Below are 72,089 nucleotides of genomic sequence, written 5' to 3' on the forward strand. Positions count from 1 at the left end.
AAACCTGTTGCTCTTGTAATCTTTTGTTATAGCTAGTAGTGGCTGTCCATCGCACATTATGTGGCCATGATATGTATGAGTTCAAGCTATCTTTTGCTACTTTCAAAAATTAAGTTCTTCACTTACAATCAGTAGGTTAAGATTGTGAGATTCTTTGTTTTGCTATTTTCTTTTATAGGTTGTTTATTATGTATATTGATTTCCAAAAGATGCTAGAAGTCGAGAATTGAGAAGTCCATAATTGTTTATTGTAGTGTAAAAGTCTCATTGTCAATGTCCTTTTCAAGTTTGTTTAATCTTAGCATATGGCTTGAGTAGATTGGTCTTTTCAAAATAAACAAGAGTTGAACCTTCTGTAAATCTTAAATTTGGATTATAGGGATCAAGCAGGTAACGCCTTGGGTGGAGGGGATTTAGTCAAAGGCAATTGAATTTGCAGAGGAAAAACAACACAACTATTCAATCAACATTCTTTAGACTCCAAGCTTCTTTCTCAAGGGAGTCTCTTGATATTTCAATAAAGAAATATATATGGACTTTTTTCCTTCAAAAAATTGAGTTTTAGTTTAATGGTTTTTATTTTTTATTATTATTTTTTTTTGGTGGAGTTTTGGTCTAATGGTAATTGTATAATGATCTATATATTGTGTGTGCTTTCTTTTCTATGAATTTCAATAACCTATGAATTGAGGATTTTAGCATTTGGTTCATTAAGTTTTTTTTAGGGTATATTGGTAAAATTGACCTTCAATTAAACGGGCTTGGTGTGTCAAACCCAAATTGACATCTTGAATAAACAGGTCAATTCGCACCAGCTTAATCTGAAACCAAGCCGTTTACACATGTTCAATGTTAAAAAAAGATATTGATCAAAAGCAGTGAACCTGGTCAAAGTCTACATATGAAGCAAGAATAGGTACATTATGAAGTAAGAACGGGAAATATGGCTTCCTATCTGACATCACCAATTATGCTGGAGGCAGAAAACTCAGCCAAAAAAAAAAAAAAAAAAATGCTAAAGGCAGAAAAAATTGGCTCAAAGGTGAGCATGTTCAGCAGAATTCAGAACCAACTACTTTATTAGAATTGGACCATACCAATAGCCATTCATATCCAAGATTGTTAAAATTTTGAATTGAACTATCCTACTTTCTCAGAACAATTAGGATTGAATTAGAATGGTTTATACTTAGAATCGCTTGTAGGATGGTTTGGGATCGATAAAATCACAAGATCCTAAGATCCCAAACCGATCCTTTCTTCTAGAAGATTGAGTCTAGAGTCTAAACTGAAAATTCTTTGACTGATATTTTGTAAAGCATCTATGAGCCTCCTTGCTAATCAAAATGTTCAATTTTTCTCAGAGCAAGCTAATAGATTTTGGGACAAAGTTTAACTACAAAATTGGTTGTAACCTTATACTACAATCTTACTCAATATCTTTTTATTTGAGGTGCATTTTGACAAATCCACCATTGGATTACATATTCTTCTTATATCCATCATGTTTGCAAAATTTCTAGAAAATTAAAGATCAATAGTTATGTCATCAATAAATTGTTTAAATTGCAAGTTATCGTAATTTAAAATTATGCATGATATATAAGCTTATAGATCATATAGTAAATAATATCCGATTAACACAAAATTTGACATATATATTAAGAGCGTAAATAACATGCAATTCAACGATTAGATTTTCAAAAGAACAAAATTTAGCTATAAAATTGGTTGTTGCCTAAGATTACAACCTTACTCAATATCTTTTTATTAGAGGTGAATTTTGACAAATCCACATTTGGATTACATTTTCTTCTTATATCTTCCATGCTCACAAAATTTCTAAAAAATTAAAATCAATAGATTTGTCATCAATAAATTGTTTAGATTACAAGTTTTTGTAATTTAAAATTATGCATAAAATATAAACTTATAGATATATAGTAAATAATATCTGATTGATACATAATTTGACGTGTGTGTTAAAAGCATAAAATATATGCCATTTAACAGTTAGATTTTCAAAATAAGTAGTAATGTTAATTTTATTAAAGGAATTTATAGCCTTAAATTACAACAAATTTTGTAACTAAACTGTCCTTTTCAAAATATACAATGGTGTTTATTTTATTGAGTAATGTTATAATCTTAGGTTACAATCAACTTTGTAGTTAAACTTTATCTTCTTTTCTTGGCATATAGATTTCGACATCATTATAAGAGAAAGAAGCTCACTTCTTCGTTTCACCCTGGATTGCTTTTAGTCAACACAGCTTCAATAGGCATTGGGAAATTTGGCAATACTAACACCCCACTGTCTTTCACATTTTATGTCACTGCATTACAGCACTGAAGCTTTGCTTTGCTCAAAGGAGAACGGTAACTAAAGTGAAAGAATAGGAGGGCATACAGTTGGTTTTTTTTATCTATATTCTTTGCTGTCCAAGCCATTTTTGTTTGGCTCAAGAATTTTATTGGGTAGCTGCTAGCAGGCACTAAAATAGCGATTAAAACTATATTTACCAATGGGGTGATGCTGCAAAATGAGCGGCTATTTTTGCTATGGAGATTGGTGTTGATCCTGTTGAGTTTGAAGGCGATTCAAATGTTAAAAGTCATGAAATTAAGAAAATTGCCACCATGTTCTACTCTATATGGCAACATAATCATTAGTGAAACTCAAGTCTTTGTACAAGGCTTTCCCACTCTTGTTTGTATCATGTACAATGCTAAGGACACACATGCTTTAGCAGGAAGAGCTAAGGAAGGTAATGATCTGCTTGTCTAGATGAAAAAGTTCTCTCCAGATCTTTCTTTCTATATCTAATCTCGTTATCTTAATAAAATTTGAACAAAGTTTGGTTTCAAACATATTTGGTGTCTTGGGCACCAACCATCAATAAAATGATGACATTAATCCATATCATCATGTGCATTGCACATGAATCATTTAACTCAACCAACTGAATGAGTCTTGTATATTGCACATGACAAACGCGTCATATTCCTAGTTGGAGCCAAACCTTTTCCATAAACTTCAACTTGCCTTTCTTCTCCAAAAATAATAAAATCCCCAACGCACAAATGGACTTTTTCTTTTTTATATATAGCAATTTTTAAATGAAGAATTTGTTATAGCTGAACTTATATAGGTATAATTACACTATTAAACTAAAATTTTTTTTCATGGATAATTTCTTAATTCTAATGATTTATTCAACATACAAAGTCTCTACTATTGTCCTTTTTTTATTATTCTTCAACAAAAAGTAAGAACTTATGATTTTCGATTTGATCCAACAATACAATTCTTGAACCCTTGGATCTTACATAAGATCCCGTTTTAACAACCTAGGCCATACCAATGGATATGACCAATGGAGTTGAAAATACCAGGAATGCAACTAACCCAACTAAACCAGTGAAACCCAAGGGTTTTTCCGAAAACCTATAAACTAGATGGCCGAACTGAATTGAACCAAAATCACCTTATATTTTGAACGTCTAACAGCAACACCAATGAACCATATGAGACACTATGTTCTCTCTTGTTGAAAAACCCGTGGATGATCAATCAACTAATTAAACAAGTCATTCAAGAACCTGGCCCTTGTCTGGGACAAGGGCCAGTATGATTTTTTATTCTTAAAACAGCTAGAGAGAAGGGCAATCAAAGATCATCAGCTCATGTTTGAATAAAGGATCTTCATGTTTCCGCAAACTTACTAACAACATTAATCATACAAACTGTACATGTAACATTCATAAAAGCAAAGAATACAACTTTTGCATGTTGTTTCTTCCATCAGAATGTTTAGCTTAAATAATTTTTGAAAAAATAAACAGCAAATAACCAGTGCTTAACATTGCCTCCAACATAAATGAGACAAACCTAATGGTCACCATAACTGAGACAAACCTAAATGCTACAATTAGGAGCATATTACAGCCACAATATCTTGTTCTCATATTCAATACCACCTCGACATTACATCATACATAACTCAGATTCTTTTTTTGGAAAATGGGAGGGGGAAAGGCAGGGGAGGAGTGGGGAGGGGAGGGCAAGGGGGATTTGGGGATATAGAGAGGCAGTGCTTACCTATGGTTTACGAGGCAGCAGGGGCAAACTACTGCGGCTGCTGTTGCTACTGCTTCTTCCTTTAATGGGCCTACACATAAGCAAGCTTGCATCAGAACAAACCCAAATATAAATGAAAGCATGAAACATTTAAAGCTGCAAACACAACTACTAAAACTATATATATATATCAACAAGGAAACTAATATGATATGCGTTAAAGGAATCAAGTTTAGACTTCAGGCAAAGTCAATAGAGGAGAGAACCTAGTTAGGAAATTGTTAGTCTATTAACTAACTAGAGGTTTGGCATGCACCATGTGTGAGTACCATGACCCACAAAATTTCTTTATTAAATTTATTTGAGTTGCTAATTCCCTTCTCCACAAGTTTTGGTCCTAACAAGATCCCACTGCCAAGAAAATCTTGGAAAGTGGGAGATATAAATAACTTGAAATAATAAAAATTCAAATCCAAATTATTGTCTATATAACTATATCCTCAAAAGTTGAGATGAAACAGACTTCTACTATCTTCCATTAATTTGAGGATAATGGAAAAGGGAAAACATCTTCACACCAAGAAGAGAAACTACAAATGTACAGAGATTTATGATTTTTATTTGGGATAAATAATACACATAGCTTTGCCAATAAGGTGAGACCGAGGGAATCAATACCCTATGATATATCCACAAAATTCCAAACAGTCTAGTGAAGCACTCTGGAATCATGCAAGTTATGCAGTCCACAAGAAATGGTAGATCAGACATTATGATTTTGCAGTGAAGGTTAAATAATGAAAATGCCAGTTAAGTCGACTCAAACCAAGATGATGACAACATAACACTGCAGTAGCAGTAAACCATGAATTAACCAACCTGAAGTTTCCCAAGTTGTAGCCTGTTCATGTTATTATCATAATCATCAGTGCTTATTTATTGAACTACAAAGTACAAACCAAAATCTAAAGCCAGCCTGATTGCCTAAAATATCCTCTAATCCATTTTTGAAACTCAAATGCCAACTCAACTTCCATCTCCTCATGGAAAGCAACAGCTTGCTCCCTCATGTGTATTTTATAGAATTTAAAACTACCTCTTCGGTAGTAGGAAATTTTCATTGAGCTCCTTTTCTCCAGTGATATCCATTTCTTTGAATTCTATAAATTTCCCAACTAACTCCCACTTAAATATTTTTCCCAAGTGCAACCACCTTTTACCTTCTTCATATCACATTGAGAGTCCCATTTGGAAATCAAAATTCTCAAGGGAACAAGCATTTAATAGTTTGGAGTTTAACTTCCACCATCAAGACAATAAATGTGTAGGTACTTTCCAATCGTTCTTGACTATAAATATTGATATGAACTTAAAACTAGATGTTACTGAAAATGATAATTTCATCTGGGGGTGGGGGACAACAAAGACATTTTCATCTTGGACTCATCACATGAAAATTGAAGGAAAGTCATCTTGCAAGCACGTATACCTTGCACATAAGAATGAAATTCATTATGTTGAAATCCCATGTTTGGATAAAGAGAGATGGGGGGAGAGGATAGGAGAGGAGAGCAGCCAAATATATAAAATTATGTTATGACCATGAACCCCATATCCTCCTCTCTCCCCATAAAAGTGAGTAGTAAATTTATTTTTCTTCATTGCAAAGTTACACAAATACCTAGTGAGTTTTGAATCTATGATCTCACCCTCCATCCTAGCCTCCTAGGGGCAGAGGAAGAGCCATCCGAGCTAAAACCCCATTAGAAGAGAAATAAAATGTATTTAGATAAATAAAAGTGAAACCATTCACGGATAGAAATTACCTCATTGGCTACGACTCCTTGATCTCCGAGGTAACTGTTATAATTAGAAAGAATAAGCAATGTAAGTTATCTTGTAGGAGGAATTCTCTTTTAAAACAAAAAATAACAGACACTAACCTTGCGTGGACTAGGTGATCCAAAGTAGGATGATGACCGCTCACATCTTCCGATTGGTGCTCGCCCTCTATTGTAAACACCACCCCCGCAAGGAAAGGCATGCTGAAGTAAAAAAGTAATACAAACTATCAGCACAAATCAAATTAGCAAAGGGAAATAGCATTTTGCAAAACTGAACAACATACTGAGCCTATTAAAAATTTGAAAAAAAAAAGAGGGGGCAGAATGAAATTGAAGCCAACATAATATTGCAACTCAAGTTCAGAACCGACATAGTCTTTATGTAAGTTGCAAAAATCAGGGTGACATCATAAGAACAATGGGCATGATAGAACTTATAAACAAAACTAAATTGAAAACAGGTGGAGTCGTAGAGTCTTGCCCTTGGATATACCAGTATTGTTAGACAAGATAGTGATGATCCAAACATTTCATGGCTATGTTAAAATTTATACATATCCAATACCTTCTATCTGTCACCCAAGCCACATAAAGGGCTAAAAGAAATTACTTCAACCCACAATGAACAGCAATGTTTACAAGGCACCTCACAACCCATATTGAACAGCATTTCATACAGCACTACTACAATTTCTACCAAAATGTCCTCCGCTACAACCCACAAGTCCACCACCCATCCAGGAGTCCACTACTTCTCATGTACGCATACAAAGAAATTTGCTGGCATACACTCAAATGAAGCAATTCTACAAGTAATATCAGAGCTCCGCAACTTTGAGACCCATATTAAAAAAAAAAATTCATAAACCTTATTCCCATCCTACTGAAATAAATCGGACATATATGTAAAGCAAATAAAAGAGAGCTGACACAATTCAGACAACTAGAAAACCAGCTTAGGATTAGAAACAATTTAGAAAAGTTACCTCCGTCGTAAGCGAGCAGTTGTACGACTCATAGGAGACCTTCTAAGAGGACTACGAGCTCGTCTTGGAGGTGAACTGAACGAAAACAAAGGTCATATTCAAAGCTTGTGAACCCATTTGCTAATCTCCTTTCCTTTAATAGTGTTACCCGTTCCAGTGAAGTTGAGCTTTGTCCCGGACATGTAGTAAAAAACACTCATAAACCTTATTCATAAACCCGGTCCATCACCTTTACTTAGACTTCAAGAATTACCCTTATCATTCATGTTACAAGAAGATAAAAATATAAACAGATGTATCCAAGAATGTGTGTGTATCACAAAATTAGTATATGAATAACTCCCTAGAGTGCTGTAGGGCCCCAGAAAAGCCAAAGTAATAAGACCTATACAATGCTTCACATAGCTTCTAATATAAATTAAAACCCTGCCCCTAAAAATCAAATTAGAAGAGCTTTAGAAAAGCAAGAAGATAAATAAATATTAATTGTCAAAAAGATCTCTCACAAGAAGGGAAAGATGCACATTTTGTCAAGTAAAGGTTGAGTGTATGCGTCAAACATGGGAACATGAACAAGCATCCACAAGGCAATTGTCACTAGGGAAGTATCCTAAACATAAAAAACTGATTATTTATTTGAAGGCTAGTATTAACTATCTTAATAAGATTTGTTTAGATTTCATCTCATCAATAATAATAATAATAAGATTTTTTTTTTTTTTTATACAAAAATGCAAAAGACTATATACAAAGAAATAGAGACTCAATAAACATAGGAATGGAATCTAATAATATATTTATTTATTTATTTTGGCCCCCAGAAAAGCCAAAGGAAAATATACCATTTTATTTATTTATTTATTTATTTTTGTGATAATTTGATGGATATAATGACGAAGAGAATATTTAAATTTTTTCCCTTGTAAACACCAAATTGGGCCTTAAATACTAGGCCATGTTCAAGGCCTAGTCTTAAATACTCTTCCTTAAGATTGATTATTGTTAGTTGTGTGACTTCAGGATTTTGGGGGCTTTTGGGTTTTGGCACCTCAAATATGTCTTTCTCAATCTGTTTTGCAATTTTCATCATCAATTAGCTAATTCACCAAAACTTTCATGTTAGCAAACCATTTGTTAGACGTATGTATCTCAAGACTACCTTTTTTTTCTTTTGGGTTAAGAATCATTTTGAGACTACATTTAATGGAATTTCTTCACTCCAGCATAAAATGATCTTACTATTTTGCTAATATACTGTACTAGCTAAACAATGTGTTTATTTAAAAGCCTTTGACCACAAGTGTTTTTGGACCTCAACAGAGGAGGATAGCCCATCCGGTGTCTTTATTTGTTGTTGTAATTTTATTTTATTTTCTTTCAATATATGATGTAATCTGGGAATACTTATAGGCCCCTGATTAGAGAATTGATTATTGCTGAATAATATTTCTTTGTGAAGGTTGTACTTACCTCAAAGTCCAACCAAGACAACCAATTATTGGCTTGCATGCATTTTTAGTGTTTGCATGTACCACTACTTAGTTTCAGCACGTACACTATATCTAGTGTGAAAAACTGTCTACTAATTTCTTTGAATTTTATTTTCTTACCTATCCACTAATACCAAAAGGAAATTATTATTATCATTTTTTCTAAAAGAAGCAAAATTAAAGAAATAAGGAAAATTGAAAGATTTTGTAACTAATAGTCTAATACACTTAGAATACTTTTTTTTTTAGTGGACTTAGCTATAACTTTTGAACAAGCTTACCAGTATCACTCTTTAGTCCAAATAAGAGTCATAAAGATCCTAAGGTACAGTTAATTAAGTCGTTCATCTTGTATTGCATATATATCTCCTTCATCCTCTCCTCCTCTCTTTTATTTATGTTTCGAAATGGCATGGCATGGCTTAAAAGTTGAAAATTTTATTGAATTTTCCCTTAGTTATTTTCCAAAATTTCAGAGCATGTGTTCCGTTGGAATGACACATTTCACAATGGTATTCTTCCCATTTCATCGAAACATGTTAATTAGTAACATCATACATGCTCAAGATAAAGCAAAGGTCAAATTTAGGAACAAATACATCATAATAATAAGATAGTATTAACATGATTAATCTATAATAAATTTGAAAATACCCAAAAAAAAAAAAAAAAAACTGTAAGAAAGACTCATTCAGAAAATGACAAAAAATGAATTAGTACTAATTAAGAAATAATAAAAATGAAATACAGTGAAATTAGTGTTAATTACTAACATCATATACATGCTCAAGATAAACAAAGATCAAATAGGAACAAATACATCAAAATAAGATATTAACACCATGATTAATCTAATAATTTTGAAAAAATAATTAAAAAATGTTGTAAATCATTCAGAAAATGACCCAAAAAATTGAAATAGCACTAATTAAGAAATAATGAAAATGAAATACTGTGAAATTAGTGTTTTTTTTTTTTTTACTTTCTGTTAAAAAAAAATTAATCTAGATTGGAGATGCTCTATCTCTTGCCCAACGAGATCTTAGATATTGGTCTTCTAGACATTCTCCTTCTTTGAAATGCAGCAAATGACATAATTATCCTGCAATAACAACAACAATAAAAACATTTAGGGAGAAGTCTAAACCATATTGAAATATTTGCATTGTGCCTTTTTTTTAATTATTAAATAAGTAAATTAGGAAACTTGTGCATGATGAAAAAAATCCATTTTTGTTTATTCTATAATAAATATAATCAGATAACTTTGGACAATATGCAACATTAAGCAATTAAGCATCATTCAGATAAAAATGTTCACACTCATCTATTCTCAGGTGCATCCTTTGCTAGATATTCTAACATATACATGCAGCAAAATAAATCATAAACGTTCTCACACACACATGCGTATTTATAAATCTCACCCAATAACTTAATTTGAACAATATGTATATGCAACAATATTAAACTAGCATCGTTAAAAAACCAAAACTGGGTCACCATTAATTATAGCAACCAAATAAAATGGGAACTAATCGGCTATAGAGTAACAAAAAATATCACACACTGTTTTCAACAGTCCCAGATCACAAATTGGATCACTATAACTAAAATCCACAAGCTCTAGAATTCTGAATTTACAAACAGCAAGTAAAACCATGGAGTTCCATATATACATGCAGTCCAAACAAACATTAAACCCCAAATTCAAAATGGCCACTTGACAAAACTGGTCAAATCCTCAACAACACGTACAGTAACATAAATTCAGTGACTGAAATCTAAGAAATAAATCAATAAAATAAGGTATACCCATTTGAGTAAATGAGCCGAAAATCAAATTGCTAGCCTAAATTTATTAACTTGGACACAGATACAAAATAATGTAGCAATCAAGTTTGAGCACCAAACAATATTTCAAATAAAATCAAGAAACAGAGCAATATAAATTTTAAAATATAGAAACAGAGCAATATGCTACACACTGTTTTGCAAACTCTCCGTCAAGTCGGTATTCTTTCATGGTCCACCTTCCCATGCCATTGAAGCCATTCTTAGCGACAAAACTAAAACTTCGCTTAGACCCATAGTGTATTGTTTCGCTATCATCATAAAGCTCTTCGTCCTTTTGACTTCTCCGAGTTGCAGAATGGGTAGATCTCTCAACATGCTTATTTTTCTTCTTCAGTTTGGTGTAAAAATAGAGATGGTCCATATGGGTTTCTTGAATAATCTTCATCCACGTGCTAGGATCCCCAAAAACATCACAATCGACGATAATATTCATTGAATCCTCGAAGATTGGGTTCCCTTGGACCTTGTTGAGAAGATAGTAAAGAACAATTTCTGCGTCATTAGGCCTAAACTTGACACCAGGTGGCAACTCCATATATAGCTTCTGCACCAGCACTGATCTGATGATGAATCTTGTTGTTGTGTCGATAATGAGTGCGCAAAAGATCACTGGACTTGAAACTAACCGGGATCACTGGTGAGGGCTACGACACCGATGATGCTCGGATTTTCAATCTCAAGAGCTCCACTTCAGTGAGAAATCTTAACCCATCTGGTTAGTTTCTCCTTTTGCTTCTTAGATAATTTTTTAACCCATATTTGACTTTTGGGATATTTGTACTGATTTGGGTTGTGTTTTGATTAGATGTTGAGGTTACTACCCAGATCCTGTTGTTACAAATAGAGGTAATTTCATTTGGGGTGTTGTGATGATTATTGGTTTAATTTGTGTCACAGTAATTGTTTTTCTTGAAATGAGTGTATTTAGTAGTTGTTGACTAGTGAGTTTTGTCAGAGCAAATAAACTGAACCCAAGATATGCTTGAAGGAAGAGTGTCAAGCTAGGGACTCCATGGCACTGGTTCACAACCGATGCAGGTAATTCATAGCCTGTAGACTGTAAGAATATTGTAATAAACTCTTGCTGCTAACAAGTTTTTACTGATGCTGGTAACAAGTTTTCACTGATTTTATATTCTACTGATGTCTTTAGTTCATAGAAGATTCTTTATCAACAAGTTATTTTTATGTATTTTAATTTTTGTTGGGAAGGGATATTTGATGTTCATTGAAGACTCCATTTTTATTTTTGCTTGCTGTCAATAGAGCTAGCATATATACAGAATCTGATATTATTTGAGGTGTTTAATTAGTCTGTCCATCTCTTGGGAATTCAGGTCAAAAAATTTGTTGTGAAACAAACTCACCTTTGTACTTGCTGTCCTATACATCTGTTTTTGCTGAATAATTCCGAAGTTCTTCCACCAAAAAGAAAGGTACATCAGGCTGAGGGCCTGAGCCCATCTCTGTCTTAATGAATGTTCTAGTTAATTTGGGGTGAAAAAATCTGGTTTCAGAATCTGGCTTCAATAATTTATGAATGATGTGGGTAGGTTTTGGTTGTGTGTGAATTAAAGTTGGGTAGGAAAAATTAAGGTTGTTATTGATGAGGGTATATACATAGGAATTGATGTTGAACTTCATCTATTATAGGTTCAGCAATCAGCGTGGTGTGAAGTTTTTTTTGGGTGATTGGGGGTTTACAATTTGGTTGGGTCATACAATTGGCAGTGGATCTTGGTCAATCTTGAATGGTAGGGTGAGTCATTAATTTGAGGGTGGGTAGTGGCTTATTAATGATAAGGCCAGGGTTTACAATTCTGTTTGGGATGCTGGTTGGTTAATTCATGAAATTGGCGTATTGGGTCTTGCTTAGTCTTAGGGTAGATGTCTTAATAATGGTGGAGCTTTGCTCAAAGTGTGTAAACATAACACCGGCTGCGAACTATACCACAAGAGATTGAGGGCTTGTTGAAGTAGCTGGGGCCAATAGAAAGAAGAGTAAGAACTTTATATACAAATGATATTTGAAGGGAGACCTGCTAGTTAAAGTCCCATTCACATGATTTTTTTTATTTATTTATTAAAGGATGATATTATATTACGTTCTCCTATTTTGTTTCACTATAATGTTCAAGAGCGACTCAATAACTTTGTAGCCTCTGTAATCAATGTTAAGCTGAAGTTGGATTTGTGGAAAGTCCTGTATTGAGGACAGAAATCATCTCTTTTATTTTGTACTCTTTTACTTAATTAAAGGAAATGGACAATCTCTAACCCCAAATTCAACTGGCTGGATTTAGTTGATTGGAGTGTAATTCACCTAAAAGGGAAGAGCTTAAGAGCTGTACTTTGTAAATTAGCTTAAGAAACTATATACTGAAGACCAGTTTATTATTAGTCATAATGAAAGATGTTAAGGATTTTCAATATTTAAATTTTGAATCGTGTGCTGTGTTGTACTGTAAATGGAGGATGAATGTTTCCCTAGTTTGTAAGGGTGTTTGATCTTGTTTGATAGTGTGTTGCAAGGTGGGGATTTAGAGTTGTGTTTTGTAAATTAGATGGATAGTCTGACTTTAGGTTAAGGATGGGTTTTGTTTAGCTACATTTAGCATTTGGTGTTTTAGGCTTTGATGCACTACAGCTCTACATTTTTTGCAGGTGTTGTACTTTGTTTAGTGCAATTAGCTGTTAAGTGTTGTATCGGTGTTTGTATCCTATTCTTTGTTATTGAGATGACTGATTCTTTCCAAAAAAAAAAAAAAAAGCATCACAAGTGGGAAGAGTAAATTGAAGGTTAATTCTTAGAGTAAAAAAAAGCATTTATAAGTTACTGTTCTCCATCACAAGCTGTATTGTTGGATGGGAAAAGCTTGGTAGGAGTATCATTTTATTTTCTATATTTTCATTCAAAAAAAGAGTATCATTTTATTTTAATTTGAACTATCTTCTTTCCCATGAATTAAATATTAGAACTCGATCTAATGTCTTGTACATTCTCATCTTCTTTGTACGTTGTTATTGTTTTGATTTATAATCCCTTAGGATTTGAGGTAGTAGTACAAATTCTTGTGAGTGCTTCTATTCTTAGTCTTCCTTGTAATTGAACTTTTTACTTAATATATTTTTTTGTCAATGCTTCATACCTGGCACTTATTATCATGTTCCAAAATAATTTAATTATCATATTGTTTAGATTTTGCTTTATCCTTTGTTTATCTAATTGTAATTATATATATACATGCAAGTTGCTTTTCCTAAACTTAGTGATTATTTATTCATTCTGATTTTTGGACCTTACTAATACTGGTTCCTGCCATTTAGAACACCGTGAATGGTGAATATATAGCATTGCTTTTAATAAGTTTGACCAAAATTCATTTCAGATCTCTAAATTTACTTTTGAAAGTCCTCGAAGTTTCAAATTTATTCAATTTAAGGTATTGCTTTAGTGTCCGTCATGTAATTGCCGTTAAGTGAAAATCTATAGAAAAGCAAGACTTAATGGCAATTTTCTAAAGGAAGATCTTTAATTGAATAAACTTTAAACTTTAGACTTAATGCCGTTAAGTGTGCATTTTGTTTTTTAGTTATTATTAGCCAAGTTGCAAACACAGATTATGTGTCGAGACTCAAGTAAAATCAGGTTCAAGGTCCTTTAAGCTTTTGATTCCCTTTTGAATGTTGTTGGATGCTAATAGACTAGTTATTTTTGAGTTTCATTTTCATTATCTAGTAAAAATAGTTGGAATTATATGTGGATTTCAGTTATTAGTTTGTTCCCCTGACATGTATGAGCTTATTGTTACGGATGATCTCTCTGCTATGGTTGGAATTGAAGGATGATACATCTTAATGAAAGAGATCATGGACTGGGAGATTATTTACCTTCCAAATTGATCCATCTATGAATTTTGCACTTAACACATATGATTTAGTGGGATCTCTACCTGGTGGCAACAATAATTTATAGCTTGGGGATGCTATTTTTACTATGAAATGGGTTACTTGAAGATTTGCAAGTAACATTTTGGTTTTGGTTTAGATTTATTCAGTTGAATAGATTTTGGCATGGTTTGGATTGACTGAGTTCTTCTTCTTTTCATTTTTATTTTTGGTTACTGAGAAAATAATTTCTGAGATAACTTCTCTCTATTCTTTTTCATTTAATCTTTTTTAACTCAGAAAATAATTTCTATTTTATAATTTTTTTATCAAAAAGTATTTTTTAAATTAATTTATATATATTATTTACTATAAAAATCTATAGAAAAGCAAAACCACATCATTTTGAGACACTTTATGGAAGTTTTCTAATGAACACTAATCAAATTGAATAAAAGTAAAGTTAGAGAACTAAAATTAAATTACTTTCTTTAGTTGCATTGTTTCATTTGCATCTTTGGAAGCTGATTCGTAGGATTTCAGGATTGGGTACCAACCTAATTTCAATAGGAATTAATACAAAGAAAAAGCATAATTGATGGAAGAAATTAATCATTTCATTTGTTGCTGAAATCGGTCTTTTCATGGTAAAAAAATGTTTCCAAAGTTATTCCAGAAAAAAGCGTTCAGTTGTACTAGTCAGTGGACGTGTAAAACATAGGTAGCTAGTATTGGACAGAGATCTGCGTTACACATAATATAAGTCTTTTCTATACTTCATATCTTAAGCGACACATAACTTTATAGACAGATGAAGATCAAACTTATAATTAGTCATACTCAAGAATACTTGTAGATTTTAGTTGAATTAGTATTACTAGATGATCTGAGCCTAAAGTGTACTGTCAAAAAGGAAACCAATGGTTTCTAGACCAAATTGAACCTCAATCCACTGCTAGAAATGAGGTCACAATTTCAAATGTGTGTGAATGTAGGAGTATTTATCATTGAAAAAAAAATATAATTTTTAATAAAGCATTATAACTAATGGAAAATAATCATAATTTTCAAAAAGAAAACTCAGATAATTTTCGCATAATATGTGTTAGGATTTTGGTGTTTAAGTCCATTAGAAGTCAGCACCAATTCTAAAAATTCAAACTTCAGTGGGCATGAACTTATGCATATGCGATCCTCACTTTCATAGAGCAGGAGGTTGAAATGGAGATGACTTTGCCGGTACTTGTAGCTTCAAGGTCCTCCATGTGCTCTGTTACATTTTTAATTAGTTGCTGATAACATAGGTATAGCTAGTCTCAAATTTCAAAATATTGTGAAAAAGTCGGGAATTATGTGTAAATTTCAGTTATTAGCTAGTCTAGTATGAATTATCCCCACTTCACTACAGTTGGAATTGATGAATGATATTTTTAATCTAAGGAGTTCATGGAAAGTGTGCATAATTGTGTCTTCGTTGCACGATTTTAATTGAAAAAATAGGTTTGTAATAGTGGGTCCGTTTGGATTGAGCTTATTGTTGCTGAAACTGAAAACTGAAAACACTGTAGCAAAATAATTTTTAAATGTATAAATAGTGTCGTGGGACCCATGAATAGTGTATAAACAGTACGTAAACAGTGCGTGAATAGTATTTTTTGTCTCCTGCACAGTGCTTTTACTGTTCACGTGCAGAGAAAAAAAAAAAAAAAAAAAAGGTAGGAAAACGTAGAGCTGAAACGCAAGTTTCAGCTCTACCCAAACGGGCACAGTGTGTGTAATAAACACTACCCTCGTTATGTAATAGTGTGTATAATAAACTATAAGGCTGTTTTTTTCACTTTAAAGGCTCTTTTTCAAGGTGATATTTTGGTTTTGTTGGCCAAACCCTCAATATTTGATTTCTGCAAAAATTTTCTCACTTCCTTTTCCTATTTCCTATTATAAATAACTTTTGGTAAAGTCTAAGGACCAAAATATTATTTTACCTTTTTTTTTTTTTAAATGTGAATTTTGACAGATTCAACATTAGATTGTATATTCTTATTATTTCTTCTATACATTATAACATTTTAAGAATTAAAACCAAAGATTAATAGTTATGTCATCAATCAAATATTTAAATTACAAGTTTGTATAGTCTTAAATTATGTATAAAAAAATAAGTTTATGGATTCAAATGGTAAATAATATCTAATTTGAATGAAATTTGACATGCATGTTAAGAACAAAATGAACATATAATCCAATGGTTAAATTTAATTTCAAAATATATAATCATATTAATTTTTTAGAAGAAGCTTGTAACTGAAGTTTGTCATTTTCATATGCCTTCACCCTTCAAGTACACACCATATAACAGTCATTCACATTTCAACTCATCTTTTCTTTCTTTCTCATCTCCTCAATCAGATAATTAAAAATCACAACCATCTACTTACAGATTGCAGCCTTCACTGCTAATAAAGGAGACAAGTATCATTAACTAATCTAACAATTAAAAAAAGACTCGCACATACAAATGGTAAAGACTTTATAGACAAGGGGAAAAAAAAAGTTTGTGAAAACTTTATAGTCTGAAGTTTGAACGCAATTACACACGTTTAAGCTCACTTGACATTTTAGACAATTGCCCTAAATTTTATTCTTCCTTCTTTTTCTTAGTATTCGTGTATCTAAGTAAGAAATCTTACCTTTTGTATAAAAAATAAAATATTAAAAAACAAATATTATTTAAATGATATTCCTGTATAAAAAAGTTTATTTGTTTTGTCTTGACTTTACTCCTCCATGCTAAAGTGAGCTTATTTTCTCAGCGTCATTGTTAGTGATCTGTTTGATAATGTATTTTTTATTTTTTTGAATAATATGTACAATGCTTTTGGACACTCGTTATTAGATTAATCAAATAATTAAAAGGACATGCACTTCGAATACAAAAATGGAAAAATGGCGTACATTCAAAAGGTAAAAGAGTAAAGGCTACTTTATTTCTATATTAAAAAAAAAGTATTAAAAAAAAAAAAAAAAACACTTTGGACCAATCTAGATCGTCTATATTGCACTGAAAGAAAAAGTGACCTAACAAAATGTCAGTGGCAGTTCCCCCCACAATAGTTAGATGAAAAAGATCTTTACCATGATTATCATATAGATATTTGTCTCCTCCATCTATCGAATTGTTGGAATTTTTCAAAGGGTTCGATCATTTTCATTTGAAAGAAAATTTTAACCAGCACCTAGAATTCAAAATACCACGTCATTCCATGTCCTTGGAGAGAAAAAACTATACAAGTCAATAAAACTGTATTAAACTGTACAAGTCAATAAAAGAAAATTTTAACCAGCACCTAGAATTCAAAATACCACGTCATTCCATGTCCTTGCGGAGAAAAAAACTGTACAAGTCAATAAAACTGTACAAGTCAATAAAAGAAAATTTTAACCAGCACCTAGAATTCAAAATACCACGCCATTCCATGTCCTTGCGGAGAAAAAACTGTACAAGTCAATAAAACTGTACAAGTCAATAAAAGAAAATTTTAACCAGCACCTAGAATTCAAAATACCACGCCATTCCATGTCCTTGCGGAAAAAAAACTATGCAAGTCAATAAAACTGTACAAGTCAGTAAAATCAAACTTTTAAGTGTGAACACAAACTTCCTACCTTCCACCAATTTAGCCTCTTACCACTTTAATTTTTATTAATTTCCTAACAAGAATTGATGGTGACCTCCACATCTTTATCAGACTTTGGCCAACGAATGATTCTTAAAAATACCATTTATTTATTAACAAATGAAAATATTATATATTACTATCTTAAATTTCACACAAAAAAAAAAATTTATATATAACCTCTCAAAACTATATTTTTGACTCGTGACTTGTCCATTTTAATTCTTAATTTTAGTACACGATAATAATGTTTACTCAGCTAGATATAAAACCAGTTTAATTTCAAATGGAATATTTAGTGCTCCAATGATTTTTAAAAGAATTATTTTCTTAAAAGAAGAGCAATCTAATGCAATTTTGTGGTCCCGATATTTCAAATTAATTGTCAATTTCTGGACACAATTATCAATTATTAAAATATTATAATTAATCTGATGATATATATGGAGGTTCCTAGAAAGTTTATAGTATGAGAATATGTACATGTACAATTTCAAGTCACCTCACACATGACGTGAAATTAACTTTTTTTTTTAAATAATAAAAAAATAAAAGAAAGGTGCATGACTTCTGTTGCCTTGGCAGCATCTATATATAATATTCATTCCATCTCATACCTTCCTTATAACATCATCAAAAATACTACACCATTTTCAGAGTTTTGTTTTCATTGAATTGGGTATCAAATGGGGCGTAAGGAAGACTTCCGAGATATAGGCACTAATAAGAAAATCAATATCTTAGATTTTGACACCTTTTTAAAAATAAATAAAAAAATTCAGCAGTTACAATCAATAAGGGGATTTAAACTTTGGTTGTCTCCAACTTTCTATTAGAATCACTAGAAGATGTCAGTTGAGCAACAAAGTTCTTAGCTAGGTTTGACATTTGCACATTCGTGAACTTCTGATTTTCTTGATGATAAATTAACCTTGTACTCTACAATTTTAAAGTTCATGCCCATCCAATACATAATAAACACTAGCCTGTAGCATTATGCATATTCATGGAATACATTTACAAATAAGCATAACAAAATGCATATTAAAATTTTACCAAATTTATATACAACATATATAATGTTTGTATATTTGAAAATATAACATATAAGTTTATTTAAAACAAATAAAAAATCATTTTAATTGTTATCAATGAAAATGTATTTTAATATTTTATATAAAAAAATAATCATTTCATCTAATTGCATATTTCAAAATGTACTTATGCATATGCATGAGTTTACAAGTTAGTACCCCTTATTGGAACCACAAAAACCAGGCCAAATTGAACTAATTCTAAATCTCAAAATGTGAATTATCATTAATTGAGTAATGTGCTAAGTTTGTCAACCAGTAAAAGCAAGTAACATCTTACCACCTAAAGATTGTGAAAATATTATGAAAATGTTGTATACATAACTTTTCTCTTAAAGATTGTTAAATTTTGAATGACTAATCAAATTTTCGTCTAAAATAAGTTGCACTTTCACAAGTTAGAAAATTGATATATGTAACCAAATGAACCCAAGGCCCATAAACAAGACTTACATAGTCAATCCCTAACTTATGGTAGAAATTTAAAGAGAAATGCTATGTAAACATAACAAAATATTTTCATAATAAATTCTAAGTTTTAGGTTGTTACTGCCTTATTGGTTTTTATTAAAGAGCAAAAAATTAATTTCAATAGTGAGTTTAAATTAGAATCAATAACAACTTACCACATAAGATTTGTTGTGAAAATATTGTGAACATAACACTTCTTAAATTAAAAGCAACATAAACCGATTAGGCTCAAATCATAGTTGTCAAAATATGAATCGTATTGTAAATCGATTTTTTATTTTTTTTTGTATTGTGTATCGTAAAATACACAAATATATAATAAAATTTATAAAAAATTATTGATATACATATATGTAAGGACTAAATTTGGATTGGATTCAGTGTAGGATTGAGTTTAAGCCCAACAAGCCCAAACAATGAATTTATAGAGCGTGAGTGAAAGAACTAGTTCTAATCCAAAAAATGGACAACAAAAGTTGCTGAAATAAAATTGTTGAAGACAAGTAAATAAGAAAATTTGTCCTCGGCACGGCCTGAGGAGCTTATGTTATAATATCTAGTACTTGAACAAAGCTACAAGAGTTCACCGTATTCTTACAAAGATTTCTTAATTTTTTCCGATCCCTTTCTTTAAGCCACCTTCCCACGCTATATACTACAATTTTGGCGTCATCTCCATCATGCACGTGTAGGTTGGATTCGAAGAACTCCTTCTTGTCCCATCCAACACCTCCCAGAACCATCAAATAGTAGCTATAAGGTTGCTTGGCCATTGTTCAGGTATCACCTCTGCATTAATGCGGCCAGAGAGTTAGTTGGGAGGCATTTAATGTGGAGGTAGCAGCTTTTGAAGATATTTGTTACCTCCCTTTACTCACCCCTTATCCAACGTCTAACTCCTAGTTGTGATGCAACTTTGAAGAAGGTCTAGGGTGACAGGACATTCTTACTAACCTCGGATATCCGTTTCCGAGATAAATTTCATCCTTGGACGTATTTCGGACCGTCACATAAAATATTTATTTCTTCTTCTTATACTATTCCCATTATAACCTTATTTAACCATCCTCGGACAGGTTGATATCCTCGAATTGGGCCATAGGCCCAATTCATACAGTTTTAATATTACATTTTTTAGATAGTTGGCTCCACAATATATAAATGATATATTCATTATAAATTTTGAGTATATTCAACAAATGCATCTCCAATTTTGAATATATTCAACTAATAACCAATTTATTAATCAATAATAATTGGGATTTGTTGTGTTAATTCATGTTGCAGTTTTATGTGTGGCACCTTTAGATCCCTTCTCTGCATACAAAGTATCTCATGATATCCACTTAAAAATGAACATTGGCTTCTCAAAGGTAGTCATGAAGGGATTCACCTATGATTTTTGCATTTATTAGATAAAACAATAAGAAGAAAAGATAAATTTTTAAAATGAAAATAATCACTCATTCTTTATCTTTTTTCTTCTCTATAGACCACGAAATATTTATCAAAAATTTTGTAAACAGGTAAACATAGTAGGATTTATAACTAATGACGAATCAAAATAACGTCTAAAATACAATGCACCTTTTGTTTTAAGTTTAGAAAATTGATATGGATCCAAATGAATCTAAATAAAGGCCCCAAAAATACGGTGGGTCCTCATCTACAAGACTTACAATCAATGCTTGTCGCCAAATTTGTGGTAACATCAGCAAATAAATCCACTTTGTCTATACAGTAACAAATTCCAATATCTCCTATTGCATCGGTGTAATATTGAATGCACATAAACTATAGATCTTTTCTTAAAGAGTTGTTCCCGGCACGAACAAGACTTCCAGGATACAAACACTAACTAGAAAATCAAGGTTTCTTTTTTCCTTTCAGTTTTTGACAGTTAAATTTATAAACTACAGATTTTCTTGATGATAAAATTAACACTCTGCTCCACTGTTCCTGCATTTCAAGAGTCTGTTTGGGTAAAATGCAATTTTTTTTTTCTGCTTTATGCTTTTTGTCTCAAATTTTTTAAAATAATCTAACTTAATTTTTTTTTTTTTTCAAATAAACTAGTTTTTAATTTTTTGTCACACATTTAACACAAAAATTACCAAAAGATATATCTTTTGATAAACACTATAAAAATAAGCTACTACAAATGGACAATAAACGAACACCAAAGCTCAACTCAATAAATATGCTTGACTCGTGCACAATAAATATTGATGGATTCAGATCCTCTAGATTTCTTAGGGTACTCTACAATGTAAAGTTCTTTAAATCTCAACATTTCTTTTAAAATAAATATTTAAGATGCTGCCACGTTATTGATTCATAAATACAACCCTAAATTAGTCTTAAAATACAAAAAGTACACTTAATGTATAGTAAAGGTTGACGTTAGCAGCTTAACACCATTCAACTTCTTTTTTTTAAATTGTCTTTTTTTTGTAAAATTGCCAACTCAAAAAAAAAAAAAAAAAAAAAATCCTTGCCTCAATTGATGATTTACGAGAAATGAATATTAATATTAACATTTAATAAGAAATGAAACAGTGAGATCAAGTCGTCAAGGTGGACTCCCAAGCCAGAGCAAGTCTTAATACTATGTTTATCTTCAACATTGGGGTGGTTAATCCTCCCAAGGATGAAACAAGTTAGAATAATAAGCTTGAGCAATTCTCTTCAGATGGAGATGCAAACACTTTTTACTGGTTCAATAATCTAGAACCAACTTTAAAGATCTTGTTGCCAACATTGCTAGATGCGAGCTATACCCTTGAAAAAAGCATCTGATGAAAAATGATTGGGTTGTTATTTAGTTTTTAAAGATAGAAACGTGGAGACGAAAGCTTAAGTTATAATGATCATTGTTTTTGGGTTGATGATTTTTTTGAAAAAAGAAGTAACAGAGATAAGTCCATAATTTAAAAATAAATAAATAAATAAAAATTTGAGAGATAAGTCTAGAAGTTGAAAGGCGTTTAAGAGAAATAGGAATATTTATGTGTTTTGAAAGACTAATTTAAGATCGTATAAGTGAATTGATGTGTCACCATCTTAACCATTTATTTTAATAGAAAGGTTGAGATTTAAAGAATTTTATATTGTAGAGTACTCTAGAAAATCTAGAAAATCTGAATCCGCATGTATATGCCTTGAATTCTTACAAGTTACAACCAAGACTAGGCAGCATTTTTGAAGTTAATGTTTTTGAATAAATATTGAGTGTCAGAGATTATCTTACAACAGTAATAACATCACTCAGTCTTACAATTAATATTTAAGCCTTTTTGAATATACATCACTGTAAGTTTCTTTAAAAATATTTTTCCATCTCCCCATGTGTGTGTTAAAAATATTTAGTATTCAAAAAAAAAAAAAAAAGGCTTACATTTAATATGAAGAAATGGTTCCAATATTCTCAAGTCCAACAAAAATCCTGAATTAAGTTAATTCTTGGTCAAGCCATGTTATCTGGATAAAGCCCTTCATAAGATTTTGTTTGGAATTTCACCTATTCAGTCCAGCAAGTTTTGTGTGGAACTCATTGAAATCCTTCATTAATTGGCTATCTGCATTGAGGTAAACTTGCAGCTCCTCTACGCACTTTCAAAACGACATGCACTTTGATTTCAAAAAATATTTTTATTTTTTATTTTTAAATGACGCACTTTCAAAAAGTAACGAGTAAAAACGACTTTATTTCTATCCTAAAAAAAAAAAAAATGTGAAAAGAGACTGGATGAAAAAATAAAAAAGGATGTGCAAGTTTGTAGAGTCAAACTTTATAAGTTTGAACACAAACTTCATGCCTTGCATTTAACCAATTAACAATTACACGCTTAGGTCTATTTCACCTTTTAGAAAATTGCCCCAAGCTTTACGCACAATTTTTCCACCTCCCCCTTCTCCTTCTCCTTCTCCTTCTTTTATTTATTTGTAACCATGTTGCTCTTTTTCTTTTTTATTATAAATTTTGAACCAACGTTACCAATCTTAATTCTTGTTTTTATAATTATTTGTAACCATTAAACACGAACCTTATGGGACTTTTCTACACTTTCTTATGATTTTTTTTTTTTTTTTTTAGAATGAACTTATGATGTTGATATTACAGTATGCCTTAAGGAAGCTTTCGAACTAGCTAGCTAAAATCATAATCTCATGGTTCTCAAAAAAAAAAAAAAAAAAATCCTATTGTCGTAAATATACATGTTTGCTGTAGACTTCCTCGTCTTTGGCAATAGTAAAAACAAAAAAAAATCATAGCAACAATATATGAAAACACTGAAAAAGGGGGAAATGTAATGCTCAGTAATTGCAATTTCTGTAAACTTTCTATGTGATGGCGTTGGAGATGTGCATAGCAACTAACAAGATTGATGGTGTATGTGGCTAGACCCAAAAGAGAAAAAGAAAAAAGCAAGCAATGTGAGTAATACTCACTGAGAGTTTGAAATCTAAATGCAATTAATTGTTTAGGTTTTTTTGTTAAAAAAAAAAGGGTAGTGGGTCTTATCTGGGCATGATCTTAGTAGCATCCAATAATATTTGTTAAAGTTATACATAATGTAACTTGAACCGAATCCTCTCTCTCTCACTCTCTCTCTCTCACACACACACACACACACATATATATATATATATATATAAACACAAACCACATGCCACATGCCACCTGTCCATTTTAATTCTTAATTTTAGTGCACAATAATAATATTTATTCAACTAGATAAAACCACTTCAATTTTAAATGGAAAATTTAGCACTCCAACTATTTTTAAAAGAAATTTTTTTCTTAAAAGAGGAGCAATCTAATGCAATTTTGTGGTCTTAATATTTCAAATTAATTGTCAGTTTCTGCCTTTCTGGACTCAATTAGCAATTATTAAAATATTATAATTAATCTGATGAGATATATGGAGGTTCCTAGAAAGTGTAAAGTATAAGAACGTGTACAAGATTTACAATTTCACGTCACATCACACGTGACTCGAAATTAACTATTTAAAAAAATAAAAAATTAAAGAAAGGTAGAAGACTTCTGTTGACCACGTACAATTCCTAGTTATAACTTGTAAAGACCATGTTGCTTCTTCTTCTTTTTTCTTTTTCTTTTTTTTGAGAAACTGTTGCTCCTTTTTTTTAATTATAAATTTTGAACCAATCTTAATTCTTGTTTTTAGCATTATTTGTAACCTTTTGCTCAAAGATTGCAATGGCTTTTATTACAAACAAAGGAAACGTGTATCATTTAATTAATCAAATAATTAAAAAAAACTCGCACCTACCCCAAAAAAATATATATTTAGCAAAAAAAAAAAAGGTGCTAGTATGTGAAATCAAACTTTATAGCATGAAGTTTGAACACAAATACTTGTTTAGGCCTACTTTACATTTTTGGGCACAAATTTTTCGTTATTTTCCTATTATTTGTGTATCTAAGTAAGAAATCTTAATTTTTGAATAAATAAAATAAAATGTGAATAATAATTAAGTGATATTTATGGATAAAAATGTCTATATATTGTGTCAGTAGCATTACTATGTAGCTTTAAACCTAGGTGTTATAGGGACCTTAATTTCTTGGTATCACTGTTAAAGATCTATTTGATAATAATAATAAAAAACTAGTGGAATCTATAATGCTTTTGGACAATCTTTTATAGTAGTAGATGATTTTACAAATGTATTTAACTAATCAAACAATTAAAAAGGTTGCGCACTTTGATTTAAAAAAAAAAAGATATGCACTTTCAAAAGGTAAAAGATTGTTTGGTATATATGTTTAAATATATGTTTCAGTTTTTAAATACTATTACATATTTTTTTACATTTTTTTTACTTACACTATTTTAAAAAAAATTAAAAATTAATATTTAAAAACACATACAAAATGACCCTAAGATTTCAAAGTGTAAATAAAAAAAAACAAAAAAAAAAAAAAAAAGACTTTGGCGCGGAGAAAAAACTGTGCAAGTTTCTAAAATCAAACTTTTTAAGTGTGAACACAAACCTCCTACCTTCCACCAATTTACACGCTCTGACCACTTTAATTTTTATCAATTTCCCAACAAGAAGTGATGGTGACCTCCACATCTTTATCAGACTTTGGCATGACTCTTGAAAATATAATTTATTTATTAACAAATGAGAATATTGTACATTATTATTTTAAATTAAAAAAAAAAAAATATATATATATATATATATAACTTTTCAAAACTAAATTGTTGACTCCACCGACTTGTTCATTTTAATTTTTAATTTTAGTACACAATAATAATATTTACTCAGCTAGATATAAAATCACTTCAATTTCAAATGAAATATTTAGGAGGTGTTTAAGAGAGGAGTTTGAGTTATATCATTCGGGTGTTTTTGATATACGTGTAAGAAAAAAATGTGAAAATATATATAATATTATTTAAAATGTGAAAAAAATTACTAAAACTCATTTCCCAACCAGGGCCTTAGTGCTCCAACGATTTTTAAAAGAATTATTTTCTTAAAAGAAAAGCAATCTAATGCAATTTTGTGGTCCCAATATTTTAAATTAATTGCCAGTTTCTGGTCTCAATTACCAATTATTAAAATATTATAATTAATATACGGAGGTTCCTAGAAAATTTAAAATATGAGAATATGTACATGCTGTACAATTTCACGTCCCCTCACACGTGACGTGAAATTAACTTTTTGTTTTTTAAATAAAAGAAAGGTGGATGACTTCTGTTGACTTGGCAGTATATATATATAATATTCATTCCATCCCATACAATCCTTATAACATCATCAAAAATACTACTCCATTTTCAGAGTTCTGGTTTTGTTGAATTGGGTATCAAATGGGGCGTTCAACTTGGAAGTATCAAGTCTTCTTTTTGTTCAGTTTGATCTTGCATTCTCAACTTCCCTTTCCATCGTCTCTCTCTTCTTCCTTGTCTTCAATGCCACCATGCTCTGCTCTACTCCATTTTAGTAAGTCTTTTTCTCTTGACAAATCTGCTTCTGAATATGATGCTTCTTATCCAAAAACAGCCAGTTGGCAGGAGGATAAGCACTGTTGCGGTTGGGATGGGGTCGAGTGTGACAAAAACACAAGCCATGTGGTTGGCCTGGACCTTACTTCCAGCTGGCTTATGGGCCACTTTCATTCCAACAGTAGGTTGAACCTCGCTGACAATTGGTTCACTGACAATTGGTTCAGTCGCTCTCTAATTCCCTCTAAGTTTGGCAACTTTAAGAGTTTGACTTATCTTAACCTTTATTTTTCCATATTTTCTGGCCAAATCCCGTTTCACTTGATCTTTCTTGGAATGGGCTATTAATCGAAGCTCCAGTATGGAAAAGAGTCTTTGGTAACCTAACTCAGTTAAGGGAACTTATTCTGTATTCCAAAAATATGTCCTCAATTAGACCTAATTCTTTGACGAATCTATCCTCCTCTTTGTCAACTCTTAGTCTCCGTGACTGTGGCTTGCGGGGAAAACTCGAAAATAACATCCTCTGCCTTCCCAATTTACAAACCCTTGATCTGTCATATAATAGTTTTAACGGTGAGATTCTATTACCACCTTTAAATTTTAGGTCTTTTTTGGCTGAAGCATCAAACTAACAATTTTTTAATTATTGGTGAATATTTTTAACAGGTCTGTTGCCGTCATCACTATTGAACTTGCCGAATCTCTCAACTTTAAACCTTGGGTGCAATCAACTTGTTGGTCCCCTTCCTAGTCACGTAAGTGGTTTGAATCTAGTTGTTCTCTATTTAAATTCAAATTTCCTAAATGGAACACTGCCATCTTGGTTGTTCAGTATGCCATCTTTGGAGACTTTGTATCTTGATAGTAATCAGTTTGTTGGTGAGATTGGTGAATTCAAGTACAATTCATTGAAGGATCTTGATTTGGGTTATAATAAGCTACATGGCTCTATACCTAAGTCAATATCTAGACTTGTGAACCTTACTAGCCTATCTCTTTCATCAAATAACTTGAGTATTATGTTGGGGTCTGAAATGTTTTCAAAGCTCAAAAATCTTGAGACTCTTGATTTTTCAAATAACTCAGTTAGCTTCAATAATAATGCTACCTATGCCCTGCCCAATCTTAAAAATTTGAACTTGGCTTACTCCAATATCAGTGAATTCCCAATTTTCTTAAGACTGACAACAAATTTACGATCCTTAAACCTTTCCAATAACCGAATTTATGGTCGAGTTCCAAGATGGTTGGGGGGTGTGCGGAATGATTCATTATCTTTTGTTGATCTTCGTAATAACTTGCTACAAGGACCATTTCCCACTCTAAATTCTTCCAATCTGGTATTTATCTTTTTCTCCAATAACAATTTAACAGGAGAAATCCCTTCTTTAATTTGCGATGCAATTTACCTTGAAGTTCTAGACTTGTCTCATAACAACTTAAGTGGCATGATTCCTAAGTGTTTGGTAAACTCTACTGCCCTCTCGGTGTTGGATTTGCGAATGAATAGCTTTCATGGTACCATTCCTGCAACATTTGTGATCAGAAATTATTTTAGGACTATTAACCTTAATGGCAATCAATTGGAAGGGCCATTACCACCATCTTTGGCAAATTGTAGGGACTTGGAAGTTCTAGATCTTGGAAATAATAAGATAAATGGAGCCTTCCCTTATTGGTTGGGAAGTCTTCATAAATTGCAAGTTCTTGTCATAAGATCAAATAGATTTCAAGGTCATATAGGCAATCCTAAAACCAAATTTCCTTTCCCGAATTTGCGAATCATAGACATCTCTAACAATCAGTTTAATGGTCCTTTGCCAATAAAATATTTCAAATATTTGAAAGCCATGAAGACTATGGAAGAAAGTGAAGTTACATCGAAATATATGGGAGAAAATTACTATCAAGATTCATTGAATATCATGATGAAAGGGCGGTATATTGAGATGGAGAGAGTCCTAACCATCTTAACAAGCATTGATTTTTCAAACAATAGTTTCAGAGGAGAGATGCCAAAGATAATTGGAAGGTTTAAATCACTCAAGGGGCTCAACTTTTCTCACAATAACCTTATAGGTTATATTCCATCATCAATTGGAAATTTGACCAATCTTGAATGGTTAGACCTCTCTTTCAACAAGCTCAGTGGAGAGATTCCTAGTCAATTGGCAGATCTAACATCACTTGAAGTCTTAAAGCTATCACATAACCAACTCACAGGACCCATACCTTCAGGAAATCAATTCAATACATTCAACAATGATTCGTACACCGAAAACTTGGGATTGTGTGGGTTTCCATTGTCAAAAACATGCAACAACCACAAGGCAAAGCAACAACCACCACCTACCTTGCAACAAGATGAAAATTTAGAGCATGAAAATGGGTTTGGTTGGCAAGCTGTATCCATAGGTTATGCATGTGGAGCAATATTCGGAATGTTTATGGGATATCTTATGTTCAAAATTGGAAAACCAAAGTGCCTTGTGAAGATGGTCAAATTAGAGCAGCATATCATGCTCAGAAGATTGAAGAAGAATGCCCACAAACATGGTGAAAGAAGATAACCGCTTCTATGGTATGTGATGTTCTTATTTTTGAGACTTTAGAATGAATCTCTATACCTGAAAACATAAAAGTGTCTATTATTATTAGCAATTGTGAATTTTTTTGTTTGGTCCATTTGAATTATAGTTATGTATCTCGGATATCTTATGGATTTACCTTCTTATTCAATTTCTTTGGGTGTAATTTAGATGCCATGGATAGTATGTAGCAAATGGGGCTTGAATCCTTGTATGCTATTTAAGAAGACATAATATGGTTATGATGATGGCTGTTGTTTCTAGTCTTCTGCAAAATGGTGCATTTTGGTGTCTTGATGTAGTCACAACTGTTGGTTTGTTCACAAGGATCATCCCTTTGTTGTATTTCTATTTGCTATGTAGGTTTATTATTTTTTTTTTTAAAGGATAGGCGGACTTAGTCTATTAGCCTGAGTTGAGGTGATACTTTTGTGCTTGTATTTTTTGTGCTTACAAAGGGTTCCTCCATTTGGTGCAGTTCCCTTTATGGCTCTGTGTACTCTAGTTTGTATTTAATAAAATGGATTGATTCATCAAAAAAAATTTGTTCATATCATAACCAATGATTGGTTTAAAATATCAAGCATGTGTAATGTTAATTTTGCATGTGAATATTTTAACCCTGCCAATAATACTCATTGATTTACTTAATCAGTTTAGACAATTCCATTTTTTTGTTATTGATAATTTTAGTGAATTCTATGTTAGCTTGTGAGACTATACTACTTTGTATGAATGTCTTTTTTTATTTATGCATAAATGACTGTTCAATAAATGCCAGTTAAAATTTTTTTTTTTTTATCAATGTTTACTAGGCTATGGTGGAATACCTTTAGCACTGGTAATTATAGATTGGGGCCTTTAGATATTAGTGCTTGCCTGCCTAGAGATTTCCATCTGCTTTCTTGAGGAGAAAAACAAGTGAGGATTCCAATGGGTCCGACTTAGCCTTGGGTAGGCCAGATATGTGTTTTGTCTTAACCTTTGTAAATGATGGGTTTCATTTGGGTTCAACTTCAATGGAACATGATTTTGTAAATTATGACTCCAAATTCAATTTCTTTCCATTGTCAAAGAAAAAAAAGGACATTTTGATTGAACTTAGAAGAAATAGGCCTCAATCAAAAAATTACATTGAGATTGTTTACTCCTTTATTGTTTCCATCCACTTTATTTATCATTTGATGCCTTTTGTCACTCTCTTCTCCCTCTCTCTCTCTCTCTCTCTCAAAATTAAGAGGCTCATCCATAGTTGGATTATTAACATAGACTTTTCAATTACTCAAGTATTTATTTTATGTTAATTGATTTTTATTTTTCTAATGCAGTTAATTCTGATAGATGGTGTTGGAGGCCCAAAATTTCCTCCACCTTGGATGGGAGGTTAGTCTAGTTTTCGTTATTGGACAGTAGGTTTTCATATGTATATTTTATTGATATGATTGGTCTACTTAAGATGCATATTTTCTGCTTACCTTATCAAGCATGTGTACTCACTATAGTCAGGAATAATCCTGCAACAGTTAATTTCCTATTTCCAGTCATTCTTTTTTAATCAAATGGTTTCTTATTTTAGGAATTGATGTGTACCAAACGCATAGAATCTTGAATTTTTTAGAAAAATGTGTATCATTTTGACTTTTAAAGCTACACTACATTTGTTTGGCTGTGTACAAAATTGTTTGAGATGAGAATCATGAATGATTCGCACTGCAGCAATGCACCTTACTGGTCTATGATAGTTTACTAGGTTAGCTGACCATTTAAAAGTAGGACATGCTGTCCAAAAGTTAAAAATGGCTTGACATTTTAATGCCTTTGGTTAGGATCTCTAAAACGATATAGTTTGTTGATTGGATGAAGAGCTATTTTTCAATTATATAATCTAAAAGCACAGGTCTTTATTATTTTTGGTTCTTTTTCTGTTACTTAGGAATATTTGAATTATAGTGAGGATGGCTGGGCCACAACTTCATCATTGTTGGGATAGCAACTGTAGTTGCTAATATAATTGCTTTATTCCTTAAGTTTTTGGAATTGATCTTTCTATTCTTTAGGACCTCTGTCCATGTATTTTAGCCAATTTCCTAAAGCTCAAACTAAACTTCTAAAGTAGTTTTGTGTCACACTATTGTATTTCTCAAGACAAGCATTAACAGAGAAGCTCCAATTTCAAGTCAATCTTTTGCATGTAGAAAGGATAGGTGGAAAATGAAAATCAGCATTTAATAGTTTAAATCACTTCTGAATTCTACAGAAGTTTATGAGCTAAGCATCTCAAACTTCATGGCATACTATGAACTGAAGATGGGCTCTCTAAATGAATGTGCTCAGGTATTAAATATCCATAGAATTTGTCCATTTAAGAACTCAACTCAATTAAACTATCTACTTACACAGCGTATTTGATGAGGAAAAGAATTATACCTTCTATAATCCAATGCAAAAGTTCCAATTTACCTATAGGTTGTAGCCAAGGTTTTTGTAATGAATTTTATCTGTGATTCAGGTTGGCACTAAATGTTGCTTAACTTCTTAAGCCACCAAAAATACATGGACATAAACATTCTTCAAAACTTAGAGAAACAAAGATTGATTGTAAGAAAACTGCTAGTACCTGTCCCAATACGCTTATTCAGTGATGGGAAAAAAAAAAGATTGATTGTCTGGGCAATAATATTTTTTTTCAAGATGCAAATAATGTGTGGTATTCTTGCATAAATACCCCGATACCACAACCACTCTCCCTGAATCTCATACTAGAGAAAGGGGAAGCCTCACAACCATGTAGATAAACAATCTGGGTTTAGGACTCATTCGATATTGTATTCAAATTAGGATTAGTCTTAATTTTTTTCCCTTATAAACTGGATGTGGGTGTATTTTAAGAATTGATTTTAATAGGTGAAAAGTAATTCTTTAAAGTTTTTTTTTTTTTTTTTTTTCGCTTGGGGTTGTGGGGCAGGGGGGGTGTTGAGGAGTTGTGGACTAAGAATCTTTCTTAACATCGTTCAAACCTGTTCGAGGGAGTTCACAAACAATAAAGTTGACTAAACATGCCTTAGAGAAATTCGTCTGTTATTAAGGTCTTCTCAAAACCTTGAAAACAATATGTCACAAGGTACACCCCAGTTTTGGTTTTAAACTAGGCAGGTAATTTACTTACTCCAAAAGCCCAAATTCACTTCATAAAAAACTTTTAATTACATATTAAATGATAAAAAAAGCTTTTAAAAATTGTTTGTGTGTGTATATATATATCATTCATCAAACCTTGCAATTATAACTTTGATTGACTACTTACCAACCCATGGAAATCAGAAACATATTGCTACCACATCTTGAAGCAAAGTTTGGGTGCAGATTCACACTACATTCTAGGAAGATTTCATGTTAAATAAGAAGTGAAAAGAAAATCGTACTTGAGTCAAGCCTATGTACTGGGGAAGCAATTTTCTTGAATTTTAATGAAAATGTTTATCTATCCAGAAAAAAGGGGATTATCTATTCTCATAGAAGCTAAACGGCCGGTAGTAAATGGGAACTCAATTCCTATTAACCATGACTTTTGGCTTATTGTAATAACTGATTTTTTTTTTTTTCCTCTTTCTATAATTCAGAAGATGAATCCTTCTTGTCCTTTATTAGAATAAGCTCCATCCTTTAGGTTCTTTTTTTATCTTTTTATTTTATTTTATTTTTTAATTGTTTTAAATAGATACCTGTAGTTTTTATCATTAGGTACAATGTCCATTTTCTATAGATAAGACAAAGTAACATTTGATTTTTTTCACTTTACATTTCATTCTAAACATAGACTATCAGCTTTGTGCAGTTGTGACAAGTGTATCAAGTATGAAAAAAATACCTATCATGTTTTCTCACCTCCTTTCATATAACACGCCTCATGCTCTTTTGATTCAGTTCCAATATAATTTTGAAAGGAGTTCATGCCCTTATCATGCAAGGAATTGCAATGTCATAGATCTTCACTACTATGTCTTAGCCTGCTCAAATTTATTGATAGCTTTATGCATGACATATGAGGTTGCTATTTCCTATCCTCTAGAAAAATTTGTTTTCCACTCTTTGTGAAGATATTTCCATATTGCTAAGGCTTTGTAATCATACCCTTTGTCTCATAGAATGCTTTCTTTTCTACATATTCTGTTGTTTATCAACAAAGCTCAAGTGCTACTCCAGTTTTCTTTTAAGAGAAAGTAGGGGAAAGATGTTGGATGGAGAGATCTAATTGAAAAGCTGAGAACAATGAACAAGAAAAATGTGAGAAAGCTCCTAATCAACATGTTGAGCCCAAGAAAACTTGTGAAGATTCAACTCAATGGGTTCTCTTTCCATGAGTTCTCTTTGGGGTTTATTCTTAGTAGCTAGATTTTTCAAATGCAGTAATTGATACAGTATGGCACAGCAGCTCAATTTTTTATATCATCTTCCATTGACATTCTTAAGCTAGACGAATCTTCTGTTGGTTTAATTGGGAACTCAAGAAGTTCATCAAGGGCACTTAATTAGCTCCAAAATTCTATAGTCCTGATTCCATTCTATAAGTGACACATACACCTCTCTCTCTCTCTCTCTCTCTGTTTGTGTGTCTCTTTAATCTTTCACAATTTTTGCATCAAATTCAAGAGATAATTCAATGCTTGGAGGCAAGATTGAGTAGAGTTGCAAAACAAAGCCATACTTGATTCATCTTTGCACAGTGATGTTGGATAATACAAATAATTGAGTTTTTACTGATGAACAATAAATGAATATGTTCATGTATAATAAGATTGGAGGACAAAGATTTGTCTTAATTATATTTTCTGTGTATAGAACTTTTACATTGGTCTGAATATATAGATGCTGTTACAATGAACCTAGACAAAAATATTGACAGCCTAATCCCATAATTGTAGCTAGACAGAATAGTAACAGCTACCAAAACTCCCCTAAAGGTGGAGCGTGTACATGAGTAATGCCCAGCTTGCTGATAAGACGATGGAAAGAATCCTTACCCAAAGGCTTGGTAAAAATGTCAGCAATTTAATATGACAAGATTGGAAACCCCTTAATTGAGCTGAAAACTCCCCTAAAGGTGGAGCGTGTACATGAGTAATGCCCAGCTTGCTGATAAGACGATGAAAAGAATCCTTACCCAAAGGCTTGGTAAAAATGTCAGCAATTTAATATGACAAGGTTGGACCAATTTGGCTTGGATTTTTTGTGTATAGAACTTTTACATTGGTCTAAATATATAGATGCTGTTGCAATGAACCTAGACAAAAAAAGAAATTAACAGCTGCCAAATCCCATTATTACAGCTGATTGAAAACCCCTTAATTAAGCTGATTAGGAATCCCTTAATTGTCTCTTATAGTTCAACACACCATATATGTTGGGTTTGTAATTTGAATATTGTTGTTCACTTGTTTGTATCTAGGTATAGATTTTTATTATTGTTGTGGTACTAGGTATTATGGTCCCTAATAATGTTATGGGTATAAACCAATGGCTCTAATGAGTTTGCTTTTCATTGTTCCTATCTTCATTACATTAAGTAAAGGTTGGATTGCTGAAATTTCTAATAGATACTAGAACTTACGAATTTATTAATCGTTGCACGACATTTCCTTCTTGTCAAGTTGCTTTTTCTTTTTCCAAATCATAACATGGGAAAAAATGGGCTTTACTACTTCAGATTTTCTGATGAGTTAGTGACAAGCTAGTAAGCTATTATTCACCAAGTCTTGATGGGTTCAGAATTTGAATAATTTAAGCAACATCCTCATTAGCATTATATCGTTCTTCCTTTCTCTATGATTAATAGCCTAATCTCACTCAAAATCTTTCTTGTTCCTTTTTTTTTTTTTGGCGGGGGTGACTACTAAATTTCTAGTTTGGTATGAAAAAATAAATAAAATGTACAAGATGGGATGGGCTCAATAGGAATTGGAAGCTCCAGTAAAATTGCAGTGGAGATGGTTTGGTGCTTAATTTGGAAGGCAAAGGTCTTTAATAAAGTTAAGATGTTTGTATGGAGAGCATGTCATAACATTCTACCTGCATGTGCCAATCTAGTGAACAGAAGGGTTCTAACGTAGCCATGATGTCCAAGCTGCAAATTAAATGAGGATGACATCAGTGTTGTTAAAAGCGCGCTTAAGCTCAAAGCTCGAAGTCCCAAGGCTCCAATGCTTTTTGCCTCAAAAGCTAGGCTCATTTAAAGAAGCGCGCTTTTTTGCGCTCTTTCAAAAAGCTCAAAGCGCGCTTTTTAGTGCTTTTTTATATTTTTCAAAAAAATAAAATCAAAACTGAAATAAAACTTTAGGATCTTGACATTATTGATATAAACCATTGATTTGACATGTTTTTTAGTGTAACTCACTTATCAAAAAAGATATTTTGAGTGTAACTTGTCCTAAAAGCCTAAAACCCAACCCACAACCTCCCAGTTCTTCTCTATTTTTATTTTTATTTTTTCTTGATTTTTCTCCGTGAAACAGTAACCCACCCAGCTTCTTCTTCTTATTCTATTTTTTCCCTTTTGGATATCTGCTAGGTACCAATTACCATGTTGCTATGTCCTCATATTCTTAGCTCATTTGTGGAAAAAAAAAAGTACGATATAACATATTTGTGGTAATTGTTTAGTTACTTAAGTGGTTGATGTTGAACATAGCAGACTAATTCCTATAGAGTTACAAGTGATTAAATTACTAACTAATATTACTAATTAGTCATAGGGCATTATGGATATTGGAGATTTAAGAAAGGATATTACATGGAAGTACTCATATCCAGCTTATCCAAAAAAATAAAACAACTTGATTTGCAATTTTTGTGTTAAAATTACAAAAGTAGGGCTTATCTAAATGTTATATGAATTATAAAAAATAATAAAAAAATAAAAAAATTATTTCAATTTCTATGATAATTTGATCATTTGATTGTTGCATTTCTCATTAATAATTATTTTTAAATTTATTAAAAATTTTTTTTTTTTAAATGTGTGCTTCACTTCAATCAGGCGTGCGCTTGCACTTTGCACTTTACACTTTGCGCCTAGGCCCTAAGAGGTCTTTGTGCTTAAGTGCGCCCCTCGCTTATACCAACACTGGATGACATGATGCATGTATTATGGAATTGTGAAGAGGCACAAAGAATTTGGTGCTGCAGAAAAAAGGTAATTAGAGCATGAATTCCTACACTTTGTTAGAATATTTTGGCCTGTATTGGAGGAGGGCTGTGACAACACTGTGAAGCAATTCCTAATACTGTCCTGGATGATTTGGAAGGCAAGGAATAAGTGGGTCTTTGAGCAGTCTACAAAACAGCCAAGTGTCATAGCAGGTGAGGCTATAGAATTTTGGCAGGAATTTCAAGCAGTCTTCAACTCAGGTAGGTCAACAACTCAAGCTGTAACAGGCCAACGTATTAATCTCACACTACATTGGAATCCTCCCTGTAAACCTATGTACAAGGAATATTTTGATGGTGCAATTTTTGAGGATTTACATAGAACAGGAGCGAGAGTCATAATCCGGAATGAACAAGGATTGCTCATTGCAGCAATGAGCTGAAAAGAAAGACCAGTTATGGAGAGCTTTGTGGCAGAACTTGAGGCTGCAGTCCAAACCATTCGGTTTGCTCGTGATGTTGGCATACAGAGGGGACAAGTTTTAGTGGGGGATTATAGCAAAACTTCAGGAACACGGAAACTGTGAGTTTTGGTGGGCTAACGTTGTGAAGGAAGCTAAATTTCATCTGCAACGTTAACATGTTCAGCAATGGGAAGTTATTTTTACTTGATACTCATTTTGGCAAGATGTGCACATAATATTGAAGATTATGTAACTTAGATAGAAGAGGGCCCATTATTTTTGTTTGAGCGGTTGAACAATGATGTACTGGGTTTGAATGTTTCTAAAGAAAAAATGGAAGTATAAATGGAAGCATATCACATTCATTCTACTCATACAGGGGACCAATACATTTTTTTTGCCCCCAACTAGTTCATTCTTACAACCGAAGTGGGGGGCTTCAAGCTTGCTACAACTAAATTTACAGAACCATTAACTATATATAGCTCATAATCCAATAACACAAGACACACAATACATTTATCTTTTTTTTTCTTTTTCTTTTTTTACGCATAAATAACTGTTCAATAAATGCCAATTAATTTTTTTTATCAATGTTCACTAGGCTATGGTGGCATAGCTTTAGCACTAGTAATTATCATAGACTGAAGCCCTTAGACCTTTGTGTTCATTGCCTATAGATTTCCTTCTATTTTCTTGAGAAAAACAAGTGAGGCTCCCAATGGATACAACAAATGTACCGACTTAGCCTTGGGAAGGCTAGATATGCGTTTTGTCTTATTCTTTGTGAATGACGGGTTTCATTTGGGTTCAACTTCAATGGAGCATGACTTCGAAGAAATATGCCTACATCAAAAAATTACATTGAGATTGTTTTCTTCTCTGTTGTTTCCATCCAGTTTCTTTAACATTGGATGCCTTTTGTCACTCCCTTCTCCCTCTCTAAAAGACCAAATGGCTCTACACACTTAAAAAACTTTAACTAAGAACACTGGTACTTGGGAGCTTTTCTCTCTTCCCTCTATTAAAAATCTTTAGATTTAAAACAAAAGAAAACCACAATGAGTATACACTATACAATATACATATATTATAAGCCCAATCCCAACTTTTTTTTTTCTTTTTTGAGAAATAAGCCCAATCCCAACTTAATATCTTTAATTTGAATCTAATGCGAACCAATTTACACGTATTCAATGTAAAAAAAATAAAAAATAAAAAAATAAAAAGATACTAATAAAAAGTAGCGAACTTGGTCAAAGTCTACATAACAAGCAAGAAAATGAAATATGGAACCTCCTATTTGACATCACCAATTATGCTAGAGGCAGAAAAAATTGGCTCTAAGGTGAGCATATTCATCAGAATTCAGAACCAACTACTTTATTTAAATTGGACCATACCAATAGCCATTCATATCCAAGATTGTTAAAATTTTGAATTGAACTATCCTACTTCCTCAAAACAATTAGGATCAAATTAGAATGGTATAAAACTTAGAATTGCTTGTAGGATGGTTTGGGATCGATAAAATCACAAGATCCTACGATCCTAAACCAATCCTTTCTTCTAAAAGATTGAGTCTAAAGTCTAAACTGAAAATTCTTTGACTAATATTTTGCAAAGCATCTAACGAGCTTCCTCGCTAATCAAAATGTTCAATTTTTCTCGTAGCAAGCTAATAGATTTTAGGATAAAGTTTAGCTATAAAATTGGTTATAACCTTAGATTATAACCTTATTCAATATTTTTTATCTAAGGTGCATTTTGACAAATCCACTATTGGATTACATTTTCTTCTTATATCCTTCACGTTTGCAAAATTTCTAGAAAATTAAAAATCAAAAACTATGTTATCAATAAATTATTTAAATTACAAGTTTTTGAAGTTTAAAAGTATGCATGATATATAAGTTTATAGATCATATAGTAAATAATATCTGATTGACACAAAATTTAACATGTGTATTAACATAAATAAGAAGCAATTCAACGGTTAGATTTTCAAAATGATAAAGTTTAGCTACAAAATTGGTTGTAACATAAGGCTACAACTTCACTCAATATTTTTTTATTAGAAGTGAATTTTGACAAATCCACCATTGAATTACATTTTCTTTTTATATCTTCCATACTTGCAAAATTTTTAGAAAATTAAAGATCAATAGTTATGTCATCAATAAATTGTTTAGATTGCAAGTTTTTGTAGTTTAAAATTATGCATAAAATATAAGTTTATAGATATATAGTAAATAACATCTGATTGACACATAATTTGACATGTGTATTAAAAGTATAAAAAACATGCAATTCAATAGTTAGGTTTTAAAAATATATAGTAATGTTAATTTTATTAAAGGAAGTTATAACTTTAAACTACAGTTATTTTCAAAATATATAATATTTTATAGTTTATTGAGTAATGTTGTAACATTAGACTACAATCAATTTTGTAACTAAAAGTTACTTTTTATTTTATTTTTTTGTAGCATATAGACTTCGGCATCATCACCAGAGAAAGGAGCTCACTTTTTCGTTTCACCCTGGATTGCTTTTAGTCAACACAGCTTGAATAGGTGTTGGGAAATTTGGCAATACTAAAACCTCATCGTTTTTCACTTTTTATGTCACTGCATAGTCTGCATTACAACACTGAAGCTTTGCTTTGTTCAAAGGTTGGTAACTTAGGTGAAAGAATAGGCGGGCATACAGTTGGTTTTTTTTTTTTTATATATTATTTGCTGTCCTAGCCACTTTTGTTTGGCTCAAGAATTTTATCGGGTAGCTGCTAGTAGGCACTAAAATAGCGATTAAGACTTTATTTACCAATGGGGTAATGCTGCCAAATGAGCTGTTATTTTTGCCATGGAGATTGGTGTTGATCCTGTGGAGTTTGAAGGCGATTCAGATGTTAAAAGTCATGAAATTAAGAAAACTACCACTATGTTCTACTCCATATGGCAACATAATCATTAGTAAAACTCAAGTCTTTTTACAAGGTTTTACCACTCTCGTTTGTATAATGTACAATGCAAAGGGCACACATATGCTTTAGCAGGAAGAGCTAAGGAAGGAAATGATCAGCTTGTCTGGATGAAAAAGTTCTCTCCAGATCTTTCTTTCTATATCTAATCTTGTTGTCTTAATAAAATTTGAACTAAGTTTGACTTCAAACATATTTGGTGTCTTGGGCGCCAACCATCAATAAAAAGATGACATTAATTCATATCATCATGTGCATTGCACATGATTCACTTAACTCGACTAACAAAATGAGTTTTGTATATTGCACATGACAAAACTCATCATACTCCTGGTTGGAGCCAAGCCTTTTCCATAAACTTCAACTTGCCTTTCTTATCCAAAAATAATAAAATAATAAAATCCCCAATGCACAAATGGACTTTATTTTTTATATATAGCAATTCTTAAATGAAGAATTTGTTATAGATGCACTTATATAGGTATAATTACACTATTAAACTATTTCTTTTTCATGGATAATTTCTTAATTCTAATGATTTATTCAACATACAGAGTCTCTATTATTGTCCTTTTTTTTATTATTTTTCAACAAAAAGTAAGAACTTATGATTTTTGATTTGATTTAACAATACAATTCTTGAACCCTTCCATTGATCTTACGTAAGATCCCGTTTTAACCACCTAGGCCATACCAATGGATATGACCAATGGAGTTGAAAATACCAGGAATGCAACTAACCCAACTAAACCAGTGAAACCCAAGAGTTTTTAAGAAAACCTATAAACTAGATGGCTGAACCGGATTGAACCAACATCACCTTATATTTTGAAGGTCAACAGCAACACCAATGAACTACATGAGACACTATATTATCTCTTGTTAGAAAAACCCGTGGATGAACAATCAACTAATTAAACAAGTCATACAAAAACCTGGCCCTCTTCTGGGACAAGCTCCAGTATGATTTTTGATTCTTCAAACAGCTAGAGAGAATGGGCAATCAAAGATCATCAGCTCATGTTTGAATAAAGGATCTGCATGTTTCCACACACTTACTAACAATATTAATCATACAAAATGTACATGCAGCATTCATAAAAGCAAGAATACAGCTTTTGCATACTGTTTCTTCCATCAGAATGTTTAGCTTAAATAATTTTTGAAAAAATAAACAGCAAATAACCATTGCTTATCATTGCCTCCAACATAAATGAGACAAACCTAATGGTCACCATAACTAAGACAAACCTAAATGCTACAATCAGGAGCATATTACAGCCACAATATCTTGTTCTCATAGTCAATACCACCTCAATATTACATCATACATAACTGAGATTCTTTTTTTGGAGGTTGGGAGGGGGAAAGGCAGGGTAGGGGTGGGGAGGGGAGGGCAAGGGGGATTTGGGGATATATAGAGGCAGTGCTTACCTACGGTTTACGAGGCAGCAGTGGCGAACTACTGCGGCTGCTGTTGCTACTGCTTCTTCCTTTAATGGGCCTACACATAAGCAAGCTTGCATCAGAACAAACCCAAATATAAATGAAAGCATGAAACATTTAAAGCTGCAAACACAAGTACTAAAACTATATGTATATATATATATATAGATCCAACTTTCTATTCAATCATGGGATCCAGGCAGTCTAGGGGGGACCACCATGGTTCCTCTCTTCTCGAGAATCCATACATCCCTTATCAGTATATGGACAGCTATCTCTCGAGCACTAGTTTAGGTTCAGCCTCAATGGGAAAATAAAATGGAGCACCTAACAACATATCTTCACAGACCAAGAACTACAATATATATATCAACAAGGAACCTAATACGATGTGTTAAAGGAATCAGGTTTACACTTCAGGCAAAGTCAATAGGGGAGCGAACCTAGTTAGGAAATTGCTAGTCTATTAACTAACTAGAGGTTTGGCATGCACCATGTGTGAGTACCATGACTCACAAAATTTCTTTATTAAATTTATTTGAGTTGCTAATTCCCTTCTCCACAAACTTTGGTCCTAACAAGATCCCACTGCCAAGAAAATCTTGGAAAGTGGGAGATATAAATAACTTGAAATAATAAAAATCCAAATCCAAATTTTGTCTATATAACTACATCCTCAAAAGTTGAGATGACACAGACTTCTACTATCTTCCATTAATTTGGGGATAATGGAAAAGGGAAAACATCTTCACACCAAGAAGAGAAACTACAAATGTGCAGAGATTTATGATTTTTATTTTGGATAAATAATACGCATAGCTTTGCCAATAAGGTGAGACCAAGGGAATCAATACCCTATGATATATCCACAAAATTCCAAACAGTCTAGCGAAGCACTCTGGAATCATGCAAGTTATGCAATCCACAAGAAATGGTAGGACAGACATTATGATTTAGCAGTGAAGGTTACGTAATGAAAATGCCAGTTAAGTCGACTAAAACCAAGATGATGACAACATAACACTGCAGTAGCAGTAATCCATGAATTAACCAACCTGAAGTTTCCCAAGTTGTAGCATGTTCATGTTATTATCATAATCATCAGTGCTTATTTATTGAACTACAAAGTACAGACCAAAATCTAAAGCCAGCCATTGCCTAAAATATCCTCTAATCCATTTTTGAAACTCAAATGCCAACTCAACTTCCATCTCCTGATGGAAAGCAACAGCTTGCTCCCTCATGTGTATTTTATAGAATTTAAAACTACCTCTTCGGTAGTAGGAAATTTTCATTCAGCTCCTTTTCTCCAGTGATATCCGTTTCTTTGAATTCTATAAATTTCCCAACTTAATGTTATATAACTGAAAAAACTCCCACTTAAATATTTTTCCCAAGTGCAACCACCATAATATTTTACCTTCTTCATATCACATTGAGAGTCCCATTTGGAAATCAAAATTCTCAAGGGAACGAGCATTTAATAGTTTGGAGTTTAACTTCCACCATCAAGACAATACATGCATACGTACTTTCCAATAGTTCTGGAGTATAAATATTGATATGAACTTAAAAATATATGTTACTGAAAATAATAATTTGATCTGGGGGTGGGAGACACAACAAAGACATTTTCATCTTGGACTCATCACATGAAAATTGAAGGAATGTCATCTTGCAAGCACATATACCTTGCGCATAAGAAAGAAATTCATCATGTTGAAATCCCATGTTTGGATAAAGAGAGATGGGGGGAGAGGATAGGAGAGGAGAGCGGCCAAATATATAAAATTATGTTATGACCACGACCCCCATATCCTCTTCTCTCCCCATAAAAGTGAGTAGTAAATTTATTTTTCTTCATTGCAAAGTTACACAAATGCCTAATGAGTTTTGAATCTACGCTCTCACCCTCCATCCTAAGGGCAGAGGAAGAGCCATCCGAGCTAAAACCCCATTAGAAGAGAAATAAAATGTATTTAGATGAATAAAAGTGAAACCATTCACAGATAGAAATTACCTTCTCGGGCTACGACTCCTTGATCTCCGAGGTAACTGTTATAATTAGAAAGAATAAGCAATGTAAGGTATCTAGTAGGAGGAATTCTCTTTTAAAACACACACACACACACACACACACACACAAAAAAGAAGACACTAACCTTGCGTGGACTAGGTGATCCAGAGTAGGATGATGACCGCCCACGTCTTCCGACTGGTGCTCGACCTCTATTGTAAACACCACCCCCACAGAGAAAGGCATGCTTAAGTTAAAAAGTATTACAAACTAACAGCACAAATCGAATTAACAAAGGGAAATAGCATTTTTGCAAAACTCAACAACATACTGAGCCTATTACAAATTTGAAGAAAAAGAGGGGGTGGAATGAAATTGAAGCCAACATAATATTGCAACTCGAGTTCAGAACCTACATAGTCTTTATGTAAGATGCAAAAAATCAAGGTGACATCATGAGAACAACGGGCATGATAGAACTTATAAACAACACTAAATTGAAGACAGGTGGAGCTGTAGAGTCTTGCCCTTGGATATACCAGTATTGTCAAACAAGATAATGAACATTTCATAGCAATGTTAAAACCTATACACATCCAATACCTTCTATCTGTCACCCAAGCCACACAAAGGGCTTAAAGAAATTACTTCAACCCACAATGAACAGCAATGTTGACAAGGCACTCGCAACCCATATTGAACTGCATTCCATATAGCAATACTACAATTTCTACCAAAATGTCCCCTGCTGCAACCCACAAGTACACCACCCATCTAGGTATCAACCACATGCACATCCCCACTACTTCTCATGTACGCATACAAAGAAATTTGCTGGCATACACTCAAATGAAGCAATTCTACAAGTAACAACAGAGCTCTACAACTTTTTTTTTGATAAGTAACAGAGCTCTACAACTTTGAGACCCATATTAAAAAAAATTCATAAACCTTATTCACATCCTACTGTAAAAAATCCGACATACATATAAAGCAAATAAAAGAGAGCTGACACAATTCAGACAACTAGAAAACCAGATCAATCATGCTTAGGATTAGAAACAATTTAGAAAAGTTACCTCCGTGGAGAAGCTGATCGTGAACGTGAGCGAGCAGTTCTACGAATAGGAGGAGTACGCCTACGACCAATAGGAGACCTTCTAAGAGGACTACGAGCTCGTCTTGGAGGTGAACTGAACAAAAACAAAGGTCATATTCAAGTTGCAAGAAGATAAACATATAAACAGATGTATCTAAGAATGTTTGTATCACAAAATTAGTATATGAATAACTTTCTAGAGTTTTGAAGGGCCCCAGAAAAGCCAAAGGAAAATATAGCAGATTATCAAAAGTAATAAGCCTCATACAATGCTTCCCATAGCTTATAATATAAATTAAAACCCAAACCCTAAAAATCAAATTAGAAGAGCTTTATAAAAGCATGAAGACAAATAAATATTAATTGTCAAAAAGATCTCTAACAAAAAGGGAAAGATGCACATTATGTCAAGTAAAGGTTGAGTGTATGCGTCAAACATGGGGACAGACAAGCATCCACAAGGCAATTGTTACTAGGGAAGTAACCTAAACATAAAAAACTAATTATTTATTTCAAGGCTAGTATTAACTATCTTAATAAGATTTGTTTAGATTTCATCTCAAAAAATAATAAGAAATAATAATAAGATTTATTTTTACAAAAATGCAAAAGACTATGCACAAAGAAATAGACTCAATAAACATAGGAATGGAATCTCTATTCGTGAGTCCCCAAGCACGTGCCCAATCAAACAAGTGCCAAAAAAATAAGCTAAGAGCTGGTCCCTTGTCTTCTCCAATCCTCAAACATACATCTATTCCTCTCTCGCCAAATAATCCACATCAAACACAGCGGAACTAAATTACAAGGTCCCAACAAATGCTTTCCCCATCCAATTCCACCACCCAAACAAAGATCTATCACTCTCTTTTGTAGGACACGAGATCCCAAAAGATCAAAAAACAAAGGACCACAATTGATAAGCTTCTGTACAATGAATCAGAAGGTGATCCACCCCCTCCCCACTACACCGGCATGAGATTTTTTTTAATTACAAAATATATATCTAAACTATAAGTTCATATTATTTTCGCCCAATTACTAACTTAGTTAAGTAAAATATATTCTAGAAGAAATCAAGGGACTGAGTGACATCTCCTTTACACATTTAACAATGTGTGGAAGTTAAGGTTATGAACACAATCCCTATCCTCTCTCTCTCTCTACCTCCCCCCCCCCCCTTTTTCATTATTTATTTGATAAGTAAATAAATATTTTATTGAAGCGAAGACTACTTCATGTACATGGGAATGAACATAAAAGGAGTCTAAGGAATTACAAAACCCCCTTTTTATTATTGGTAAGTTATGCACCCAAAGGGTTTTGAATCCACAACCTTAGCACCTCCAATAATGAGAAACCACCAAGGTGATATATAGATTAGACTACAGCAATGAATACTCAGATCATGATTAGCCTAACAATGTAATCAATGACATTGTCTACATGGGCAGTACAGAATGTGCTCACAGCTGCTAAAATACTATGAATAGTTCTATCAATTCCAGGAACACCATAATTTCATTCAGTGTTACACCTCTTCATGGGTTACCATCACTCAAAGCAAAGCATTTAAATATAATTCAGAAGCATAATTACCGGCGCCTAGGAGGAAGTGGAGAACGTCTGCGAACAGGACTGCCACGCATCCTTCTGAAGGAGGCCATATGGTAATCAGTAGAATGCTATCAAAATCAGAAAAGACATCAAACCAGAAAAGTAGTTATTTGTAGTGAACCTTGCAGGGGATCTATTGCGTCTTGGTGAAGTTGAGGAACGACCGCGGCCAGGAGATGTTGGCCTCCTCCTCGGAGGTGTATCACCACGGCGATAAGGAGAATCCAATCTACGACGAACAGGAGAATCTGGACGACGACGTGGAGGAGAATCTGGTGGTCGTCTAGGAGATCCGCCCCTTCGAGTAATAGGGGATCTCCTTCGAGGTGAGGTAGCAGGCTTCCGACGGGGAGAAACTAATGTCATTAAAAATAAAACTCTATTATAAAACACAGCACAAAATGTATAATGTACCACTCAATGAAACAAGTGTAAGGGATATACGTTCTCTTTGTCGCTTTGGTCCATCCTTCTCACCATCAGCATTAACATTATCAGTTTTGGGTACATCTCTTTTTGGTGCACTGGCAATGGCTTTTAGGGGAGGCGACAGCTTCTGTCTTGGAGGTAACGTGAACCTTGCTTGAACCACATTCCCATCAATTTGTGCCTGCATGAAGAAAATAAGAAACATTGATTTCCCAACATGATTTGTTTTCATCTTTTTTTTTGATAAGTAATTTCCCAACATGATTTGTTTTCATCATAGCACATAATTCCACTCCAACACTACATTCTATTTTATGGTTTTACAAACCCCCCCCCCCCCCCCCCCCACCAAAAAGAAAAAAACCTACACCATCCATGAATAGTTGTGCTTTTTCAGCATCCACTCTTGTCTTGAACTCCACATATCCATATCCTCTTGGAATATTGACCTGCAAACATGAAACAAGCTTCAAATCCCTATACCTAGCCAGATGATCCCAAGACCATGATATGACATCTATAATGAACTTACAGCGCGATCCATTGCTAGCTCCACATTTACAACTTCACCATAGTTACCTACAGAGTACAATTCACAGGCAAGAATATTAAGAAGCACTAATTAGAAATTCAACACATGGAAACCTTAGCTTATAAAATACCTTACGGCCAATAAGTAACAGGTTCCTTATTCAATAATTACTTATTCATGTGAAGCTCTTTACTTTACATTTTCAATGACCAAATATCAGTTGGTCAATTATTTAAATATTTCCTTCACTTATTCTATATTTTTGACAACATTGGACCAGTAACCTGCTTGCACATTGAAGTGATGATGGAAGCACTTGTTAAACATATCAAGAAGGGTTTAAGATATTCAGGTTAGTGATGCAACAGCTTGTTTTTAAGACTTTACCAAGAAAACTATACTTAACAGGGTTCTTCATAATTTTTTGTCAGTTTAATTATTAGCTAAGAATCAACCAAAAATTACAGAACGCTCTAGAATTTTTTATTAGTTTTATTACCGTATGATTTCATCACAATACTTCCTAGATTTATGTCAATCAGGAGCTAGCTACTCAGGACAATGCTCAGCCACGAAGCAACTTAATATTGAAGAAAAACAGCTGTTTCTAGATTGCAGCTGATGCATTTAAAATAACTTATTAGCTATCCCAGGAGTTTTTGATAGAACTCTGAGAATAGCCATGGGAAGAAATCTTGGCCATAGAAGTATGTAACTTACCTATTGGTAATAACAAATGAATTTGAAAGATGAGTTTGTTTTGAAATTTTTGAACATGGAATCCCCTTTCCGTCCCCTTCTCACTCTCTTCCTATCTGAATTCTAATCTTCCATCTACTGTCTTCTTTATTGATAAAGTAGGGAACTTTTTTTAAAGAAGAGCCCTTTGAACTTGCCTCTAGCCAGTAAAACCTACGGGCAACTATCATAGTTGACAAACTTGCTCTAAAACTACCATTTTGCACCTAGCTGGTCATTTTGATCATCTAGATGTATGGCTTCATAGAACCCACTAGGCAATCCATATTTTCATCCTTCTTAAGTAAAAATTCTTTGATAGCAACTCCAAGAATTATCAAAACTTGTACTCAAGTGAGTTCAATGACACATTTATCAAAAAAAATTAAGATGCTATCCACTTCCATGACAGCATACTAGTGACTGGACATATAAAGTTAAAATTAATAGGGAAAAAAAGGAGAATTTTATGCCTTCATTGTCATATGAAAGCTTAGCACAACAGCAATCAATTACAATGCCTTTAACGTCAAGTTAAACTACCAGAAGCATAGATTTTTAAAATTCCAAATCAGAAAATGACAAGTGTTGTAAAAAAAAAAAAAAAAACCAAAAAAAGTGATGTTTGCAGACATTATTTTTCCATGCGGACTCTATTTATAATTCTATAAACTTCATAGCTTTAGATATGTGAATTTTGCAGCTAAAACTGACAGGTGTTAGTCATCATCAAAAAAGTAATAAACTTACTGAATATTTCTTTTAAATGGCCTTCATTCACATTCCTGCTTAGTTTCTCAATGTGAAGAACAAGCGACTCTCGAATAGGGGAAGCTTTCCTGAAATCAAAAATTATAAATTAACAGAAGCACAAAACACAATAGTATTTACTAAGAACTGAGCCTAACACATGCAATAACTATAGATAAACTTAGGTACAATTCCTTAAGTGCAATTTATTAGGTTACTTAAATTCAAACACAAGACTGCATTGAATTTAATTCTCCTTGGGAAAGTTAACTGTATTTATTTTGCATTGGTCAATGCAGATATTTGTTTGAATTTAATTGGGGAACCTAATGTATTGCCCCAAAGGAACTATATCCAAGTTTTGCTTATAACTATATATACAAACATGACTGAGGGAGCTTCCTTTCACCCAACCTTATCCTAACCCTACCCAAAACAGATAGGCCAAATCTTCATGTTAAAATTGTGATTTTGACCAACACCCAGAACTCTGAATGAACTTTGCACATTACAAAACTCAAAACCCTTCAAACCCTGAACAGCCCCCTAGACCTCAATGAACATCATATTCTTACAAGGGAAGGCCCATTGCAAAATGTTTGCTATATTCCAGAATATTAACAATATCACTCTAACCAGCACACGTTAAACTTATAGGTCAAACAGCACCGGATGAAAATGAAGTATGCTAAATTTGAAAATCTAATATGCAAAGGATTTCAAAGGGGCACACATAGGGAAGGATACAAAAAACTGGGAAAAAAAACATCAGACATGTGGGCATAAGATACTAAAGAATATTAACTTGGCATGCATATCCTTAAGAAAAAAAATTGAATGTATAAAATGATGATCAGAAGATTTGTTTATTATTTTAACATAAAAATATTTATCTTTCCATGGCTGTAGTATGCTCTGCATTGAAGTTCCGGTATTTACTAGATACCATCATATATATGAAGATATAGTCGCTCACAGATAAAAACATCTTGACCCTCATCAATATATTATGCCAACTCTAGCTTCATTTACTTAAACCTTTTATTATGCAGAATAAATCCCTCACAAGAATGCCCAAAAAATAAATGAATCACCAAAAAAAAAAAAAAGTAAGAAATTTTTCTTCCTACAGCAGGAGTATGTTGAAAATTTTCTTCCTACAGAACGGGTATGCTTTGAGTTGAGACTCCTAACTGTACTAAGTTTCGTCATATAAATATATACATGTTTGCACTCTCTAATGAAAACATCTTGTCCTTTATCAACAGATTATGCTAGATTTCAAATTCATTCCCTTGATATCTTCAGTATAAATCAACTCTTTAAGGTAACAGCCAAAGCATTAAAAAAGTGAAATGAAAAATTAGTTGACAAGTTCCAATCAAAAGACATACATTCAACCAAATTCGATTTTTAAAATAAGCTTAATAAAAATAAGAAGTTCAAAGTAATTTTCACCTTGGGGGTGGAGAAGTTCTTTTAGATTGTGAAGGTGGAGTGCGACCTCTCCTAGCTACTTCAGCAGGACTGTGAAGATGAAAACCCAAGAACAAAGTAACATTAAAATAACAAAAAACAAAAACATAGAAATGTGTATTCCTTACAATTAAAATAAACAAAAGTTCATAAAAATCAATGTGTTGGAAATTTATAGGGACGTGCATGTTGAGTGCATGATCAAAACTATCTGCATTGCTTCAGAAAATTGCAGGCAAAACCCCTGTAAACTAGAGACCCATACTCTCCTTGTAGTTTTAGTTTTTGCCACTAACCCCAAACATGCTTCCCACTTTTACCATACATTATGACAAACATTCAACTTATGCTGTCTGCTTTCAAAAACTCAAATATTCATATCATAACTTAAGAATCTGACTTTCAAATGTGTCTTCATACAATTCCTCAGCAAACAAATGAAGCGAATGCCCCTTTTTAATGATAATCACGCACCAGGTGGGTCTTGAACCAACGACCTCACTCTCCATCTACAATGGCAAAATATTAATTCTACAAACCAAACAAATTATCAACTTTTTGTTACTTCGATGTCTACAAAACCTATCAATAGCCATAAAAATAACAAATTTAAAATTCCTTCATATTAGACCACGTTTGTATGTAGAGGAAACTAAAAAATAGCTGAATAAAACAACTTCAAAAGCTGATTTCAGCAAATTCAAAGAGTTTTTCTTTCAAAGAACCTAGGTTTAGTAATGTTCTTACACTTTCTTGGCAACCAAACAACACAGAAACCGAAAACCATAACAGGTCAAATTATCAATTTTTGTTACTTTGATAACTACAAAACCTATCAATAGCCATAAAAATAACAAAAATTTAAAATTATTTCAGCAAATTTCCTAAAAATAGTGCGTTCAAAGAATCAGGATTTAGTAATTTTCTATAACACTTTCTTAGAAACCAAACAACAGAGAAGCCGAAAACCGTAGCAGATCATATTCGAAAAAGAGGAACAGTAAAAGTACCTTTTCTTGGGAGGAGGTGCGCTAGGGCTGCGAGAACTGGCGCTTCGGGAGGGAGAGGAAGAGGAGGAGAAGGACCTGGAGCGAGATCTAGAGCGAGAGAGAGAGCGCGAGCGAGAGACGGAGCGCGAGCGAGAGCTGGAGCGAGAGCGAGAGTCGGAGCCGGAGTAGGACCTGGAGCGAGAGGACGAGCCCGACGCGGACCCTGACGGCGGCGACCGGCGGCCTCCTCGGCTTGGCTTCGCCATGGGCGTTGATTGGGTTTGAGAGTGAGCGAGTGACGGAGCGAGAGAGAGAGAGAGAGAGGTCGAACCCTAGATAAACCCCAGAGAGAGAGAGAAATTGATTGATAGGGGTAATAAAGTCTTTTTACACTGGTTCGTATGCGCCGGGCAGTGTGCTTTATCTATGGGCTTGGGGTTGGGCCATGTTTGAAATATTTTGACCCAAACCCAACCTATATGCTAAAAAATTATTAATAATCAATAATTAAATTATATTATTTGAGTTAATTTGATAGGATGGTTTGCTGGCTTTTGTTTTTCTCAATATTCTCATTTTACAAACATATTCGTTATATGGCCTAAATGAAATATGAGTGCATTTGTATAAATTGTTGAAAAACTGTGTTTTGAGTTTGAAGTATATGTTTGGATTCCATTGAAAATTATTTTGCTCTGCGTTTTGGTGTTTTTCTGTTGGTCCCATGCACTATTCATTGGATCCACAAGTACAGATTTCAGCAAAAAACAACTTTAAAATTGGATTTCACAATACTATTCACATATTTAAAAATTATTTTGCTACAGTGTTTTTAATTTTCAGTAATAAGCGGAATCCAAACAAACACGAAATAAGCACTTGTAAAAAAGTTATAAAGAATTGTAGTTGCAAAACAAAATTTTAGGTTTTAAAAAAGTTATTTTAATCTTCCGAAACGCCTAACTAAACGGACCCTATATTAGTTATGTAGTCTTATTTGGATCAATTAACTCAAGAATCAAAGAGAATTTCTAACTCGTTCAGATATTAAGGATTACTCTTCAAACTTCATAAGCAAAATCAAGGCACAAAATGGGGTGAATTATATGTTATTTGTATAGAGTAAGGACACAAGCACGTATCTGTATGGATATACTTTAAGTGAGAGGAGACTAAGATGGAAGAGGTAAGGTTGACATTGTTCAATGATCTTCAAGCTTTGGAATCCAAATGGATTAGTGAGTAGTTGTTGACTCCCTTGGTGTGCATGAAACCCAATAATCCAATCAATCCAACCACTTAATCCAGTATGAACTATGATGACAATGGATTGATTTCTCAAGGGTTTGGTTTTTCAAGGGTACTAGAGTTGGACTAGGTTGAGGGTTTTTTTTTTTTCCCCTCAAGATGTTAGTTTGGTTTTGAGTTTGTATTTTTCACAACCCCGTTAATCCAAACCAAATTGGCTTGAAGGACTTTCCACATGGATAAATTGTTTCACACCAGCACTAGAACTTGAGTCTTAACAACTTGAATTTGTCACCGAACTCAAGTCTCAAAGACTCAAGATACTAGTTTCCTACATATTTTTAAAAAGTGCTTATTCACAAAATAGTCTCTAAAATTATGCTATATGACAAATATCCCCTGATCGGCAAAGGATCTTCCAATACTTAAGCTAGTACTCAAGCCTTTTAAAGGATAGTTAGGAGATATAGTTTTTAAGGTTACTATTTAGAGGTTATCTCTAGAACATTACAACCCCAGCCTTATCCTAATCTAAGGTGATGCATCATAATTATCCTCATCAATTATTGTGAGTTTGAACTCTCTAGAATTTACAACTACCAAATTTTGAAATTATCAACAACTGAACATAGCCTTGTAAATCCAAAAGCTATAATATATTAAACTACAATATATTTTATAAAGTCAAAATATGCATATTAACATTTTTTTTAGAACTTAAAACAACTCAAACACTAAATTAATTAAATTCACAAAACCCGGCTTGTCTCTTTTTTACAAAACATAATAGGATTTAAATTTATAATGTTTGCTCAATGTTGATTACTTTTTACTCGAGACCAATTGACTTCTTTTTTATTTATTTCTATTATTGTTTTTTTGTAGTGTAAGATTGCAGTTTTTTTTTTTTTTCCTTTTTATGAATTATGTAAATTCAAATATCAATTAAAAATATTTTAAAATAAATGGTGTAAGGTGATAGGCCCAGTAGTATATACATATATATTGGGCCGGGGGCCCGGTCGGAGGACACCTAGTAGTCTGAGGTTGGGTAAACGCTGTCATGGAAGTTCGTATTAATGAATAAGGAAAGGGGTCTGGTCATGATGGTCCAAAAAGGTGGTTCGAGGAAAAATGTCTTCTCGGCTAAGTAAAGTAGAGGTCAGAAGGTGTGGTTTGCCCTTTAGAGCAACGTTCCAGGAGGTTCTATTAAGAATAATATACATCATGAAAGCACAGGACAAAGGGAAACTATGAAATATCTAAGATAAAGCTGCTACTACCGTATTGAATGTTTTGAACTAACTCTCTGACCGCATTAATGTGAACGTGATACCTGAACAGTAATTTTCAGCCTTACAGCTATTCCCAGAGACTTCAGGAAGGTGCTGATGAGATAGGGATCAACGCCAATAACCTAGTCTACACGTGGAGGGTGGAGATGAAAGAAAGAAGATAGTATAAAAGAGAAAGAAAACCCTGAAGGAAGGGGGATCGAGAAATTAAGAGAAAAACACTGTAGAAACAATAACTGGACTTGTAATTAAATTCAATATCTATATATATATAAAAACCGATCTTCTCGGATTGTGCCGATGACGATTTTCTTTGGATAAAACCACCCTATCTTTATTTTCTTGTCATCTAGACCCATCATAATTGTTATCCAACTTATTAGAGCCTAGTTTTCTGACTCACTATTTACAAATTCATTGTATTGGTCTCTTTGGGCCAAAATTCCTTTGACACTTGGGCCTGAGATCTAAATTGGGTCCGTCCACATGGTAGGATTTTTTTGATAGGAACAAAGTTTGGCAACAAACTTTGTTGTAGCCTCCACTTAATAACTTTTTATTGGATGTAAATTTTAACAAATTTACCATTAAATTACATTTTCTTATTATATCCTCTATGTTTGTAAAATTTCGAGAAGAGCAAAAATCAATAGTTATATCATCAATCGAATATTTAAATTTCAAGTTATTAAGTCTAAAATTATGCATAAAAAATAAGTTTTATAAATTAAATAGTAAATAAAAGCCGATTAACACAAAATTTTATATGTGCTTTAAAAACTTAAGAAATATACAATTTAGCCGTTAGATTTTTAAAATTTGTAATTATTTTAATTTGGTGGGTTCAATTGACGGGTGGCCTTAAGATATTCGTTAACGAACAATTTAAAAAAAAATTTAATATCACTTTTACAAGAAATATAAAAAAACTATAAAAAAATACTAATAATTTTTTTTTCATAAAAAATTGTTAAAAATAATTCTTAAATCAATGTCTGCACTCATTAATATTTTTTTCTTTTTATTTTTTTTTAAATTTTTTAAGGGAGAGTGAGAGTTGTAGGCTTGTAGCGAGGCTACAAACTTTGTTGGTGGAATTCCAAAAACACTTCTCTTGCACTCTCTCTCTCTCTTTTCTTGACCTCTCGGTGTCTTTCTCCCCTTCTCTCAATCAAAGTCTCAGACAAACGCTCTCTCTCTCTTTCATCTCTTGGCCGCTCGGTTTTCTTCTCTCAATCAAGGTCTAATTCACAGCCTTCATCATGGTAAATTCTCTTTCCTCTCTCTTGCAGTGTGCGGAGCTTCTTGATTTCAAGTTGAATTTTTCTTTATTCAAGATTTTTGGGCGATCCTGTTGTTTTGTTTTGTGTATAGATGTATTCTATATGTATGCACGGGTTTCGTTGCTCAAATCAAAATCTGAGTGCATTTTAAGTTTTTGCGGTTCAATTTCTATAATGCACAAATTGTATGTAAGTATGTATGTATGTGTGCATGTCATTGCATTTCGAATTCTGCATTGACCAATTTGGAAAATAGTTGTTGATATTGATTTGTGATTCATTATAATATAAACTGGCTCTATGGATTGTAAACTAGGGATTTGAGTAAATTAAGTGCTTGTTCCACAATTAATTCTATGTATTACAAGTGAGTTTCTTATGGTAAAGTTTATTTCATCAAGTAAACGACGTGGGTTCGGATTCCAAAAAAAAAAAAAACCCATGTTGGTGTCTTGGCCTAATTGTAAGGAGAAATCATGGAGTGAATGTGTGTCTATAAAAAATTCTCTGTATTATGTGCTGGAGATATAATGCCCCAACTTTGTTGAACATTTGATGTGTGGAAATGGAAGTAGAAAAGGAGAAATTGGCTTCACTGATGAAGAGCCGAGTGCCAGTAGCCAGATTTCAAGTCTTAGCGCTAATGAATTACATAAGTGTCGTTGTCCAAACATCTGCTGCTGTCGTTGCCTTCAATTTTAATGGGCCATCATCTGGGGTCAGAAGCAGAATCCTATATGATAGTGTTTTGGTTGCATACTTAGTGGCGTTTGTTTGTCTCACAGCTGCTGTGACTCTTAGCACAAATCTCCAAAGTGCTAATGCAATTTTGGGCAGGGTTGGATCTGTTGCTACTTTTTTGGGGTTTCCAAGACGACCTTCTTTGGATCATCGGACTGACTTTCATCGCTTTATTGCTCATATTTCTCTTATCACTTACGTACCAAGCTTCCGGCTAAGTATTGGCACTTGTAGTAGATTTGATGTGAGGACACGATTACATGTAGTAGCTTGTGAGCAATTACATGCCACTGTAGATGGTGGTCAAAGAAGTCCTATTTTATATTGGGAATATTCTTTGTTCATTAGTATGATGTATCCTATTGTATCTATAAAAATTTTTTGTTCATCATGGAGTGAATTCCTTAAGTTTCAAATCCTATCGTGTCTATAAAAAATTCTCTGTATTATGTGTTGGAGATATAATGCCCCAAATTTTTTTTTTATCAGGTTCTATTGCAGCTAGACCCGTTTCTTAATGAACTCACCAGCATGTTTGAGCACAGCACTGAGAAGGGCTCTGTCTGGGTTACTCTTAAACGATGTATGGATAATCTGCATCCCATTGTTTTTCTCTTTGTTTCTTTTTCCAATAGGGCTGATGGATTTTGTGGTGTTATGTCTAGTATTCTGATCTGTGATTTTCATTCTTGCAATGTTTTAGCATCTTTAAAGTCTAAGGTACAGAAGAATAAAATGACAACTGCTGGTGATTTGATTGAGTATAGATGCCTTATCCGTGCTACTGATGGGAAAAAGACGATTTCTACTTCGGTATGTCTTTTGGCCCCTTATACTCATTGCATCCCCTTCTGTTCTTTAGCTTAGTTATTTAAGTTATATAGTTAAGAGCTGGGCATGTTTTTGAACTGGGTAATGTATGGTTTATTTGTTTGTTTTTTGGTTGTACACAAATCGGCATTTGTTTTGTGGCTTTGAGTATTGTGGATTTTTTTTTGTCAAGGGATTCACAGAGTTTTGTTGTTGGAATTGAGCATTCGTTTAGATCTGAGATCTGAATGATGAATATGCCTCATTTCTTGTTTCATGTGATTTGATGATCCAATCTTATATGTTTGTTACACTGGCATTTGAAATTTTTGGTACCTTAGGATTGGTAGTGGTAGTACCTTTTTATTTGTTGAGACTTTTGTTTGAAACATCAAATTTTCGGGATAAAGTTAGCATTATGGTGGAGCACATCAATTGAGAGCAACTTTGGTGGTAATTTTTCTCCCTTACTTTGAGAATTAGAAAGTTTTGGGAGATGGTTCAAGATGTTAAATGGAGAGTCATAAGAATTAGTTAGATAGAACATGTACTTCTATCAAGTGGTTGATTGATGAGAGGAATATACACGAGTCTTTGGCTATGGATGTTTTGGATGTGATACAGGAAGTCAGGAACTGTGGTCAGCCCTTCGAACACACGTTCCACATACTTAAGCAAGACAATAGTTATTCAGACAAGAGAACCATACAAAACACAACTAAGTAAGGGATAGCTGAGATGGCATGGTTTAACTAATGAAATAACCAAATATGTAGGAGGCTATAAAGCCCACTAACATGATTGTCATTATTGTTCCACCACTCCATTTGTCCTTCAATTGCAGTTTCCTTTTTGTATAATCCATCTGTTTGGGAGAATGGAGCTGAGGTCATTTTGTGTGGTCTGCAACTCTAAGTCTAACTTTATTTGGACCTTGAACCCATGCCGAGTCCCAAATATTTTGTTGGACTAGATGGTTTTTCAACGTAAAGCTTTGAGAGTCCATTGGGGTCCATTCTTATGCAACTATCCTCAAGCTTCCTCCTTCTCCCTTGCAAGTATAATTGCTTCGGAAATTTAGGTGTGACTGCCTATTTCCTACATTTTACTTTTTTATTCATCTTTCAGTTTTTATCTCAAGATCAATTTCACTTAGGTTTGAGATTAATTTCAAATTATTTTTGGTGGAAGATGGCTTGCTTTCTGTGCTTGTCTAACGATATTAATTGGTTTTCATTGGAAAAGGTTGGAGCAAAGGATCATCAGCGCTTCCAAGCTTCTTATGCAACTATCCTCAAGGCCCACATGACAGCTTTGAAGAAGAGGGAGAGAAAGGATAAGAAAAAAGGTGCAGAGGGTGATAAGAAAGAAGGGGGTGTGAAGAAGTCCAACAGGGTGTAAATAAGTCCCTTTTTATTGTGTAGGCTCCTCTTTCTTGAATAGGAAAAAAAGAAAAAAAGAAGAAATATTTAAACTTTTGGAAAAAAATGCAGGAATTGAAGTATATGAGATTTTGTTAATTGCCCTTGTTTTGGATGCTTCCTTTTTAATTGATGACATTCTTGTGATTGAGTAGAATTTGTTGATGAGCCCAGTTACATTCTTCCTCTGTATGGGGGGTAAAGAGTGAGATTTTGAGATTATTTTTTTCTATTTCAATGATCTAGTTGAAAGTTTTTGAGAGAATTTAATGTGGAAACACTTTATGACATTTTGACTTTAGCTCTGTTTGTTGCAAGGGAGAATGAATTTGTGAAAGAAATTAGATTGATGGGTAAAAATATATGATTGGTGTACAACATAGTTGGTTGTATGGTTACATCACATCATGGTATATAATTCAAAAGAATGTCTGGATATGTCTCCTCTCCTTCTTTTCAAGAAGTTATGCGTTAGTATGTTGCATCACGATCTTCTCCTCCAATGCCGTATTTGCACCTTGTCTTTTTGGGAATATGCCTTGGAGACCTTGAGCTTTAGAGCACTCGCATTAGTGTTTTTTTTAATAGAAAAATGGCCATATTTTAGCTAATTAAACTCAAAATTTACCAACATTACCAACATCAAATCATAATCATGTAAATTTATTCTGATATTATTCATTTTGATTATTATTTTTTAAGTATCTTGAGAATGAACTAGATAATCTTTGGGGTGTTTTAGAAAGCGAGTATATAAAATAGAAAAAGTTGGATATTATGTTAAAACAAATCCAAAAAATAATAATAATAATAATAATAATAATAATAACAATAATTTATAAGCAACGGCCTCTCCAAAAGCTTCACTTTTCAATATTTCGCTAGACAAACCCAAAGCCATGCCTCCAACGAACTCGCCAATAGCTAATCAAATTGTATGAAAGCTACAGTACCTAGCCTTGATCTATTGAGGCCATGTAACTTAGCTAAATTATTATTATTATTATTATTTTTAAATCGAACAGATTTCTTTCCCTCTCTCTTATGTGACACCAGATTTCTCTCCTCTCTCTCCCTCTATATAGTTTTTCAACCTCTAGCACCTTTTTTTTCAGTACTTTTTCTTCTAATCTGTCATGATTAATTTATTTGGAAACCAAATTAATTAACGGGCATGTCAATAATTACTAACAGTTATCAATTGTTGATTTAAAAATACATAATCACAATCCTTGTACAATTCTTCACCAACTCTAGAAAAGTGGAAGGATAGAAAAGATTTAGTTTTCTCTCATTTGTGTTTGGTTGGAAGGGTGGAAAAGTGGAGGGATAGAAAACTTTTTTGTTTAGTTGAGATAAAAAATGAGATGATGAAAAATGAAATTGATATAAATTTACCATTATATCCTTACTAAATATATAAACAAAAAGTAACACATTTATTATTAAAAAAAAAATTGTATGGACACTTTAATTTTTTTATTTATTTATAAAATAAGCAAATGCTAAAAGGATATTTAAAAAAAAAAAAAAACAGATAAAAACAAACAAAAGAACCAACGTCTACTGTGCAAAATTTTATCCACAAAAAAAAAAAAAATAAAAACAAAACAAAACCAAAACCAACGTGAACGTACTGTGCAAACCTGTAGAGATTTTATCCAGGCCAAAAAAAAAAAAAAAAAAAAAAAAACGCCGGAAAGACAAAAAGTTGGCATGGGAAAGAGAAGGGCAATTTTGTCCAATAGACTCTTCCTCATTTTCTCCCCCCATTTTCTCTTCATTTTGGAGAGATTGAATTGTGGTGGGCCCAGAGAGAAAATAGCTGAGCCCCACCACTTTTCTCTCCCCCTCCCCCTCTCATCCAAACACCATTCCCACCCATTTTCTCTCCTATTTTCCACTCTTTTTTTTCCATCCTCTCTAAAATCCACCCATCCAAACATAGCCTTAGGCTGAAATTACAAACAAATTACAAAAAATTGACACGGAATAACCTATCAAAAAAAGAAAAAGAAAATTGACACGGAATCAAGCCAACTAAAACAACACAAATATTCACAACTTAACAGTAAGTAATATCAATTAATCTTTGATAAGTAGAAAGAAAATATATTAATAGCTGAAGCTTCATCTTTGAATGCAAGGAAGGACCCTCTCAAAGAAATGTGAAGGGGACAACTAAAATAAGGGGAAAATTTTGTTATTAAAAAAAACCAAAAGGTTTTGAACAACTGACAACAGCAGAAGTTATTGCAACAATAAGAATAAAAATATTAAAATATGGTTTAATATATTCCAGGAATGAAAGTTCTAATTGATATTCACAGTAAAAGTTTATTTATTTCTCTCCAAAAAAAAAAAAAATTTCTTAGCCAAGTTCACTGTCTTACTTGTAAAACTACACTTTTCATGGGACCTGTTATAAACAGGACAAGGTTTTTAGAAGACGTGTTAAAGAAAGAGGTGGGGATTTGCCGTTATTTAATGAGAGGAAAGATATGGCCAATCTTCTTCTTTAAGAGCTCAACAAAGGGAATCTGGAATCACAAATCTTTCAAGAACATCATTACAACGGTTAATTTGGAAGCTCACTTCCAGATTTCTGTTGTTTGAGCTGAAATTTTTACTTATAAAAACATAAGTATGATCAACGGTTAGAAAGTTTCAACATTATACAATCCGCGTGCAAAATTTGATTCACTTAGGTTCTTCTGAACTAGTTGAAGCATCTGAACGCCTTCTCTTGGCTTCATTGTCACCCAAATGTAATGAAACACAAATATCTTCGTCACAGCCATTCCTCAATGAAGAGAGATTCTCCGAGATGGCCTTAACCTGTATAATATTTTGGTGTAGTGGGGACTGTCTGGTGAAGCTTGGAATGAATTGATGTTCAACACTAGGAGCCACCTTGATCCCATCTTCCAGATGAAACTCTGTTTCCAATAGTGATGGGTTCATTGTTGGGCTGCTGCGTTCGACTTCTAGAGGGAGGTGCTGAATCTGAAGACCCAGTGGTTCAAATTTGTCCTCAGGTTTGTCCTTTGGCAGCATTCCATCCAGAGTTGAGGAGTCTCCAACAGTAGACCCGATTGCTGTCGCTGACATAGCTCTTTGTTCTTGCACTGCCACTTTAAATAACAAAAGCACACCCATGGAATCATTATAGGGCAATATAAAGGAGGCATTTGTCTATATTCTTACAAAAATTTATAAACCAGTTCAATATTCTATTTATGCCTGAAATATATCTGGTTTTTCATTTATCCTTAAATTATGTACATCCCTTTGTGTGTGTGCATGTGCACGTGTGTTTTTTTTTTTGTAGCTAGGATTAGGAGGATATTCATATATCTCCCTTTTTCAGATGATGTGGAAACACATCAAGGCATTGCCCTTTGGACTCACCCCGTGGGGAGTAAACCACAAATACATGATCCCATCTGCCAAAATCGTGTATCAGGTAATTCAAGAGAACTCCTAATAGGAGTCGAACCAAGGATGTTTGGGTTTACAGCTCATCTCAAGCCTCCAACTACTAGGCTGCACTCCTAATGGTTTCATGTATATCCTACAATTATGTTTTTATTTATTTTTTATTGATGAATCCTTCAATAATGTTTCTGCTACTACACTGGATTTGTTTCTTTATGAGCCAAATGAAGTACCCCTTATATTCTTAGATGAAGCTTTCCTTCCAATTTTTCTAAAATACCAAAACACAATCACATTGACCCCCCCCTAAAACAACTCTGTTAACTTTAAATAATGAAATCCTCACTAATGAAAGCATATCTTGGTTTTCCTGATTTGCAAAAAAGTTCACTAGCAGCTTTTGATGGTAGGGGCAAGAATGATGAAAATTAGAATAATTATGTCCAATAATTATAAATCCAGTCAGACAGATCAGATACAAAATAAACATGCTGGTACCAACAAAATAGGCATCTGTCAGGGCACAAACCTTTAAGTCCTTCATCAGATATGATTAGATCAAGTTCAAGGAGATTGAGAAGGCGCCCAAGATCGACCCCACTTGTCCAATTTTCAGGAGGTTGGCCTACTTTTAGTTTAAGTCGGCCCCGGTTAGCAGTTCCACCCCATATGATTCCGATTGGCCGTGGCTTCTCACTCTTGAACATGATGAGACTTCCACTATCTCCTTCAAGGTCAAATGTCTGTTGGTTCTCACCCACAACAAGAAAGTCGGTTAAGAAGCATATACCTTTCTCATCATTGTACTCGAGAGCATAGGCCAATACAGTTCCTGCCGTCAAGCCAGAACTTCTTCCAACCTTCATCACCTGCTGCCCAATAAGGCTACTGATTGGAGACTGCAAGTCTATAATTTTGACGTCACCAATTTCTCCTACACCTTTCACTGATGTAGTAACGGTGGACATATCAAAATCATCAGCAAAAGGAATGAATGACCCATCTGCTCTTACGAATGTCTCTGCAGAGGTACCAAATAGCAATGTGAATATTTGTAGGCATCAGGATACAATAAGGTTATTAAATTAATGAGATATCTGTAGTAAGATAATGTAACAACAAAGGGAGAAAATTTCTTTAAAAAAAAAAAAGAGAGAGAAATATTTAAGAGCTGCAACCAAAAGGAATAAAAGAAAAATTAAGGACTCTAAGAGATGTATCTAAGGAGGAAAAAGAATCCAACATAGAGGAGAAAAATGTTTTTAAGGGATGAGTCACAAATTATATGGAACAGAAAATGAGATAATACTGACTCAAGTTGATGCTACTAAGGCTTTAAGTTTCTCTCTCTACGTTTATAATAACAAGGCTAGGCAAGCAGTTTTGAGGAGCAACTACCAAGTTGGTTCAAGTGTCGATCAATGGAGTTTAGATGAGATGACTAAATAATGGGAACAAATCTAATACAAAGCTCAGTTTATTGAACAAGCATAATGCCAATAAAAGAAAGCAAAATGGTTGCTGAATGTAGTGCTGGGCAAGATGGCACATTACCATCAGGTTAGCTTAAGTTGAAGCAGGATAGTGGAAACCCAACAAAAATTTAGGCAGGATCTTACTCTTACTAGGTTACACCATAATTTTCTCCTTTCTCACATGGATACAAATAGACATGCATGCCATGATGCAGGCTAATTAGAGAACACCTTGACCCTAGTTTAGTGGACTATTAAAAAAAATCTCATATATAAAATCCAAATCAAGGTGGTATTTATGTAGGTCCATAGAGTCTGGGACTGTGTAGCTACACAAATTACATTAATCAGATTAGTACTGGATCCTCATTACCTGGGTTTATTCCAGCAAAGATACCATACCAAAGCTCATCAGTGATGAATGATGTAGCTCTCTCCACTGCACCAAGATATACCCCAGGTCCAAGTGTTGGAGGCAGAGGATGAAACATCTTCTGATTTGGGTAATCCAAGTCAACTGCAACATGACGATTTGTAAGGAAACCAACTTGTCGATTGCCTGTTTGGCTCCTCACAATAGCACCCAAGGTTCCATATGTTTCCTGGCTAGCCACCTAACATAAGCAAAATAGATGGTGTCATTGTCAGCATTATATTAAATGGAAGGCAAGATAATTTAAGGAGCCACCTGAAGAGAATATATAATATAGAAAATGAAAGTAATTAAAAAAAAATTACTACCACTGAAGTACCAGACTAGTAGTATATCAGCTTTAGTATTTATTTTTAATTTGTGACAATGCTTGATTTATGCTCTACTGTTTTCAGATCAAATTTTAAGCTTCCCTTAAGATGGCTCTTCTTGTCAATAGAATGAAATACAACAATATAAGAGGCAGCGTTAGAGATATAGCTAAGCACAAACCAGTTGGAAAAAAAAAAAAAAAAAAAAAATAGAATTCAAAACATGGAGTAACATCTATAAGCTGATAGATGCTAATGTATAGACGCTTCCAACATATATGAACTTAATCTCTTTGATTTTCTGTTCCACATTCCATGATGTCCGAAATGGCTATATAGACATACAAGTACAAAACACCATCACAGGATAATCTGGAGCACAAAATGCAGGAATCTTTGACACTTGTGAGACTCCCATTATAGAACTGCATTTCTTGCAATCCTTGCTTTTCATGATTCCTTGGTGAAACTATATTAAGTGCTCAGCAATGCAAATATTTTATACCACATTTTACTTAGAAACCACAAATATTATTGAATTAAAGTCACAGATCAAATATGCTCTATTCAAGATTCTTAGATTCTTTTTGGTCATCTGCTCTATCTATAGCCACTTCTCCATTTTAAGACTTGGGCTCTAAATATGTTTTCTCACAACCTTGATTTCATTGTTTCCAGCCATGCTCTTGCCCTTGTACTGTCTCTGGCTTGTACAATAGCACTCGATGTGTATGATAGTGACCAAAACATAAACATGTTTCTTTTCCCCTTTGTTTTTAGGGAACTTATTCTCTTCAACCAAAGTTTTACCTAGGAGGTTTTTCTTGATTAAAGGCCCATGGACCTATTAAATTTTGTTCAATGAGGCATGTACTCAGAATACAAGGAATTGATATGCTCTGTTCCAGATCACATTAGCTGGCTTGTAGGATTATTTATAAGAGCTGAAGGTGAGGTTAACCCAAAAACAAACAAAACCAGTTAGTGTGGACGCAAATTTCAAAACAGCTAGAAGAAACATTCCAATAAATTTTATTTATTCAACCAATTTTATGCTGAAATAAGCAACCATAATATTGGCAAGAAAAATAGAGAACAAGAGAGAATAAAAAGTTTCCATTTCAGTCTCACATTTTTGTCAAAGTTACACTAGATATATTTAGTTTTTGAACATGAAAGTTATACAAAGCTACTGGTTTCATGTTCCTAGGATTATTTCTTCAATGATTTATTAATAAGACTATTCAAACATTTAAATGAATTTTCAACACTTACTTGAAATTTCCCTTAAAGTAACAAAGGAATATTTGAATAAAAAAACAGGGGAAAAAAGGTGAGAATTAAAACTCCTTCATATGAAACTAGATGATGCTTAAGGTAGTGAACATCATAATTGATTTTGAAAATTCTAGTTTTGACCCTTGTTAAAAACACAGCGGAATTATTAATTAATTATTGAATTACCTCAATTAAGTGATCCACAATATTATTCACCACAGTTCACCACATACAAAATCATAAAGCAAGAAATAAATAGCAGAAAATACAGGATTTGGTGACAAAGCAGAAAACCAATGAAAAACGTCTCCAAAGGAAAAACCACTCCAAGGATAACATACCCCAACAAGGCAATTCATTATATAAGGAGTTTACAGACTATTCACAAAACCTTTGTGACTAGATTCTATGACTCAGTAGACAACTCACTAATGCCACCACAGCAGCTTCAGAACCTTTGTACTTCTTCCATATGAATCCCTTCACGAAACAAAACCTTTGGTGCACTCCAAGGCACCTCCTTGAAGATTTCTCTATAGTGAACCTCACTAGAAGAGCAAACTCTGTGGTTTCAAACTCTCAAGCACTTTGGATCACAAGTATGGATGAAAAACTAACATGGTTTTCTCATTAAAGCTCAAGGAAGAAAGGCATAGATTTTTCTCTCACAAGCTCTAAGTTTTCAGCCACTCAATCTGTGAAAAAAAATCATGCATAAGGTCCTTTATATAGGTGCTCAAAGTAGGATTTATGTGACGGCTGAAACTAGGATTAAAAATAGATCTGATAATCTGACTTCCTCGACTCACTCAAGCAGGCTTTTAGTGAGGGTCAGCATTTATACATTAGTAACCCACTAGAGTGGATTCTATTCTCACTTGAGCGCCCTCTTCCATTTTTGTTGAGTGAGCTGCAGTCTCGATCTAGTGAGCTGCTTCAATCAACAAGCCTTCATGTCTTTCAAACCAGAATATAACCAAGCTTATAATGATTAAAATTTACCAACAAACTTTGAATTTAGTACAAACAAAGTCATGGAATGGGTCGACACTAAAAACCTAAAAGATTTTATGTTTCATGGAATGGGTCATGAACTTTATGCTGTTACCAATAATGCTGGCATAGCTTAAAAATAATATAACAAAAGGGGTATAACTTGTCCAGGTGCATGCACAGCCTTTAACTTCTGAAAATTGGGGAAAATGTAAAATAAAATATCAAAATGCAGTTAGTCAGACAGGGCAGATATAAGTTCTGCTAGCTGTATGTCTTGATAGCAGTGAAAGCACAGAATTTCATGCAGTTATTTCTGGTTTTCATCAGAACAAGGAGTACATAAATTTAATGTCAGAAGAGACCAACAGAGATTAGACATTTGGATGTTGTGCAAAAGTATATATGAAGAATGTCAAACAAAGTTAATGCACCATAGAAATCCAGTCTTGGCCAATAAGCCAAGCAAAACCATAGAGATCCAAGCACCTAAACGTAAGTGTGTTTTGAATTAAGACTTACTACTCACAAGCTCATGACTCTGCACAAGCCCAGCAGGCTACTGATTTTGCCTTGCTAGATTGCCAATATCGCTCAGAAAGTAATTTTTTTACTTCAAAGAATACAGAACAAAAAACCTTGATAGAGGTGGACACTACCAAGTAACCACACTTTATGTGGTAATTAGCCCAAAAAAAACTGATTGGGCAACTTGTATACAAAGATAGGACTATTAGTTTCTGTCTAGATACTACATGGAAAAATGTATGCTTGCTTGGGAAAGTAAGAATACCTGGGAACCTGAACCAATACACGGATCACCACCACGCAAGTCATCTACAATCTCAGTGTACAATTGTTCTTTTGGAGCAGGCTCAGGTGCACCAAAATAGGAGAATTCTACAACATCCACATCACACCATACGCCACCAGGTCCCTGATTTAAAGATTCAAATGCCTTAATAACTGCTAGTTTAAAAGTAAACTCAGGGCAAGCAGGCATACAGATTATCAACCACTCACCCCACCAAAAAAAAAAGGAAACAAAAGCAGTTTTAAGAAAAATAATAACTAAATAAAAGGAGGATTTGATCAGTAATGTGAAATGAACATCATTTCCTGACCTCTAGGGCAGTAGGGAGACACTGGATGGGGCTGAGCCATTGCTTGTGAACTTTCCTGGAAACAAAAACAAGAATAGCTGGTATGTCGGTTAACACACCCCGTCGAATACGAAATCCAATTGCTGTGCCAAGACTGTAACAACGCAAGATCTTGCTATGAAATGCCCTTATAGTCATGAGTTCAAGCAATGTTGTCGCCTGCTGCCCTTTGGGCAACCGACCAAGAGTTTCAGGTAGCACCCCTTTCTGCAGATTAGCAAAATAGTTTGCCCTCTCTTCAGCAAAATCATTTAATCGGCTTGAAGTAGGCCATGAGAAGTAAGCAGCACTGCTCTCACAGTGCTGTCCAGCTGATGCAAAGGGTTGGAGTGTTGGTGGACTTAATGAAGGCATATTAGAATGACTGCAACCGTTTCTTTCAAGATCCAGAGCTGATTCCTCTGATGGCGTTGAACCAGAGCAACGAAGCCTCATATTATGTCTAGTCCGGTCCATATTTTAGTTTACCTAAAAAAATATGATGAAAAGTGAAAGAAACCAAAGTTAGGTATGATGATATAAGAATCTAAACTCTAAAGGTGAAAGTCAGGAAGAAAAGATAAAAACAGAAAAAATGAGAGGTGCACAATGGCAGCAAAGAAAATTTTGATTCTCTTGCTCGATACATACATAAAGAACGGCTTAAATAAGAATAATTCTAGACGGAATATTGAAGCTTGAATAACGACTACAAAATTATAAAATAGACTCATCAGAATAAGTGGAATTATAGGAACAAAGCATTAACTCCAGGCATCAGCCGATGCACTCAAAATGAAAACAAAACTGAGAATTATATAGGCTCTTCAAAGAAAGAACAAAAACAAAACTTATTTTTCAATTACAGAAGAAAAGAAGGTTAAGAAAAATAAAATGAAGGGCAAAGGAAACATCAGAAGAGTCAGTGTAAAAAAGAAGCTACCAATAGCACCTGCAAACCATTTTAACAAATTTCACCTCAAATTACTAGAAGTTGATTCCCAATCATACATGATCTTTGAGTTCAGACTTCAGGGTATATTACCCAAATTCGTGGGATTTAGTAAAAGTTGAACAGCTACCACATGCATTTATCCCACTACAACAATGATTCTCAATTTACCTTTTTAGGATGTATTCCAAATAATTTAACACAAATGTAACATATCTCAAGTTTCACGGCATGCAGAAGTTTCAACACTGCAATTCATTTCACACAACTTTCGCATATATCTTCATTTAAAACTACTGCCAGTGCCTTAAAGTAGAAAAAGGAAAAGTGGATAAAAACACCATACATTTTGGTTCTTGTCAGAAATGAAAATTAAACAAAATCCAATTTGGCATCTGACACGATGGGCAGATTGGGATTGCAATACCTAATAGTAAGTACACACTAGAGATACGAGGATCCATCAAAGGTGACAGTAAAAGCACTAAGGGTTCCTCAAAGGTGAAATCTTAAAACAGTAAATGAATTTACTAAACATCCTCCCACACTAACAACAGGAATAAAACACCTTAAAAGTTCCATAATCATGATGTCTTCCACTGAAAATAAAGAGAAAGTATGCTTTAAGCCCAAAAATGGCAACTTTATGCACTATCTAATTGAAGAAATAAAATAAAATAAAAACGTAAATTAAGCAAAGAAACCTGAAAAGACATAATAATGCGCCCCAACTTGTTTGGTAATTGAGAAAACTGACTAAAGAATCTGAAAAAGAATCAATCTAAAACCTTAAATCTTCTACTTTGTAGTTTATAAAACTCACATTCACCCAGCATTTTGCAGTTCAAATCAAAGCCAATAGCAAAACATATGTCTCACATATCTTACATTTTCCTAAGATTTCTCAGCAACAAAACTGACCAATCACAAACCAAGTGCCATCCCTTCTGCTCTTCATTTTTTATTCTGTATTTAATGAAAATATACAATCTTTTTTGCACACCAGTGTTTAAAAAAATTTTCTACAACTTTTATCCAAAAGATAAGCCTTAATCTCAAACTGGGTATCTCCAAAAAAAAACCAAAAGGAAGGTAAAAAAAAAATCACATAGCCGATGGTTAACAAGCTGTTCATGAGAGACCCCAGAAAAAGAATACTAGAGAAAAAGCAAAACCAGAAAGCAAAAAGCATACTTTCACTCATACAAGCACTCAAAAAAGTAACACATGCATAAAAATATACATATAAACATATTGAAGCAAAGAGAGAGGAGTAATAAAAGAAGTGAAAAAAACTCACTGACCAGCAAGCAATGTTGAAGGTGCAAACTTTGAAGAACATCTTTCTTTCTTTTCTTCTGCAGAAATTGGCAGCTTGCGTTGCGTTGTATGTACCATGTAACACATCAACAGTGGTTGTTGACATAGAAACCCATGAGAGCCAAGTTTGCATATTAAAATACTACATAAAAAATGTGGTAAAGTAAAGTAAACCTGCGTGCATATATTTTAATGAATCAAATGAAAAAAAAAAAAAAAAAAAATCACTTTATATATATATATGGGGGGAAGAGAGTGGAGTGGGATGTGTTTGACTTGTGGGGGGCTTCATGGTAAGAGCTCTGAGGTTGTCTCTTGGAAGCCACTAGATTGGATTGTGATGTTGAATCTGAGGTTGATCTTCAGATTGTTGATGCAATCCACGGTTTGAGAGAGAGAGCACATGTATCAAGAATACATACCATGTATGTGTGTTTCATACTCATTAATGGGAATCTGGGCTGGAGGTGGATGTTATTTCTGTCTTTTGCTCATATTTTTGAATAGGCAAAAATAATAAATACTATTTACTCCTTACTCTTTTTTAAATAATGTTAGATATTTTATATAATTTATAATTTTTTTTTTTAAAACCTAACTTTTTAAACAACATTTTATAGTTATCATAAAAATGATATTAAAAATGATATTAAAAATTTCTTAAAATAGTTCATTAATAAATGTTTTAAAGACACCCGTTAAGAGGATCCTATAACAAATTGGCATGTTACCTATTATAAAAAGTTAAACATTTATTTATGGAAAATGTGTTACCTATTATAAAAAGTTAAACAATCATTTATGAAAAATGTTAAATGTATTATAAAATGGACAAAGTTTAGTTACAAAATTAGTTATAACTTAAAACTACAACCTTACTCAATATCTTTTTATCGAAGATGAATTTTTACAAATTCATTATTAGATTACATTTTCTTCTTATATTTTCCATGTTTGAAAATTTTCTAAAAAAATTAAAGATTAATAGTTATGTTATTTATAACTTGTTTAAATGGCAAGTTTTTGTAGTTTAGAATTATATATAAAATATAATCTGATAGATCATATAGTAAATAATATCTAATTAACACAAAATTTGACATGTGTATTAAGAGTGTAAAGAACTTGCAATCCAATGGTTAGATTTTTGAAATACGTAGTAATGTTCATGATATTGAGTAAGATTATAACTTTAAGTTTCAACCAATGTTGTAATTAAACTTTATCTTTATAAAATTTACTATGTAAAACTTATAAACGACCGAGAGCTTTATAGACTTTTAGTTCAACTAATATTTTCAAGTGTTTCCAACAAAATTATTTAAGGCTCATATTTTGCTCCAAAACTTTCAAATTATAATTTTTTATAAAAAAAAAAAGTAAAAAACTTACGTATTAATGTTGCATTATATTTGATTACTAAGCTGAAACAATCTAATAAATGATATTTGTATTGTATTTTAATTAGTAACATATTAGTTTGTAAGATCTATGTAGTAAAATTTGTAATATTTTCAACGTCAATCTTAATTTACTGTCATGTTTAAATGGCACTATCATACTCTTATCATAATTTATAAATTTTTTAAAGTAAAATTTAAAATAATTTTAGCTTTTTTAAAATTATTTTTTATAGATAGAAAAAACTAGAGGGGAAAGGGTAGAATTCAAACATCGAATCACATTATAGTACAAAAAATGTCATTATTAGTTTGTTACTAGGTTAGTAGGTTCTTTGAACTTCGTTTACTCTTTAAAATTTAAGTAAGATGTTATAATAAATAAAAAAATTTAAAAAAATAAAAACCAAATTTTTTTTTTTGAGAAAAATAAATAAAGACCAATTTAATGTGTGGAGTCGGGCAGTTCGTACAGTAGGCCTCTTGTCTTGTCCACAGTTAGGCACAATAATTTGAGGGGATTAGAACACGTGACAAACATGCATTTGGTATCACATATTTTATATGTGTGTATATATATATATATATATATATATATATATATATATATACAGCTTGGCTATTACGTTGATGGCACAATGCATGGATAAGGTGCATTTAGTGATGGCAATAAAAAAGAAAAGAAAAAAAGAGTATATTTAGGGTATGTAATAGTGATTATATAGGAATAAAAATATGTATTATATAAAATATAAGATGTTGTAATATAATACTTATTACCATTTATTTATTTGGTGATAGCACAAGATTAAAACTCTAAAGACAATAAAATAAAAATATTTTAAATCAAATTTTCTAAAATACGATTATTATAAAATTACAAATACACTTTTGATAAGGATTAGATTAATAAACCCAATCCGGAATGGAGTGCCTCCAACAAACCCGCAAATAAAATTGCTTTCATTTTATTATATTAAATTTAGAAGTGGCTACATTAGTAATCAGTTGATCTTTCAAAAAATCTTGTGGGTCTTCAATCAAGTGTCCCACAATTGTAAAATTTGACCAGCAAAATACAATCTTACTTGAATAATGGTAAAATACTCAATCTTTTCAAAGTCCTCAATCTTGATTCAATGTCTAGTTTTGCTCTTAACCTAGCATTAGGTAATTTAGTGGAATGCTTTCCTTCCAAGACTTTCAAATATTCGGGCTTAAGCTTATTCTTAGGGTTACCTTCACTTTCATGGTGATATTCTACCAAAGCCTCCACTAGTTTCAAATATTCAACGGAAGTTCACTTTCGTTTAGAATGACCTTGAGAATCAAGTGTATTTGATTCCATATCTAAAAAAACAAATCATAATGCAATTAAAAAACTAACAAGAAAATGGGAAGTTGATAAATAAAATGTAAATAATATACAAAAGCTTAGATTGAACAAGATGATAATTTAAAGAAAGATTAAATATGAACGGTAAGAATTGAGATGGTTTTACCCTTTCCCAATCTTAGTTTTTCCCAAGATGATAACAAAACCATCCCAATAACGTAAATTACTCCAATAGACCATCCCATATTACCCTATGTAAAGTAGCACATAAAGGAACACAATTAAAAAAAAAAAACACAAAACAACCAAAGAGAGAAGAAAGAAAAGCAGCGCATAAAACAGGCTATGTGAAAATATTTGAGAAACTTTGGTTTGTCAATCGTACCAAGGTGACTTTCATTTGACGTATAAATTGAACTTTACAATTTACAAGATGTCTGTAATTTAAATAAATTTACAAGTGATAAACAGGCATATTTACATATAAGTTTACAAGTTTGAATCCTATACATTTCATCTAATATATATCTTCTAGTGTTTATCTTCTTAGTAGGTTTTGAAT

The 72,089-nt window shown here is 33.0% G+C and overlaps 4 protein-coding genes and 2 long non-coding RNA genes across 16 annotated transcripts; 3 read left to right on the forward strand and 3 right to left on the reverse strand.

The window, feature by feature from the left end:
• Nucleotides 1–3,793: 3,793 nt before the first annotated feature.
• LOC115987531 lies at nt 3,794–7,192 on the reverse strand. Its single transcript, XR_004091133.1, has 4 exons — nt 6,912–7,192; nt 6,025–6,126; nt 5,908–5,941; nt 3,794–4,172 (listed from the first exon to the last, which is right to left on the reverse strand). It is a non-coding gene; the product is annotated as an uncharacterized LOC115987531 (long non-coding RNA).
• A 3,149-nt stretch (nt 7,193–10,341) lies between these two features.
• Nucleotides 10,342–14,345, forward strand: LOC115984099. 2 transcript variants are annotated; one of them, XR_004090365.1, is made up of 4 exons: nt 10,342–10,973; nt 11,064–11,104; nt 11,214–11,296; nt 11,596–14,345. It is a non-coding gene; the product is annotated as an uncharacterized LOC115984099 (long non-coding RNA). The 2 variants fall into 2 exon arrangements; XR_004090364.1 differs by lacking the exon at nt 11,596–14,345 and having other exon boundaries at nt 10,351–10,973; nt 11,214–11,375.
• An 11,851-nt stretch (nt 14,346–26,196) lies between these two features.
• Nucleotides 26,197–39,179, forward strand: LOC115983381 (receptor-like protein 33). Of its 5 annotated transcripts, none has more exons than XR_004090040.1 (4): nt 26,197–26,953; nt 27,047–28,961; nt 30,297–30,351; nt 39,065–39,179. XR_004090040.1 is itself a non-coding variant. In XM_031106051.1 (3 exons), exons 1-2 carry the CDS (start codon nt 26,800–26,802, stop codon nt 28,948–28,950), a joined length of 2,058 nt encoding a protein of 685 aa, XP_030961911.1. In that variant the 5' UTR covers nt 26,197–26,799; the 3' UTR covers nt 28,951–28,961; nt 30,297–31,508. The 5 variants fall into 5 exon arrangements, 1 of the variants encoding a protein (XP_030961911.1); XR_004090037.1 differs by lacking the exon at nt 39,065–39,179 and adding an exon at nt 36,002–36,949; XR_004090038.1 differs by lacking the exon at nt 39,065–39,179 and adding an exon at nt 34,871–35,200.
• Nucleotides 39,180–40,581: 1,402 nt separating this feature from the next.
• Nucleotides 40,582–50,987, reverse strand: LOC115983382 (serine/arginine-rich splicing factor SR45). 4 transcript variants are annotated; one of them, XM_031106053.1, is made up of 13 exons: nt 50,673–50,985; nt 49,645–49,713; nt 48,187–48,275; nt 46,699–46,745; nt 46,535–46,615; nt 46,182–46,347; nt 45,859–46,093; nt 45,720–45,773; nt 44,101–44,214; nt 43,167–43,233; nt 43,025–43,059; nt 40,949–41,062; nt 40,582–40,898 (listed from the first exon to the last, which is right to left on the reverse strand). In XM_031106053.1, the coding sequence occupies exons 1-12, from the start codon at nt 50,915–50,917 to the stop codon at nt 40,993–40,995; spliced, it is 1,272 nt and encodes a 423-aa protein (XP_030961913.1). In that variant the 5' UTR covers nt 50,918–50,985; the 3' UTR covers nt 40,582–40,898; nt 40,949–40,992. The 4 variants fall into 4 exon arrangements, with proteins under 4 accessions (XP_030961913.1, XP_030961914.1, XP_030961912.1 ...); XM_031106054.1 differs by having other exon boundaries at nt 40,582–41,062; nt 45,720–45,770; nt 50,673–50,987; XM_031106052.1 differs by having other exon boundaries at nt 40,582–41,062.
• A 3,269-nt stretch (nt 50,988–54,256) lies between these two features.
• LOC115983571 (signal recognition particle 14 kDa protein-like) lies at nt 54,257–57,750 on the forward strand. Its single transcript, XM_031106286.1, has 4 exons — nt 54,257–54,459; nt 55,708–55,801; nt 55,922–56,031; nt 57,274–57,750. The coding sequence occupies exons 1-4, from the start codon at nt 54,457–54,459 to the stop codon at nt 57,427–57,429; spliced, it is 363 nt and encodes a 120-aa protein (XP_030962146.1). The 5' UTR covers nt 54,257–54,456; the 3' UTR covers nt 57,430–57,750.
• A 2,172-nt stretch (nt 57,751–59,922) lies between these two features.
• LOC115986854 (protein NARROW LEAF 1-like) lies at nt 59,923–68,978 on the reverse strand. Of its 3 annotated transcripts, none has more exons than XM_031110201.1 (6): nt 68,776–68,978; nt 66,502–67,008; nt 66,171–66,314; nt 62,736–62,976; nt 61,417–61,908; nt 59,923–60,583 (listed from the first exon to the last, which is right to left on the reverse strand). In XM_031110201.1, exons 2-6 carry the CDS (start codon nt 66,994–66,996, stop codon nt 60,150–60,152), a joined length of 1,806 nt encoding a protein of 601 aa, XP_030966061.1. In that variant the 5' UTR covers nt 66,997–67,008; nt 68,776–68,978; the 3' UTR covers nt 59,923–60,149. The 3 variants fall into 3 exon arrangements, with proteins under 3 accessions (XP_030966061.1, XP_030966062.1, XP_030966064.1); XM_031110202.1 differs by having other exon boundaries at nt 68,772–68,978; XM_031110204.1 differs by lacking the exon at nt 68,776–68,978 and adding an exon at nt 68,360–68,692.
• Nucleotides 68,979–72,089: the final 3,111 nt, after the last annotated feature.

This window comes from Quercus lobata, chromosome 4, assembly GCF_001633185.2.
Source record: "Quercus lobata isolate SW786 chromosome 4, ValleyOak3.0 Primary Assembly, whole genome shotgun sequence".
NCBI classification, from domain to species: domain Eukaryota; kingdom Viridiplantae; phylum Streptophyta; class Magnoliopsida; order Fagales; family Fagaceae; genus Quercus; species Quercus lobata.

Coding starts and splice junctions, on each gene's coding strand:
- LOC115983571 (XM_031106286.1), top strand. Junction 55,802..55,921: donor CTGGGTTACTCTTAAACGAT/GTATGGATAATC, acceptor GCAATGTTTTAG/CATCTTTAAAGTCTAAGGTA. Junction 56,032..57,273: donor AAAAGACGATTTCTACTTCG/GTATGTCTTTTG, acceptor TCATTGGAAAAG/GTTGGAGCAAAGGATCATCA.
- LOC115983381 (XM_031106051.1), top strand. CDS start 26,800: ATGTCCTCAATTAGACCTAATTCTTTGACGAATCTATCCTCCTCTTTG. Junction 26,954..27,046: donor GTCATATAATAGTTTTAACG/GTGAGATTCTAT, acceptor TATTTTTAACAG/GTCTGTTGCCGTCATCACTA.
- LOC115983382 (XM_031106053.1), bottom strand. CDS start 50,917: ATGGCGAAGCCAAGCCGAGGAGGCCGCCGGTCGCCGCCGTCAGGGTCC. Junction 46,094..46,181: donor ACCAAAGCGACAAAGAGAAC/GTATATCCCTTA, acceptor TAATGACATTAG/TTTCTCCCCGTCGGAAGCCT. Junction 43,060..43,166: donor GATCACCTAGTCCACGCAAG/GTTAGTGTCTTC, acceptor TAATTATAACAG/TTACCTCGGAGATCAAGGAG.
- LOC115986854 (XM_031110201.1), bottom strand. CDS start 66,996: ATGGACCGGACTAGACATAATATGAGGCTTCGTTGCTCTGGTTCAACG. Junction 66,315..66,501: donor GTCTCCCTACTGCCCTAGAG/GTCAGGAAATGA, acceptor TCTTTAAATCAG/GGACCTGGTGGCGTATGGTG. Junction 61,909..62,735: donor CTTTGCTGGAATAAACCCAG/GTAATGAGGATC, acceptor GTACCTCTGCAG/AGACATTCGTAAGAGCAGAT.